This window comes from Hibiscus syriacus, unplaced genomic scaffold (genome assembly GCF_006381635.1).
Source record: "Hibiscus syriacus cultivar Baekdansim isolate YM2019G1 unplaced genomic scaffold, ASM638163v2 tig00111311_pilon, whole genome shotgun sequence".
Taxonomy (NCBI): domain Eukaryota; kingdom Viridiplantae; phylum Streptophyta; class Magnoliopsida; order Malvales; family Malvaceae; genus Hibiscus; species Hibiscus syriacus.
The window spans coordinates 1,463,689-1,534,364 of NW_024063054.1; the positions used below are offsets into that span (position 1 = coordinate 1,463,689).

The following is a 70,676-nucleotide window of genomic DNA, read 5'->3' on the forward strand; positions in this document are numbered from 1 at the left end:
GTTTGCTGGAGATGGTCAGTGACGGTTGATAATGGGGTTGAAATGAGAGATTTTTAGTTTTAGGGTTTTTATAATTTCAATAAAAATGGTTTTTTAATAAATTATTTTTTTCTTTTTCTAATTAAAAACAATATTTTTATAATTGAAAAGTTAAAAAATAGACGGTGGGCACCTAAAAGTATAACTGAAAAAACGTTAGACATATATTTTTAGCGAAAAAATCTTTAGATGCTAAAATATTTTTCGAGACATAGTTTGGACACTTATTTTTGTATTAAGCCTTAAAATTATATTTAAATAACCATTAAACATGTATGAACCAACTTACCTTTGTGGTTAAAGGAATTGTTATTGTGTCTAGTGGTCACAGGGTTCAAGCACTAACGACTGCAATTAGAGGTGGCACAATTGCAATTAGAGGTGGCAATCGGGTTATTTTGGATCGATTTATTTTGGGTTAGGATTATATTCGGTTTGGATTCAGTTCGATTCAGGTCATATTCGTGTTCGAGTTTAGTTCGGGTCAATGAAAATTCAATTTAGGTTGGGTATAAGGTCGAGTCAAATCAGGTCGATTGGTTTTTGGATCGGTTGACGTTCAGGTCGGGTTAATCTCAGATCAGTTGGTTTCGAGTTAGGTTAATATCGGATTAGTTGGTTTCCATTCGGGTCAAGCTTTAGATTTTCGAGTCAATTCGGGTTGTTTCAGTTTGGATCAACATTTAGATTTTCGAGTCAATTCGGATTGTTTATGTAACACCCCAACCCGTATCCGACCCGAATACGAGTCTGAGATGTCACATTGCGTTTTTAAAACAATATTCTTGTAAAATAGCAAAACATTTGAACTTATATTAAGAAAATACAATAATATTCTATTAAATTATGCTTCATTATAAAATTTTGAAAAAATATGTATTTATGAATAGTATTATACGGTATGAACAGTACCTTGAACAGTGAAAATTTTTGAATATAAATTGTGTATCGATGCACTGTAACAATGCATCGATGCACTGCTATAGTACTGCTACAGTAACTTTCGTAAAATACGTATAAATTCATAAAATTCTAAGTTTTTCTTCGTATAAAATTACCATTTACATATACACATTTAAAACATTACATAACTCGATCAGAGCATATCGGATTCAAATCCTTTATATTACATGCCAACTAAATTCTATATAATAAAATACAGGTAATTCAACTACATTTTTGATCTGATCTTTGGTAAGGAGAACTGACCTATCTTGTTCCTCTTTACTTCTTTTTTCACTTTCCAAATCTACGTGTGAAATAATCACACGCTAAGTCGATGATTTAGTAAGGCATGAAAAACATGTAATATAATCATATAACATTTCGTATAAACAAAATACATACATATGCAAATACTATCATTAATCCCTTTTACTTACCATATACACATCATATAACACATATATCACTACACCAAGGAACAAAAATATCATCATGTAATTTCTATAACATATTTCATATTACCAAACATACATATCACATATATTGTATTTGTTATTATCTCTTTATTAACCCATGTACACTTGAGAGAACTTAAGGTATTCGAGTACATTGAGGTTGTGCACTATACTGTCACCACAGCTCGTATAAATGTCCCGAATGACATATCCATAGGTCATAAAGAACCTCGGCAATTGTCCATAGGTCCGAATAACCTAGGTAAACTGTCCATATGTTCCTTAGAACACAGGTATAATGTCCATATATCCCGAAAGACATAGGTAATTATGTCCATATGTTCCGTAGAACATAGGTAAACCCTCGACTCTTAGCATGCCAATTATACCACTAGCTCTCATATCACATAACATGGGCATTATCATTTATAACATTTTTGTATTCATATCATTTCTCTTATAATCACATGTTCCTTCTCTTCTGTCACATACCACATGTATGTGTAAACATATATCTCATATGCATATAACTCATAACTCTTTTATTTCATATCATGTAATACTCTTATAGAATATCATATCCTCTTATCATGTACTTCATGTCACATGTTCTTGCTTTCATATAATCACATAACTCATGTCAATTAGTCACTTATGCTCACATATCACATTCATATCACATGGTCACAATTCATATAACACTTATATTACATATTCCTATAATTACTTATATCAATATCACATATATCCCAAGTGCATGTATTCACATAGATCGTTTCATATGGCTTATATAATTTCTCATTTGTTCATGTAAACTCGCATGTCATATCATGTAACCTATATCACATGTTGCATTTTCACGTAAGCGTGTAAATCATGTAACATATAAGAACATACATCCATTTCTATGTATTAATGCACAAATAATAATCACATAACATTTTAGAAGTTACTTCTTACCATAGTAACTCCGTCATTGGCTCATCGCAAGCCAATGTTTGATCAATAACATAAGTACAATTTAAATTGCACTCATCTTAGCCTTTGGGGTTCACGGTGAAGAAGAAAGAAAGAAGATGAAGAGAAGTTTTGGAGAAAATATCTCCTTCATCTTATCCTTATATCCTTATCAATCTCATTTTTAATTAATTTCTAAGTCAAATGACCGTTTTGCCCTTCACTTCATTTAATAATTACTAATAACTTTCAGGAAATATTTTCACATGAATCATTGAACTATTCAACTATTTTATTTTAATCACCAAATTATGAAATTTTACAATTTGGTCACTGACCCGGTATTGAGGATGTTACAGTTTATGTTTAGGTCGACCATATTCACTATTTGTTAACTTAATCACCGATGCTTCTCTTTATAACTTGTAATTCAGAAATTTATGTGACTATATATTGTCACATCCCAAATTCGGAGCTAAAAGTTTTAGTTTAAATGAATTAAATCAAATTAGAATATTTATAAGTATAAAAAAACTTTATAAATCATAAAAAATTTTAGGATTGATTTAGAATTTATTGGATATAGAGATGGTCTTTTAAGAGAGTAAAGATTATATTGAACTATTAAATTATTACTAAATGTGGTGATGAACAAATTGTACAAAATATAAAATGAGAATAAAAAATATATATCATTCTACTATTTATCTAATTACTACTACTACTAAATAATAATAATAATAATAAATTATTTGTTCACTTAGACTCAATTATCGGGTTAAAGTTTGGTTCGGATCGGTTATGGGTAAATTAAATTTGGGATGTTTTCGGTTTGGGTTGCTTTTGGTTCGGTTACTTTCGGCTCGAGTTGCTTTTAGTTCGGTTACTTTCGGCTCGAGTTGCTTTCGGTTCAGGTTAATTTTGGATAAACTATAATTCGGGTCAATTTCGATTCGGTTTATTTCGAGTTTTAGATCAATTATGGGTTATCATATTCGGGTATATATCAGGTCTCGATTTGAGTAAATCGGTTCGGGTAATCGGCTACGGGTCAAATTTTCCAAGTCTAAGCCTACAATATGGTGATTGAGCGTTTACTGTCAACTGATTTAGAGTATTTAGAATATATATTATTTTATAGTCACATTAGCTTAATAAAAAAATAACCATTAAACCTACGTACAATTATCTTGAGTGGTTAGTTTATTATATCAATAATTATAAGAAAATATTCTAATTATATATTTAACTTTCGAACTTTAAATATTTTTTTCTTTTTAATAAAGTTAGTGGTTCTTTGCATAAAAAACTATCATTTATGTATTATAAAACATTAAAACTGAAATATTATAAATACGAAAACTATTTTTTATAGTACTATAAGATATGTTTGGACGGGATAGGTAATTTTTTTCTTTTTGAATCATTTCTATCCAAAGAGGAGAAAAGGAGAATTTCATTTCTAATTGATATTGATCCTACAATTTAAAAGGAAAATTGAAGTGTAAACTGAGAGCTTTCACTCATCTATTCTAGAGTTTTTAACCATACGGATGAGATATATGGGATTTTTAATCGCCTTGATTTTGATTTGAAAAGTAATAAAACTTAACTCCATTATATTTTACTTTGAGTAATTGTAATATTTTATCTGTTTTAAAATTGTTTGAAATTAAAGACAATAATATATTTTTGATCCGATTTAAATTAATCTTTATCAATAAAATATATAAATAATTGTAAAATGATCCTTCAAATATTTCAAGTATGATATCTGTAAATATAATCCATAGACTAAAGGTGCAATTGGTAAAGCTTATTAAATATATTTTTAGTTAAAAAGTCTATTTTGATCGTAAAATTAATGTCAAACAAATAAAAAATGAAAAAAATATAGTCGAAACGGTGGTTTCAAACCAACCTAAAAACTAGGATTTTTAGTTTTTTTTTTTCATTTTCAACTTTGCGTTTGAAAGTAAATTATAATTTTACTCCTATTAATACATAAGTTCTACTCAATTATGTATTTATATTTTATTTTAATAATTTAATGTTAACATCTTAAAAAATAATTTATTATTTTTAATAATTTATTTTAATTATTTAAAAATAAATAAAATTTATGATATATATATATAATATTAATAGTGAGTTATATAAAATAATTTATTACTTTTAATAATTTATTTTAATTATTTCTGCCTACCTAAATCAATGGGCCTATAAATCTAAAGTTTTAATGCTTTGTGGTTTCATCAGATTGTAGACACAGGCACAGTGCTCTCTGATGGATGATAGAGTAACGGAGCGTAAACGCCTCCGTTAAAGGTTGGTGTTGACCAGCTGTATTCCATTTCAATGTGTATAAATATCACAGCAACCGCCAGTCGGATCATTTCATTGTCGTTCTCTTCTCCAGTTTCCCATCATCCAAACAGATTCTACAGTTGGATCTTGAGAATTCATCCGTCTCCGGTACATGGATTTTTGTGTTTAATTTACGAGGTCTCACAAAAAGACGTAGAAATAACTTCATTTTCTCAACAAATATTTGCCCATCATCATCCAAAAGGGCAGCCAATCACCAAACGTAAACAGCCTCAACTTTTTATATTTGTAAGTATCCCTCAATTCCAACTCAGCATCGTGGCTTTATGGGATTAACATTTAACACGTGATTTCATTACATAATAAGCCTTTTTACCCCCAAGTTTTCATCATATTATAATAAGCCTTTTTTTTTCTTCCTCTAGGTTTGGTGAAACTCGTTTTCTTGCCAAACCACAAAACGGACCACCCTTAAGCAAAAGCGTAAGGACTTGGGTACATAATTAATGAGTTGTCTCAGGAAAGACGGATTAATATATAGCGTGACTGAATATATTAAAAGATATTTAACAAAATCGGTTTAACGTTACCGGAAATGTTGAGTAATAATAATATTGTAGGTGGAAATCATGAAGAAATATTAAAAAAAATTGCAACCGGCAAACCTAGCTTGTCGGTTTGTGTCGATACAAATAAAAAATGTATCGATCCATAGTAATATAAAAGGTAAAAATATGACAAAACCGGTCTCGAAATAACCAAACCGTTAAAGCACTACCAGATATGTTGAAAGTGTCGATACTTTAATATAAGCATTGATACTTTAATATAAGTATCGATACTTTTGGAATTTAAAAGAGAAACAGTAATAGCGCCTATAAAGTGTCAAAATTTTATAAAAATGTATCGATCCATAACAATATAACAGGTAAAAATATGATAAAACTGGTTTCAAAATGACAAAACCGGTAAAGAGCTATCAGATATGTTGAAAGTGTCGATAATTTATTATAAGTATCGACACTTATGTAATTTAAAAGACAAGCAGTAATAGCGCCTATAAAGTGTCGATACTTTATAAAAATATATCGATCCATAACAATATAACAGGTAAAAATATGATAAAATCGGTCTCAAAATGACAAAACTGGTAAAGCGTTACCGGATATGTTGAAAGTGTCAATATTTTATTATAAGTATCAACATTTTTGGAATTTAAAAGACAAACAATAATAGCGCCTATAAAGTGTCGATACTTTATAAAAATGTATCAACACTTAATAATTTAATAGGTAAAAATATGATAAAATCAGCATTGAAATGACAAAACCGGTAAATCCCTACCGAATATGTTGAAAGTGTCGATACTTTAATAAGTACGCGTAAAAAATTATCGATAATTTCAAAGAAATAGGTAAATATCCTATCGAAAGTATCGACACCTGACATAAAAGTATCAACACTTTGGGTATTGTATTGATTAAATATAAATAACATATCCGGTGAAAATATAAAGGGCATAGCTAAATTTCCTCTAAAAATAGATAGAAGACGGACGAGTTTTTGAAATCGAAGCGTAATTGTTGCTGTATTTCAGAAGGCATTTCTAAAGCGAAGTTTGTTTGTTGCTGCAATCGAATCGAAAAGTATGTTGTTGGAACCCTAGTTTTTTATTATTATAGTAATCGAAAATAGGATTTTTATGTGTTGTTTAGTGTTTTCGAAGTAATTAAGCATTTGAGACCGATTACAGGTAGAAAGTGATATTCTAGGTAAAATATAAATATCGATACTTTTATTAAATATTATAGGTAGAAAATGATATTATAGGTTGTATAAATGTGTCGATACTTGGAGTATTGAGTGTTCCCATTCGTTTGAAGGAAATATGAATTAGAGTTTAGTTTGGGGATTTCGAATCGAAGCCAAGAAGGATTTGAGACGGATTATAAAATATTATAGGTAGAAAATAAATATGGATACCTATTTATAATATTATAGGTAGAAAATGATATTGTAGGTTGTATAAATGTGTCGACACTTGTTGTAGTGGACATTCAAATTCTTTTGAAGGAAACCGTTTTACTACAAGAGTAGTTATCGATATTTGTATATTGAATAAAGTGTATGTAAATACTATTTGATTTGATTTGCGTAAACTGATATATGAAGGAAAAATGAAGTCAAAGGATCTCAAAATTGTTGGTGGCGGAGATGACTTTGAAATTGAGGCCGAGGGTCGAAAGCAACCAAAGGGTGGATATATGTACTTCTAGTAAGTATCAATGTCTTTTTGTTATTATTGTTGAAATGGTATTTGGATTAAAGTATTTACGAACTTTAAATTGATTACAAATTTTAATTGTTGACAGTATGACCAAATGCAAAAAGATGAAGGAATATGGCAAACACATTAGTTCGGTATGTAAATTGAATTTGACATTGAGTATTATTTAGCGTTAATGTATTGATTAAGAAACGTTTGTGCTTAATATTAGGTGAAAATGATGTGTTGGAGAAATGGAATTCGATGAGTGATGCTGAGAAAGAACATTTCATCGCACAGTCAAAGAAGGATAATGAAGAATACAAAGAATGGAGGAAAGCACATGAAAATAAGGTATTCATTAAACTTGTAAATACGTTGATATAAAATATATAAGAACAATAACATTATATATTGTTAAAAAATGTAGGAAGTGTCGATAAGGTGCAACATAAAAAGGGTGAATTCATTAATTGAACACCTTAAGGAGACATATCAGTTGAATGTGCTGGAAGAAATGGGGTTTGGATCGTTGGTAGGAGTAAGGGATCGACCTATTCGGAGGGAATTGTGTCGATCCTTGATGGAGCAATTTGATGTACAACAATGTATTGCTAAATATGGTGATTATTCATTTCCTCTGGGGATCCCATGTGCTGCAGCCGTCTTGGGGGTGCGAAACGAAGGCAAAAGTGTTGTAGAAGTCTATAAGAGTAAGAACTGGAAAACACTTGCCTCCAAATATGGTTTGAAGCAGAAGGTGACATATGCTGAAGTTGAAGATGATATCAAAAGTGGATCTTACGGGGGGATGACTTGAAGGCCCGAGTTCTATTGTACCTTGTCGGGATCTTTCTTTGTCCAATGGGTGATACGTCAATGAACAAGGACTATATGAAGCTCATTTGCGATGAAGGCTTGAAGGGTGAATTCAATTGGGTTGAATATGTCCATTCGAGATTGAATGAATCAATAATCACCTTTCAAAAGGGCATCCAAAGATACCTCAAAGGGTGCATAGCAATCTTAGAGGTAACTGAGTTGAAGAACATTTTTGCTTTTTATATAAAATGATAGTGTAGTTATTCTATAAAATGATATATTTTATTATAGATGTAGGTTGCACTGTTTGATTTTTGGTCAGGCTGTGATAGTTTGTCAACTTATGAAAGAACCGAAGTGGCACGCATCCGTGCATGGGGGAAGGAAGAGGTGGTTAGAGTGATGACAAAGTTGAAGGTGAATAGACCGAGGAAGCAAGAAAGGGTAATAAATGTAATTAAATAATATTAAGAATATAATCAATGTCTTAATATTATAATTTAATTTCGAAGGTTATTGGCGAGGAGGTAGAGGAGGCAGGGGAGAAGGAAGAAGAGATGGTTGTAGGGGTGGATGACGGTCAGAGGGATGACGGTGAGGGAAAACAGATTAAATTTGACATTTTGATGTCTGAATTGGCTGATATAAAAAAATCCTTTTTGATATTCTGCAAACACAATCAAGAGTCGAAGAGACACTTGAGAGGCATAAGGGGGAAGTGGAAGGAAAAATATATAAAGTGGTGAAAGAAGTTGAGGTGTTGAGGGGTGAAATTAAGATAGTGACGGGTGGAAAAATTGATGGAGGGGTCAAGGAGGTTGTGGAATTGAGGAGTGAACTTACGGGGGTGAAGGGGGTGGTTGAGAAAAACTTGGATTAAGGGGAAAAAATAAAGGGTGAAATAAAAGAGATGAAGAGCTATGTAGAGCAAAAATACGATGAACTGAAAAAATATGAAGAAGAAAAGATTGAGGAAATGAGGAGGAATGATGTCGATGTGATCTATACACCGGAGAGCGTTATAGATACAGATTTGGATTCGGAATGTCCTGCACCCCAGAAGAAGAAACAGAATGTAAGTTGAATAAAAGAAAACTTAATTTGATTTTTATCATATTGTTCTGACAAAAAATTGTATGAAAAATTGTAGGTTGAAAAAGCGAATATTCCAAGCGAAATTGATGAGGTCGAAGCTGTAATATGTGATTATTTATGGAATAGTGAGTTAGAATCGGAGTAAGTGAAATATATTGCTTTGTGAGTGATATTTAAATATTTCATGACAAGATATTAATCCTAATGATTCATACAGATATTATGTAATCTCAATGGGTACTCTAGTGTATCCGACGTTGCAACGTTGAAGCCTACGGAATGGGTTGGCGGTGTGGTAAGTAGAAAGTACAAAATGTTAAAACCTATTGAATATGTTCTGATTGTGTAATTAATTTTTTTAGGTTATTGATTTGCTCGCCTGGACAGTATGCTACGATTCGAAAAAGTCACTCCGGAGGATTGGCTACCTTCCATACCACTTAGCGGTGAGTTAAATTAATAAATGTTGAAAAGTAGTATTGTAGACGATAAATTAATAATAATTGTCGCGTAATTGCAGCAACAGGCATTGGAGACCAATAACAAAGTAAATGTTAGGGTATTGTGAGCTTTTGGGGTCCCATATTGGATAACTATGTGAAATTCACCGACTGTGAGAAGGTAAGACACCATACGAATTGCAAATGATGTTTTAGGATATATAATGTTGGATTTTGTCAAATTAGGTGTGAAATTTGTTGCAGATCATGATCACAATAAACTATCATAATTCACATTGGTATTTGTTAGTGTTGGATATGGTAGAACGTGTTGCAACGGTATATGATAGTCTGTTTACATCTGAAGCAGCTAAACAGAGAGTGAATGATGCTAAGAGATTGATATGTATGAAAGGAAATTATGCAAATTATAATGCATACTTTTTTTTGCATAATTTCCTTGGATTATAACTTCATATTTTTAATGCAGATGAAAATATTAGATAGTTATAATAAGAAACGCAATTGGGTAGAAGCATGTGGCTCTCTAGGAAAGATCCACTTGAAAAATTTTAAATTTGTGGAGCATAAAATGAATGAGCAATTGAATGTGCATGAGATGTTATCATAAATAGAAAGCGCTTAATTTATGTAGGTTTAATAATTGGGGATTGACATGTGTGGTATTCAAATTTTGCAACAGATATGATTGTGACATTTATGTGATGATGCGGATGGAATCGATCGGTTCTAGAGGGGCAACTGGTGATTTTGTAAGTGGAATTAAAAATTAGTTTGCGGTTAAATTGTTAAAAGTCATAGATTGAATATTGTGGTTTACAATACTTAACGTTCTGACAATTTGAATATAGGTTATTGGACATTGGGATCGTATGCGAATATTAAACGATCTCGTAAGCCACAATCAAAATAAACTAAGAGAGGAGATGACAAAAGCTATCATGAGACACAAGAATAACAAAATAAAGCGATGATGTAAATGTAGGGGAAATTTTGTATACGATTTACAATTTTATATGTGAATGTAATTATGTATGAGATGAGAAAAGTTAGCAATAGGTTATTGTATATGTTTCTTATACACAGTAGGAGTCATGTTGATAATTACGATATATGGAGATAGTTGTCTGCATTATTCCAAATGTCACTAATATAATTGTCATCATGTCGGGACTGAATGGTCATTCCATATTTAGGTATGTACAATAACTACAAAATTCAATAACTTTAAAGTAATAGGTAAATTTACAATGTAGGTGGTAAAAATAGATTTTTTTAATGACAAATTAATAAACACAAAGATTTGTTTCCAACATTTTGTCAAGTATAGTTCCCAAACGTAAAGTTTCCAAAAAAGTGCGCCGATATATTTATTGTAAGTATCGACCCTAAAAACATCGAAACCAGTTATCATAAAGTAATAGGTAAAATATACTGGTTTAATGAGAGAATAGGTTAATAGATGTGTCGACACAGTTATAAAAAGTATCGATCCCAAAAACATCAAAATCTATAATTATATTGTAATAGATAATTTTTCAATGTAACTGGTATAAATATACCGGTTTTATGAAAGAATAGGTTTACATAATGTATCGACACTTGTGGAATTTGTGTCGATACTTTTTGTCCAGAATGAATGCCCAAAAGGAGTGGATGCATAAAGTGTCGATACATTTATAAAAAGTATCTATCCCAAGAACAACGAAACCCATAATTATAATGTAATAGGTAATTTTTCAATGTAACCGGTATAAATATATCGGTTTTATGAGAGAATATGTCTACATAATGTATCGACACTTGTGAAATTTCCGTCGATGCTTTTTGTCCAGAATGAATGCCCAAAAGGGTATACGCATAACGTGTCGATACATTTATAAAATTGTAAAGTTTCAGAATTTGATGACTAAAGTAGAAGAATGAAATAATTCAATGATTATTTGAATATATATTGAAGGTTATTTAGTAATTATTAAAGGAAATTAAGGGTTAAATGGTCATTTGATCATTCAAGGAATTATACACACGTGAAAAGGGAGAGAACTCTCCAGAGTGCTCTTCTCCTTTCTTCTTCTTCATACGTGGGAGAGCAAGCCAAAGGTAAGTTTCTTTGTTTATAAATGAATTGTTGATTTTAAGGTTGGGTTTTGATTATTAGATGATAACTAAGCTTAAGGAAAGCTTAAATCATCTTAAAAACAAAGGATGGAGGGGTTAAGAGAGATTAAAGATTTGGAGTTTTTATATGAAATTTTGGAAAGGAATTGATAAGTAGAATTTGAAGTTAAATTTGACTTGTCAATAGTTAAATTAAGAGATTTGGAGTGATATAATTGGATTTAGAACATATAGAAAATTTGGTATGATTCTTGAATTACATATGGAAGATAGGATTTTGAGGTTTAAGATGAAATAAATGAATATAGATTGGTTTAAGTATGTGTACTAGAGTTAAGAATGAAAAGGGGATGATATATGAAGTGTTTGAGAGAAAATGAAGTAATTTTCGAGATGAAAATATGATTTCTGGGCAAGGGGAATCGATACCCATTCAAGGGGAACCGATACCCCTTCAAACGAACAACATTTCCAGAATGTCATTAGGGAATCGATACCCCCATAGTAGGGAACCGATTCCCCCTAAAGGAAAAATGTGCATATTGGTTTAATAAGTTCGTTTAAGTTGCTAGTATCCAATTACAAGGTGTAGGTATCTAATGATTGTCTTAAAATGTATAATTATGTAGATTCAGAGCCTAACCAAGTTCCGGAATCATTGACAAGTAAGATCGATCAAGGGGAAAGATAAGAGATTGGAATTGACTAGTGAGGCCAGGTGAGTGCAATTTAAATTGTACTTATGTGATTGATCAAACATTGGCTTGCGATGAGTCAATGATAGAGTTACTATGGTAAGAAGTAACTTATATAATGTTATGTGATTACTCTGTGTGCATTAGTACATAGAAATGGATGTATGTTTATATGTTACATGATTTACATGCTTACATGAAAATGCAACATATGATATTAGATATGTGATTACACATACATTTGGTATGTGATAGAAGAGAAGGAACATGTGATTATGAGATCAAGGATTACACGTACATGTGATACGTGACTGAAAAGAAAAGATATGTGTTTATAAGAGAAAGAATATGAATAAGTAATGTGAACGGTCATAAATGATAATGCCCATGTTATGTGATATGAGAGCTAGGGGTATAGTTGGCATGCCAAGAGTCGAGGGTTACCTATGTTCTTCGGGACATATGGACTGTTTACCTATGTTCTTCGGGACATATGGACTGTTTACCTATGTTCTTCGGGACATATGGACTGATTACCTAGGTTCTTCGGAATCTATGGACTGGTCCTTCGGGACATTGATCGAGCTGTGGTGACAGCATATGTGTGCACAACCTCAATGTACTCACATACCTTAAGTTCTCACTAGTGTTCATGGGCTAATAAAGTGATTAAACAAGCATACTGAATGTGATATGTATACGATGGGTTTATAAGTGGTTTGAAATGTGTTACGTGAACCATATGATGTTGTGTGTGTATAGTGTTTGATTGAAAAGGTTAACAATAAAAGTATGTGATTACATGATAAACTGTTAATGATGAATTATGTGTATGTATGTATTTACTGTAATTAATCTGATATGATTTTATATGATACGAAGAATGCATGGAATTGGTATAACATGATAGAACAGAACATGCATGTATTGATATATGTTATGAAGTGCATTATAAGTCGTTATGCCTCACTAAGTCTTCGACTTAGCGTGTGATTGTTTCACACGTAGGTATGGAAAGCGAAAAGAGAAATAAAGAGGAACAAGACAGGTCAGTTACTTCTTACCGAAGATCAGATCAGAAAAGATCTCTTGAATTAGATGTATTCTGTACATTGCAAATAGTTGGCATGTAATTAATTAATGTTTTTGAATTGTATATGCTCTGATCGGTTTTGTCAAAAACATGTAAGCTTTGAATAGTTCTGGAAATATTTTGAATAAGTTACATGTACAAAAGTTTTAAATTACTCACTATTTTATACGAATAAATGTTTGAAAAGTCAATGTGACACTTCGGACTCGTATCCGGGTCGGATACGGGTTGGGGGTGTTACATTTTTTGTCCGGAATCAGTGCCCAACGAGGTGAACTCGTAAAGTGTCGATACATTTATAAAAAGTATCGATCCCAAAAACATCGAATCTGGTAATTATAATGTAATAGGTAAATTTCCAATGTAACCGGTATAAATATACCGATTTAATTAGAAAAGCGGTCAACATAATGTATCGACACTTTTTAAATTTGTGTCGATACTTTTTCTCCAGAATCAATGGCCAACGAGGTGCACACATAAAGTGTCGATAAATTTATAAAAAAAGTATCGATCCCAAAAACATCGAAACCAAAAATTATAATGTAATAAATAAATTTACAATGTAACCGGTATAAATATATCGGTTTAATTAGAAAAGCGATCAACATAATGTCTCGACACTTTTTAAATTTTTGTCGATACCTTTTTAAATTTCACGTGTTTTCCCCTTCATTATTTATAGATTATAATCTATACAAACTCCAAATCGAAAAACCCTAAACCTAAAGACAGAAGAGAACTCTTCCACTCCGACGAATACCAGCGTTCTCATAACAGTTACGATCAGATATTCAGGTAAATTTATCGATATTTTATGGGTTTGATTCATTTCCAAATTGGACTATTTTATTTCTTAATGTGTTTGTGTTCCAATGTAACAACATCTACACCCAAGATGGCTCCAAAACATCACCATCAGAGGCGCGGTCTTTCTCAAAGCTCTTCTCAACCAAGCTCTTCTCAACGACAACCTCCTTCTCAACCAATTGCTTCTTCTGAGCAAATCAGGTCGTTCAAAACTCTGAACTTTAGATCCGATAAGGAGAAAGAAAGATGGTAGAGCAGTTTCAAAGTAAGGATGATTTGTCCCGAACTTGTCATTGACTTGGGTTTATTGTTCAATGATAAATATGGTTTTAGTTTTAAATCCACATTTACATCTTGGGGTTGGCTTGAATTCCTTGGTGTAGAACCAAAATATTACCCCAACCTAGTTAGAGTATTCTACAACAATGTTTCCTTCAAGCGTGAGCCTAATAAGAGTAATATAATAGGAATTAATACCCATGTCATGGGGAAAGATATATATATATATCTCCGGACACTATTGTGAAGGGTATAGGTGTACAGAATAAAGGGGATTCAGATGAAAATGATTTAGATACTACAATACAACGGATTGCTAGAAATAGCCCAATTCACCTAGATGTAGAGGTGAGAGTGTTTCACAAAATGCTTACTTGGTTTATTTGGCCTACTGAGGGAAAATATTCAACGATTCGAGACAACGATTATTGGTGAATAGCAAAGTATAGATCCAAAACGGCTCCAAACATTGTTAAACTGATATTTAATTCAATTGTATATATGGTCACAAAGGGAGCATCAATTTCAACTTCACTACCATATGGATGTGTCATCACCCATCTGTTGAATAAGAGAGAAGTTGATTTTTTGCATGACGCCCCTGTTCGATTAACCCGCAAGATTGACATGTTATTTATTACTAGAGCGGGATATGATTTTGTTGAAAATGTCGGTTAGAAGCATGTCAAGTATGTCGTATTAGATCAAGAGAGGGAGGAAATGGACCCTATTTTCCATGAAGACGACCAATCAATGGGAGACGCAATGATGAAAGAAGCTCTACAAGCTCCAAGTATGGTCAATTTTCGGGAGCATATTGATTCCCCTGTGAGCGGAATACGAGCCGATATTTAATCATTATGCGATGAAGTCTCTATCTTGCGTGACGAATTACGTCAACGACATCATACAAGTTAGGTAATTAATTATTTATGTTTCTAAACATTTACACGTTGTGAAATGTATTTTATTTTCTTTTAAAAGATGTGGACAACTAAGCGGTCAATGAAGATGATGATGAAGATGAAGATGATGATGATGTTGATCCAAACAAGTATATCGTGTCTGGAACGCTACCTGCAAGAAAACTTGTAATTTTTTATGCCAATGGTGTCCTTGCCTACATCCCAAGACATCCAAAAGGTTTTAATTATGTTCATTTGTATCCATTATTTTAACATATAAGCGTACAACTTTAATCTCATTTTCTTCATGTTGTAGATGTTATCCTCAGAACAAGATTATATGAATTTATGCATTTTTGTGAACATAATTTTATTGTTGCCATTTGGTCATCCAAGATGAGGTTAGAACTGTTGAGTAATTGAATTGCTATAGCCAAAATCGTTAATATACAATTAAATGTTAACATTTAAACTTGATTACAATCTCAGGCATAACATCGACCGTGTACTTGAGAAACTACCTTTGGTCTCTGACCAGTTTCTATTCGTTTGAGTAAGATGAATGTCATTACACTTTGTTGACTTTAATTTGTCTATGATTCCTATATTTTTATGTTCGACTGTTTGTAAATAGGATCAAGGAAAGTGAAAAACAAAAGACAATGTGACCTACTGTAAAGATCTCAATGATGTTTGGAACGAGTATCCTGATTTTAACGCCCTAAATACACTGTTCATCGATGATTCAGTTAAACAGTTGTTCATACATTGATTGATTAACAATTTATGTTTTATATAGATAAACAATTACATATGTTCACATCCCTTCGACGCTGCTTCCCATTCGGACGATGATGCTCTAGGTATGACATAAATTTATTCCTGATTATGCTAATTTAGTTTCTTGTTAGTGAAATTGCACCTGATTAATTTGATAATTGAAATTATTTATATATGTCCTCAGAAAAAGGTGGTAACATATGAGAGTATTTGAAAAATTTGTTGAAGACGCCTAATGATCTGGACTTCGTTAGCAATAACTCTTTTCCATCGGATTAATTTCATTGTGGGTACATTATTTGAACATTGTTATGTATAAATTTGTTGTGTATGTATGTTTTGGTTTGATTATATTATTAGTATATTTTCATTCAATTCAAAAATACTAAAACATATAACACAGTAACTGCGTTGTTTAATATTGCATAGTATAATATGTGGCTTATACAGTAAATATTCCATTCGGATGGGTAGTGTATAACAAAATAATTTATCTCTTCCATGTCTTTATTCTCATGTGACAAGTGTAACAACCCCATCAACTCACAACTCAGCTTTGAACTGAATCAATATTGTCTTTTACCCGCTTGATAGTTAACAACTTAGATTTGCACACAACTGCAAGCATTTTATGGGAAATCCTGAGATCTCTGTTGCATAATTTTAGTAGATTAGTTAGGTTTACGGTTTAAAATGCTTGCAGTTGTGTGCAAATCCTATCATTCAGTAGGTTTTTTTCATCAAGATAGGCATAATTGCAAAGTTGATTCTAGGTTTGGTATTCATACAGAGCAAAAGTTACTGCTCTTGGTAAATCTTTAAGTGTCAGATTTCTTGTGCTCTGCCTCGAGGATATAGGGTACTACATGCATCTAACTAATTGGTCCCGAAATGTGAACGTATATCATTACAACTATCCTTATATAAAATTAAGAATAATTCTTCAACAACTGAATACAACTATTATATGTAATGTTCAATTATGCACTCCTTACGTTGGAGGGCTCTAAACCCTCAAAGAAAGCTTGCCTTACCAATTCTTAGCTTACCATTTGGACCCCAGGTTTTATTGGCCATGCAATCAACATGATTAATCTGGATAATCCCAGTTACAGAACTGATTTCGGCAATGATTTGCGGGAGACTCTAGTGTACAGATTGTTTGGCATTTATGTGATGATGCGGATGGAATATTAAATGATCTTGTAAGCCACAATCAAAATAGACTAAGATATGAAATTTTGTTAATGTAAGGGAAATTTTGTATATAATTCATAATTTTGTATACAATTTATAATTTTGTATGTGAATGTAATTATGTATGAGATGAGAAAAGTTAGCAATAGGTTGTTGTACATGTTTCTTATACACAATAGGAGTCATGTTGATACTTATGATATATGGAGATCGTTGTCATCATGTGCGAGACTGAATGGCCATTCCATTTCATCTTCGAAAAAATCAGTTGATATAGGTTGTGTGCTTGTAACTGAGCTTGACTTGAGGACATGTTAGTTTGTTATGTCCCTCACCGTTGCAGAACCCACATCGCCTAATTTTCTTCTGGACCTTGTTCTTTGGTACTTCCTTTCGCTTGCATTGTTTTTGTTGAGGGTAGTGAACGTTGTTTACTACACTACTCTAGTTGACTGAATCATTCAAACCAAACGAGTTTTCAAATTCTTCTGTTAGTCTTTTCATCTCATCTCTTGAAGTTTTGAAAGACTTGTCTGTCTTTGATGCAATGTAGCATAACCTACTTGATGTTGCACGTAGAGCAATGAACCTTGCCATTTGCATTACTTCTGGAGGCACATTCAGGTCAACAAAACTAGGTGCAGAAGCCTTCGCGTCCTTAAACCACCTACTTTAAATCAAAGTCCCGGGAAAATATGTGTAATCCAAGTGCTTCAAAATGTGAAGTTGATGGCAACACGGAAGTCCGACGGTCTCGAATTTTCTGTAGGAGTAATTTAGGGTTTTTATACAAGAATCAAAACTAATTTCAAATGTCCTATTTTTTCTTTGTACTTTGTCAAAATATAATTTTGACATTCATCTGATAAGGACTGAATCTCTTCATGAATCCGGTACAATGTCTCCCATTGAAGTTCATCTTGGAACGTACGAAAAGATTCACGTGTATAAATCTCAGCAGCATGGCTTTCAAGGTCGACCAGTTTTGTGATCTGGAAGGGCTTCGTATGAGAACTTAAGTAATCCGCTTTCAACTCTTTCATACGCATTATGCTAATTCCATCTTCAATTGCACGAACAACATCTAAATATATCTTCTTGTGTTTCAGTACAATCGCGAGTGAATCATTCATAGACTCGCACCTTTGTGTTGAGCGAATATTGGCAACGAAATGATCGGTTAGATATGATTGTGCCCATAAGTGTCGAGTATTTCCCTTCTCAATCACCAATGGATGCTTTTCAACATTGAATTCTAAAACAACCGAACGCCATTGAATATCAAATTTATCGGTTGTTCACCAGGAAGCCATGCATTTTGAGAATGCTGCTGTAAATTTTGGGTCACCAGTGTTAGCTTGTACATTGCGAGAAAGATGCCAAGAACATAATCTGTGCTTAGCATAAGGGATAACAGATTTGATAGCCCTCTGCATTGTTCTATCCCCATCGGTGACAACTGAAATAGACGATTTATTCATCATGGCTTCTAAAAAATTCTGTAACACCCACTCGAAAGATTAGAACGTCTCGTCAGCGATTATGGCAGTGGCAAACACAATTGTATTAAGGTGATGATTGACACCGACAATAGGCATAATTGGTCGACCATACAAATTATCTTTGTACGTTGTGTTGAACGCAATTACATCACCGAAGTATGTGTAATCTGATCTTGATGTAGAATCCGACCAAATAAGATTATGCAATGCCCCTAATTCGTCTACCGAGTATGTCATAAAAAACTCGGGATCATCATGTTTCTTCTAATCAAAGTAAGCAATAAGTGCATTCACATCCCCATCGACGATTTCCTTTGTTTTACCTCTTTGAAGTACATTCTAGAGGTCTTTATGTGTAAATCCAACATTATGATAGCCCCTACCTGTTGCGTTAAATAGTTTATTACTTGTGACGTGCCAACACCGACTCTTTCAATGTTGTTGCCTTATTGATATCAGCCTTGATTACAGCTCTATTAGAACGCATAAATGGTGTCATAGCAGGTGTGCACAATGCATGATTATGTTTCTGATAAGACTTACTTATAACCCAGTGATCGTTTGTATTTGTTGTTGTAACTACGACTCTAACCTTACATCTTGTTCTTGTGACTGGTGTATGAGCACATTGACGATCAACATTATTGACTTTTGATACTCTAAACCCTTATTTGGAACAACAAAATTCTTATATCTTCATATTCCCTGCCACGTCAAGCTGTGTTGTTCCCCGACGTGCACTAAACCCATGTTCTCGTACGAATCTCTTGTAAAAGTACCAAGCTTGATCACGTGAAGAGAAGAGCTGACCAACCAATTTGTCAGATTCATCAACATTATGTACTTCATGGCATTCATTGGTTGCCTTAACATTGTCTGCATCAGTATGATCCATGACAAAATTTTGTTGTGCAAGTTCAGTGATCCCAACAGGAGTTGATGGAGATGTAAGTAAAGGTTCATTGAACAACATATTTCAGTCGTGCTTTCAATAGGATGTGGTATTTGTAGTGGTAGTTGAAGGGTGGGTACAACATTAAATTCACATGAGATATTTAGGTATGTACAATAACTACAAAATTCAATAACTTTAAAGTAATAGGTAAATTTACAATATAAATGTTAACATTTACAATAGACTTTTTTAATGACAAAATTCGTAAACACAAAGATTTGTTTCCAACGTGGTTCTCAAACATAAAGTTTCCAAAACAGTGTCGATACATTTATTGTAAGTATCGATCCTCAAACCATCGAAGCCAATTATTATAAAGTAATAGGTAAAATATACCGGTTTAATGAGAGAACAGGTAAACAAAGTGTCGATACATTTATTAAAAGTATCGATCCCAAAAACATCGAAACATATAATTATAATGTAATAGGTAAATTTTCAATGTAACTGGTAAAAAAATACCGGTTAATTAGAAAACAAGTCTACATAACGTATCGACACTTTTTAAATTTGTGTCGATACTTTTTGTCAAGAATAAATGCTAAACGGGGTACACACGTAAAGTGTCGATACATTTATTAAAAGTATTGATCCCAAAAACATCGAAACAGATAATTATAATGTAATAGGTAAATTTCCAATGTAATCGGTATATATATACCAGTTTAATTAGAAAACAGGTAAACATAATGTATCGACACTTTTTCAATTGTGTCGATATTTTTTGTCCAGAATGAATGTCAAAAGGGGTGCACGCATAAAGTGTCGATACATTTATTAACAATATCGATCCCAAAAACATCGAAACCGATAATTACAATGTAATAGGTAAATTTACAATGTACCCGGTAGAAATATATCAGTTTTATGAGAAAATAGGTCTACATAATGTATCGACACTTTTTAAGATTGTGTCAATATGTTTTTCCAGAATGAATACCCAACGAGGTGCACACATAAAGTGTCGATACATTTAAAATTGTATCGATCCCGAAAACATCGAAACTGATAATTATAATATAATAGGTAAATTTGCAATGTTACCGGTATAAATATACCGGTTTAGTTAGAAAATATGTCAATATAAGCGCTACCTATTACATTATATAAGTGATGCCTAATATGTTATTGTACTTGATAATATTTCCGGTTAAATGCCTATTTTATTATATAAGCGCTACCTATTACATTATATAAGCGCTACCTAATATGTTATTGTACTTGATAATATTTTCGGTTAAATGATATAACATAAATGATCTAAATTTTAACAGGTCACTTGTTTAACCAGTTATGCCGTTTTTTAACCGCCGCACAACAGAACTTCCCCAATTAATGACTGCGTGAGGCGATTCGTTTTAATAATCATCGCTATAACTACCGGATTAGATCTGATCTTTCGGAAATACCCCTGAATTATTGCTTCTGCAAAAATTATTGTTATTATGGAATGGATTAATACAAAAAAAAAGATTAAGCATGTAAAGAATTTTTCGTTAAAAATAAGTATATAATATATTTTTGTTATATTTTTAGGCGTCTGAACGTCACACACAATTAAATTTAACTGTTAAGTAACACATATTAGGTTTTGGTAATTTTAGAAATTTTATTGAAACTAAAAAAATATAATTTTTTATTTAAAAATACATTTTTTTCAAATCTTAAAAAAATCTAAAATTTTTAAAACTTTAATTTTATTCTCTTTGCTGCCGCCAATCGTTATAAACGCCGTCAATCGACCGAACATTCAACGATGTGTGACCGACCAACCATCCACGATCAAAAGTCCCACACTTTTATAACGAATGGAACGATTTTTCGAGACAAAATTTATACAATTAATTTTGTATTAAGCCTTGGAATACGAAATCCTAGTGAGTCAAACACCACGTAAAATCACAGTTTTTTTTTAGGGAAATAAAGCAATGAAATTTAATCTCAAAAAATAGTTCGGACGGCGGTGGATGCTTTACAACTCTTTGTTAATTTTATTCGTATTAAATTATGTAAATAGGTGAAACAAAACATTTGATATTAAAAATATATACTTATATAATAGATACTCAATCAACTATTACAAGTAAAACGATAATTTTTCAAATAATATTTTTAATTATATTATTTATATTTTAAAATATTTTTAAAATTTTTATCAGTTGAATTAATTTTAAACGTATGAAAAAGTAAAAATGCATTATAGTGATATTTGTGTGTCTTTTAGTTTTGTAAATATTTTTAAATTAAATTGATACTTTCATAATATAAATTCAATCATAAGTTTAATGAAAAGATAGATCATATGTTTAACATATAATAGGGTTTTTATAAATTAATAAAGCAAAGAACACAAGTACATTAGATAAGAGATATGAGAATAGAAGGATCTTATTGTATTTTTCATCTCACAATCACAAGTAATACATTATTTTTTGACAAAGGCAATCACAAGTAACATTCTCATATTTATATAAGGAGAAGATATAATTTAATGTTAAAATTTAATCTCATCCGGTGTCGGATTCAAGTTAAGTTTAGATAGACACGTGTTTACTTTAAAATTTAATTTTTTTTTATTTTAAAATCTAAATTTTCTTATCAAACATATTTCGATAAATTCCCCTTAAATTGTATGAACATGCGATTTCTTAAAATAAAAAAAATCTAAATAACGTTGATTATTATTTGTGCATGTCAAATTTGGACAAGAAGAATGCTTTTGGATAATTCTAACATTCTATTAATGTGTATTGATTTGCATTCGTGACATATAATATAGCAAATTACCATTAATTCTAATAACCCGTTACAACTTTATTTGTAAATTACATTTTTTATTTTACTTATTTACTTTTCATAAGAACATATTTTTTTTAGTAAGGGCTTAATGTATCTGTGAGTATTTGGGTTTTGACATTTTATTTAATTTGGTGCTTGAATTTTACATTTTCCCCCTAATACAATACTTGTGTCCTTTGAGTTCGATTTGGTATATGGATTTAACAAATACTACACATTCGTAACTTTATATTTTTTCTAATATGCGTTCAATCGAGTATTTTACATTTATATATAAAAGAATTTTATGATTATAATTTTTTAAAAAGAATTTTAAAATAAATTATGACTTTTTTATATTTTCCCTGAAATTTAATTCCAATGAACAATCATACGTGTATTTTTTTCCCTATAAATTAATCACGCGACTTACTTATGTGGTTTGTAGCCATGAAACAAATCGAAGGTTCCAGTACCCCATAAATATTTAAAGCTGATCAAATCAAGTGGGGATAGTAATTAATTTTGAAAACGAGTAAAATGTTTGGAAAAGAGAGGGTCAAGACCGTCATTTGGATAAGTGTAGTTCCTGTCACAACAATCATTGAAATGCAACGCGGAGCAGCGAAATCAGAATTCAAGACGACACAGCTGTTTTTGAGTTTTCTTTACCTCTCTCTGCTCGGTCTAACAAGTCAAGCGTTATCCAGGAAGAAGAAGAAAAAAACGCTCGTGGATTCCTTTCCACTCTCGTTTTCATTATTTTGCCTCTCCTCATTTCCTTCCATACCCTTTCAATTCCACTGCTCCGCCCCAAACCACCAGTACTTTCACGGCGGTAAGATGTCAAACTCGGTAACCCGAACTCAGACGAGGGAGCGGTTCTACAACCCGCCGGCGGTGAGGCGGCATCAACAACAGTTGCAGAGGCAGGAGCAGACACACAGACCGTTGCAACATGAGATTTGGAGACCGTTGAACAAGGAGAACCGAGTCAACTCGGCTGATTCAACGACTGAGACTCGGATGGATTCTGGAGAGTCTACATTGTTGTCGCCGAAGGTTGCTAATTTGTCTAATTTGGATAGGCTCATGGAGGCGGTCACTCCTTTTGTTCCGGTTCATTGCTTCTCTGAGGTATTGTGAAAAGGATGTATATTTTATTTATTTATTTACTTTCTTTGAAACTAAACATAAGTTCTGTGAATTGTATTTTTTTTTAGTTTTGTTTACAACTTTTTGATGCTATAAGCAAACGTACAAGGTGAAGCCATAGAGAGCTAATTGATATACTCTCTTATTTTTTTTTTGGCCGAGTAAAGTTGAGCTTGCTTTAGGAAAGTAATACAAATGATTATTTTGGGGGATAAAAGTAATACATATGATTATGAATTATTAATTAGAAATGGAATGCTCTGTTTGTTACAAATTCCTACGTGTTGAGAACTAGCCTTAATTATGCTAATTAATGGTGTGGCTGTTCAACAATTAGTCTACGACTTGCATTCTTGTGGTCCTAAAGTGATAAGAAGATTAGATTTATCTGGTTTATAAGGTAACAGCTGTGCAGCCTCGTCATTCTTTATTTCTTTTATATATTTATGGTTCCATTAATAGTTGAATGCTTTAATTGGTTCAAGGTTTATTCAAGGGGAGAGTGTGAAGGATAATTAATTCTGCATTTATTTAGCAATATGTGCTTAATTTTTTACTTCAAGACTTTCATTTGTGCTTCTTTTGTTTATTGATTTGATAGGCAAACTGTAGGGGATGGGAAACTAGTGAAACGGATTTGCACTCTTATTACTGTCTCAGTGATCTTTGGGAATATTATAGTGAGTGGAGTGCATACGGTGTTGGGGTCCCGCTAGTATTGAACGGGAGTGATTCTGTTAAGCAATACTATGTTCCTTACTTGTCAGGCATACAATTGTATGTAGATCCGCATAGGCCAAGGTGAGGTTCTTACTGCCATATCCTTCCTAAGTTTTCCCTTTTAACATGGTAGTTGGAATTAATTTTTTTTTAATTATGTCATATTGCTCTTTTAGATACATGGAAGCGGAGAATATTCTAGATTTTTATACCTTTCTGGTTTTCATGCTTCCTCTTGATATCGCAGTGATAATAAGTTACTTTGATGGTTGATAAATATCAAACTTTTTTCCATATTATCTGGCAGCAAGAAACCTTGGATGCTCTCTCTTTAAAGAACCCAACTTGTTTGAGAATGATTGATTGGGTTTCCTGCATAATGCATCCGCTGTTACAATATTCTTTGCGAACAAATTCTTAATGTTAATTGGATTTGTTCTCTAGTTGCATTATCATAAACATGGAATATGCTTCCCATACTAGATATCTAGTGAATCTTGATATTATACTTTACACATACTAAAATGTACCTAAAAAATAATGGTTACTGAATTGTGAAATCATTTATTTATGATGCTACATCTGATCCTCACAAATACCACTGCCTTGCTCTACTCTTGCCCTTGTATGGTGACGCTGTTTATTAGATCTTATTCTGGGAACTCATGGAGCAGCATGCAACAAAGAGCTGTATGCCTGATATTAGGCGATACGTATGTAAAACCTTTGGAGCTTTTGAGTTGCCTTAGTGTTAATCTGCAAAAATCTTCCAATGTATTCAACTATCAGGACTCGTGAGGATGGTGATGCTGAGTCTTTGAGGGAAACTAGTAGTGCTGGAAGTAGCGACTCTGAAACAGACAGGAGAGTAAAAGGTGGTGTTGATGGAGCTTTGGCACAGCACAACTCCCAGAGTACGAATAGATCACATATGAGTTCTTCTAGTGATGAAGTTCAGGTTGGCCAGACAGCTCGGCTTCTGGTTTTTGAATACTTTGAACAAGAGCAACCACATCATCGAAAACCTTTATATGACAAGGCAAGTTCACATGAGGTGATTTAGAATGTTGTTCTTTCTTTTCAAATGTCTGTGTTCTGACTTGTGACCCAAATGCTTGGGGCACCTTTCTCTTACCCACCAGATTTCAAGTCTTGCATCTCAATTTCCAGAGATCAGGATGTACAGGAGCTCTGATCTATTACCAGCAAGTTGGATTTCAGTGGCTTGGTAGGACATCTTATACTTCTAAAGATAGACCAAGTCACTGCTCTTTTAAGCTTTATCTATGTTTGGTTATATTATTTTTGGTCTATAGGTACCCAATATACAGAATACCTATGGGTCAAACCCTACAAAACCTGGATGCATCTTTCTTGACCTTCCATTCTTTGTCAACACGTTCTCAAAGTATACCCCTTTCTCTCTCATTTATGATGATGGGGCATATTGCCGGTTGGTTCTTGTTCTGTTGAGTTAATTTTGTTAATTTATTATACAACCGGTACAGGTAAAAGTCAGCTGCAGTGTCCTGCTTCTAGCAATAGGGAAGTCTGTGGTGTTGATGCATCTACAAATATCCCTCTACCAGTTTTTGGCCTTGCTTCCTATAAGCTGAAAGGTTCAATTTTGACTCCCAATGGTGCCCAAGAATGGCAGCAAGCAATCTATCTGTTACAAGCCGCTGACAATTGGCTGCAATGTTTACAAGTGCATCATCCTGATTTCCAGTTTTTTGCATCACATAACTCACAATGGAGATGACGAAGATACCTTGATTCTTTGTAACTGGTGGCAGTTGGGGCAATCGTAAATGCTCTGCTGAAATGATACTTGATGACATGATATAGTTTACTTAAAACTCATCTAAGAAGCACCGTGTTTTTCAGCTTTTGCTACTAAACTGTATTCGTTGAATACTAGGTAACTATTTTGCAATATATTCAGGTAGGGCCACAAAACTATGATCAGCCCATTGGAATCCTGATCATCACTCAGTTGTTTACTGTGCCTCTGGTTCAAGTGCAAGCTATGTTTATTCTTCAAACACTTGTAAATTATTAACCAAACAACCTTGTTTCTCTGCACCTTCATGTTTTATTTGATAAACATTTAGGAATATCGTTGAAAATTCAAATGCCCGGACTGTATCCTACACATATACTAGCGTTTTCCAGAAACCGAAATACAATCGAGCACTCATAAAGCTTACTTCAGTTCTGTAGTTACAATACTTGATATCGCTCTTGCTAGTTATATGAGATATTGTACATACCTTGCCCGGCTGAAGCCTGATTCAAACCTAAGCAACTCAAACTAAAATGAGCAAATATTTGTTTTGCATCAGATCAGTCAGGGAAGGCCTCTGAACCACAAATATGAAGAACCCTAAACAGACCATAGCAGGGTTGTTATCGGCTTATAGCGGCACATAACATTACTGAAACCATCATTCAATTTTGTTAATATCTACGAAGCTTTTTGGTTAACTAGCAAATATGGTTTAAACAAAGCTAATAAAGGCTTTTATTAACTTATGCCTTACACGGGAAAATACAGGAGTTTGAACTCTGTTGAGGTCTTAGTTGAAAAACATCAACCTATTAAATAAATTACATCACATTCTTGAATTATCCCTAGCTTCTACATTGAACTATCAGAATGTTCAATGCAAGAATGTAGATGACGATAATTTTGTTGAAATTCAAAGTTGTGGACCGTTGATTCTGTTCTGCCTATATTATAAGCCACCATCAAAGATAGTCGATAACAATAGCCCTTGTACAAACTCACATTTGTTTGCTTTCTCTGTGTGCTCCTTATCTGACAATGGTGACGGGTGAACATCTCTGCACAACATAAGACTACCATGAATTTGCATCCAGTTAAGGGGGGGGGGACCACTTAAGTAATAATACCCGCTTTGACACTTGAAAAAGAATGACACAATCATGCTGTTACAGCACAGTATCCAAAGGGTATTGCTTAGCTCAAACACTAAAGAAACATCTTAAGAATAGATAAAATACTTACTTTTCTAACATTCTCACATTTGAGCCTTTTTCCTCCAAGGTCACTTCAGTAGGAGAGGCAGGCTGTACACTTCCGGATGAATCAGCAGGAGCTGCACTATGAAGAAATGAAAGCAATGGATCGGGTCCTGTAGTGGAGGAAGAAAGTGAAGACCATGACCTGGAAAGAAGAGATTGATAATGTGCATCATGCAACTCCTTCCTCAAGGAAGGAGTTGAATAAGAGTCGCCTTTATGAAAATTTAATTTGTAGTTGCTGTAATCATTGGTCAAGGGCCACAGATCATTAACTTCAAAGCATCTGGCCTAAAATTGAAGGAAGACAAAACTCAAAGCATCCTCATAACCACATAAAGAAAATATATAAACTGGACTGATTCAGATAGCTTTAGGGAAAGAATGAGGATGCCATGAGAATTGTTTCAAGCACAATGACATGATCTAGAACAGGTAGTTGAAAGTAATAGGAAAAAGCACAAAATAAGTAAAATCTTTCAACAAAATAGTAATAAAAGGATATTTTGAAAATATTCCCATGCTGCAATGTTATGTGGTCAACCATGTTCATCCCTACTCTCTGAGCACAAACGGGACATACCTGCAATTATAAGCAAACTGATTTACCGATCTTAAACAATGTTTATGTCAAAAAAGCAATTAAACTAAGCTATCTTGAAGTACCCTGATCATTGTGAGATTCAATAAGAAGAATTCCTTTTGGTAACATCAGCATCGAATTTGTTCTTCTCAAACAGAAGACTTAATATCATGTTAATGAAGCATATCAAGGAAAAGTTCCATAAACTATAATTTACGTTGACAATGTACAAGGCCTTAGTTCCTACCAACAAGCCAACACATATACAAAAGATAGAGGGAGAGAGAGAATATGATCTGCTAACTTAACTAATAGGGGCTCTATAATATTTTGAATCAATGTCGATTTCAAAATTGGGGCATTACGAACTAATAATGAAAAGATAGGTTGACACTAAAAACATGAAGATGAGAACAAATATTGCTCAGTAACTTTAGCAATCATCCATTCACTAACAGTCTGACAAGAAATTACAAAACATAAAATTTGTACAAAGAAATAAGAAGCCAGTGATCACTTCTAAAGCTTCTATGGGTAAACAAGAACAATTTCAGCCAAACAAAATTGCTAGAAAATGTTCATAAAATGAGTAACCTTAGAGTGATAATGCTGAATGAGAAGGGGAAAAGGAAATTGAGGATTTTAGTTCTGATAACATCTATTCATCAATCTATCTAAATTTCCAGCTAAATTACCAAAAACTTTCAAACGCCACTAAAACATGGATCAGTATGCTATATTCAGAGAGTTGACTGAGTTTCAAATTTCAAGGCCATCTATTGCTGGGGCAACTTATGCACAGCCGCTAAAAGATTCCAATTCAATCTTGTCAAACCATTATCCACCCACAATTTTTACCAAACTAAAAGCATATCCAGGAAGAATAAAAACATTACCTAAATATCAATTCCAAAAATCTTTCAAAACAAAAGAAAAATTTATGCCTAACAACAAATCCAGAAAGGGAAGTGCATGTACCCCATAGCCGGCATCAAGATGATGCTCTTCATCAATATGGCAGCACAAGCCAAGTAAATCAAAATCCTCAGAACAATACGGGCAGGGGTATTCCGTCATCAATTCATCGTCTTCTTCAATCTCTTCAAAATCAATACAAAGATCTGCTTCCAAAATCAATAACTCCCCATTCAGTAACCGCATAAAATCCAGGAAAAACAACTAAAAATCAAAAGCAACAAAATCAAAAACATAACAAAAAACAAACAGGTAAGTGAAATACTAACCACTTTGGGATTTAAGAGTGGATTGATAGCTCTTAGGTGAAGCTGAGAACGCAAAGCTCCAAGTATCATCCTCCATTGAAACTTAGATAACACTGTAAATTGAAGCTGGGTTTGTTTGAAAAAAGCGAAAGAATCTAACAAGGCTGCTTCTTAGATTCTCCTTTGTATTTTTCTTTTCTTCTTCTTATGCCTTTCTGGTTAAGAACAAAGAGCGACTTAAAAGGAGAAAGGGGGATTCGGGGAAGCATACGGAAATTTTTGCGTGTATTTTTTAGGGTTAAATCATATTTGACCACTAAACTATATACCTTTATCATTTTGACCCTTGAAGAATTTTTTTATCACATTACCTACTGAATTTGTATATTTTGATCATTAATACACCGTCAACTACTGTTAAAAATTATAACTCAATGAAAATAAAGTACGTGGAATTAGTTAATCCCATATATTAATTTTAGAAATTGAAAATAATTAAAAAATGGCTTTATTATTTGTTCAATTGAAAAGTAACAAAAAAATAAAAAAAAAAGATATAAAATAAGGATAAACAATCTATTTAGCCACCTAATGATTATTATATTTCTTTTTTGCCTACTATTATTTTTTTTACAAATTCATCACTAACATTAAATTTTCTTTAAATTGGTCTGACTTAGGATGATAACAATTATAGTCTTGAAACTTATACATTTTACCAATTTAGTCTCAATTTAAAATAATTTAAACTCTAATATAAATTTTATCAATTAGGTCATTATTTTAACTTAAATTTTTAAATAATTTGATAAATTTAACCGTTTGATAAATTTTTGATGCGTATTGTCATCTTTTTATTAATGTATAATGCCAAAATTAGCTCTCTAATATTTATTAAAATAGTCATTTTAATTTCTATTATTTTTTAGAGTATTTCAGCCTCAACATTTTATTTTAAGATAAAAAGATCTTCAATATTTGATCGAATAGTCATTTTGGCTCTTATTCTTTATTTGTAGAATATATTAGCCCTTAACATTTTATTTTAAGGTAAAAGGCCCTATTTTTTAGTATTAATAATTTTTTAACTAACGGTTTTAGTATATATTGGGACTTTCAAAATGAAACATTGGTGGCAAAAATCTCAAAAAAAAAAGATAAGGGACAAAATAATTATTTTGATAAACATTGGGAACTAATTTTAACATTATGCCTTTTATTAATTCCAAGTTAAGGCCCAAATCAGATATACGGGGAACGCTGATCCATATTGACGGTTGTTGTTTCTGGATTGAACAAGAGAGAGAGAGAGAGAGAGAGAGAGAGAGAGAGAGAGAGAGAGAGAGAGAGAGAGAGAGAGAGAGAGAGAGAGAGATCTGTTAAGAAAATTCAATTCAAAGCTTTTACCATCTTCAACCATTTCCTCTCTCACTATCTCGTCCCCAAAAAAAAAACCTCATTTCATCCTCCTTCACGGGCCATTTCTTTTTCGATTCCCTGCGAGACCGGTACCCGTTGGTTTTCTTCTCCTCATGGCGACGAGAAACCGGACCCTCCAATTCAAGAAAACTAGGGATGCAGTGAAGAACGTTCGAGCTCCTCTCTCTTCCTCGGCATCCAGTTCCGGCGGTCCGGTTATTGAAATGGTTAACACTTCTTTCCTTCGCAATAGTCGTTCTTCGTACGCTCCTCTCAGTACCGAAGAGGACCCTGGTCCTTCGAGGTAACTGATTTCGTCTATCCTTTTTTTTTATAGAATGATTTTAACCAGTTATCATTCTTCTGTATTTATTTATTTTTGCTGCAGTAGTGGTGCATTTACGGTAGGTTTGCCGCCATCGTGGGTTGATGATTCGGAAGAAATAGCGGCAAATATTCAACGAGCTAAGGTCAAGATGGCGGAGTTAGCCAAAGCTCATTCAAAGGCTTTAATGCCTTCATTTGGAGACGGAAATGAAGATCAACGCGCCATTGAGGTTTTAACCAGAGAAATTACAGATCTATTAAGGAAATCTGAAAAGCGATTGCAAAGGCTTTCGAGGAACGGATCTTCCGAGGATTCCAGTCTTAGAAAAAATGTCCAGGTACTTGGAAAGAATTTCGTTCTTAAACAATGTTAATTTTTTTTTCGTACTTCAATTCTAGATCAATAGAATGTGGTATAAATTAATTCCTGATTATTTATACAGTGGTTTACTTTATTGATTTGTTAAATTCATCTTTGGGAAGCGTTCACTAGCAACAGACCTTCAGACACTATCGGTGGACCTGCGACGTAAACAATCAACTTATTTGAAACGGCTACGACAGCAGAAAGAGGTTTGTTTGGATTGAGTTTTAGTTAGGTTCATATCAAATCTCTATGACGCTTCCTACTAGGGAGCATGATTGATTTATGTCCCTGGTTAACTTTGTATGTTGTTTTTTGGTGTATTGACAGGAAGATGTTGACTTGGAGATGAACTTGAATGATAACAGATATCGAGAGGATGACAATGAATTCAGTGGCATGGTAATCCATTGGTATACTTGTATTCCATATTCCTACTGTTTCAATAGGTGGATTGGTTTTAATAATTAGTATGTACTAGGTTTTAAGGCCTAAGAAATTTCAATTTCTACTACAAAGTGAGTGATACAATTATAGAAAATTGGATAACAAAGATGTCAAACTCAATTGAAGTGTTTAATTGTGGATACTTTGTTGTTGGAATTTGCTTAGAACAAAGTTCACTTGTTTTGGAAATGTTTTGGTATGTGATTGATACAAGGTCTGAATCATTTATCGTTCAATTCAACCCCCTTTATGGTCTGGTACTCTAGTGTGAATGACATGATGGGTGATTACTGCAGGGATTTAATAAGCACCAAATGAACAAGCTGAAGCAGAGTGAGTTCTCAACTGAAGAGAGGGAGAGAGAGATCACTCAGGTACCTGAATATATGTGGTTTATAATTTCAATGGTAGTTCCTCTCTAATGAATATGGTATTTTTGCAGGTTGTCCAGTCAGTAAATGAGCTTGCTCAAATCATGAAAGACCTCTCAGCCCTTGTGATAGACCAGGTATGACACATCTTTATGTTATGTTATCCATTGTGGTTGATTGATACAAACTGATTTTTGTATCTAATACCTCTAATCAGGGCACTATTGTTGACCGAATAGACTACAATATCCAAAATGTTGCTACATCAGTTGAGGAAGGCTTCAAACAACTCCAGAAGGTTGTATATATTTTTGCCCAACTCAGTCATCCATGCTTGTACATACACACATGTAAACTCATTCCCTTATTTTCCGGCGAAAATTTTGGACACCAAAGATTATCTGTCCTCATCTAGTATATGGGTACTTATGAATTCATTACATATGTTGTGTGCATAGCTGCTCTTAAGTTATGATGGTTTTGAAAAAACTTGAGACTTATATATAAGATGGTCATCTTGTGTGTACTGGAACTGCAGGCTGAGCGATCACAGAAGGGAGGGATGGTGAAGTGTGCGACAGTGCTTGTTATTTTATGCTTCATCATGATAGTCCTTTTGATCCTCAAAGAGTTATTCTTATGATCATATTAGGGTACCGCACTGATAGTGGCTTAGCATCCTAGTTTCACATGATTGATCATGTATAAATGATGGTCCTGAATAAGATCCTAATAAAAACCGCAATGTTTACATTCCCACATATGATCCTGAGGATGATCATAAACTGCGCTGTAAATAGTTTGATATTTCACTGTTTTGACATTGAAAATTTGCATTGAAATAGGTTCTAGAATTTGGATTTCTTTTGACATTTGTAATGAGGTTGAGATCGTTTTAGTTTGTAACCAATCATTCATTGTGGGAAATTCTCAAACTAATGAAAAATTGGAAGGCAATACACATGAACATGATTCTTATTCTACTGATCCTTCTGTTTATTAGTTTCAAAATTACCCTATTATTATCAATGTTGCCAATATGACTATGAGTGAGGGTTGTTTATCTGCAATGAATCCAAAATCAAGGAAAACCCTTTGTTATCTACCAACCAAGTGATAATAATGGAATCTTTAACTCGTGTCATACTAAAATGTCCCTTTAAAACGATTGAGACATGACCACAGCAAAATATAATAATACGACCATGTTATGGATATAAAATGTCAAAATCTATTTAAAGTGAGTTATTAAAGTATAAAAATTTACAATGGGTAAATTACAAATTTGGTAAATGAACTTTGCTCTCTTTCCTATTTCACTCAATGAATCTTTTCAATTTTCTCACTGAACTTAATACATTGGGGTTTTTGGTCACTCTTTCGTTAAATAATTAATGACATTAAAATGGGCAGTTGTATAGATGCAAAACGACGTCATTTTGGCATTTTTAACTTCGTTAACTATTTAACAACAGAGTGACCAAAAGATGAGAGAGTAAAGTTCAATGACCAAAAAAATCATATGTATTAAATTCAGTGAGGAAATTGAAAACTATTAAAGTTCATTGAGCAAAATAGAAGAGATAGAGTAAAATTCACTGATGAAATTTGTAATTTACCCATTATAATATGTTAAACATTAAAATAATACAAATTTGAGTATATATATATATATATATATATTTATCTAAATTAAGGAAAAACATACAATGTTTTTCAATATTATTTATTTGGGTAAAATACACAAATAGACTACTAGTAATGTAACCTCCTCAGACCGATGCGGGTAACCCGATCCGATCTGTGGTGTCACATTAGTGCCACCGGAGCGACCCACTGTAGAAATCTTGGAAAATTTAAAACTTTTATTAAAACATGTAAACTTATAAAATCTTTAAATCGGTATTCAGAAATAAAATAGATTTTCAGACTCATATTTAAAACAAAATACAATTACATGCCCCCTAATCACATGTATCATCCTCTACAAGCAACGCCGGAAGAACTCCCTTACTGAAGTTGATAACTGCACTGGTACAATTCTTTTAACCTGCAATGGTGAGTAATAGAGTGAGCTTCAGAAAGCTCAGTAATATAAAACTACCAGATGATGCTGAAGAACGTGCAGATACAAATAAACATATATTTCCTTATTGGTTCAAATATTTATAGAATTTTTTAAGTTGAGCTGAGATACCATTTATATCTCATGTAGTAACATATAATATTCAGTTCAGATGGAAATATTTCGAATGTCTACGTTCAGGAGATTAGAATAGGTTATCTAGTATATTCCCGCAAAATCAGTGAAAAGATACAAATCTTTTTAAAACATATATATATTTTTTAAATCCTAATAATCCCTCCAACCGCTACACATCATAATGTGTAGGTTCTCCAGAACCATACTCAACCGCACAGCCAGTAAGGCCCTGAGCACAAAGCTGAGGAACTTGCAGATATACTTCCTCCAACAATAACCCCCCAAATAAAACATTTTTCCGTCAGTAAATGGAGATATCAGAAATCAAAATAGAATTCATATAAGATATCATAACAAAATCTAGGTCAGAAATTAGAACAGAATTCAGATAAAGTATCAGAACATAATTCAAATCGAAAATCAGATAAAATATTCATGTGATTAGGGAACACACTAGAGTTTCCAGATGTTATTCAGAGATACTGAATAATCTTATTGGAAAAGAAACACGGATCTTTAGTTTACCGATAGAATGTCGGAAGTTAGAATCACTATTGGAAGAGTTTATTAACTGACAGAATCATCAGTTATTCAAAATATGATTTATCAGGATCATATCTTATTAGGACATTTTTCGGAAGCTCAACGTAATCATACGGGTATTCAGAATCCTTTACTTATGAGTTACTTGTGTTTTCAGATATGCCCAGAGTGGTTTGAGCTGATAAGGGAGAACGAAGATTCAGAACCTTTATAATCTATGTCGATTGATTTGGATTATTAGAATAACTCCCAGAACTAATGCTTGTCGACTGGTCAATTCATTGTCCCTCCAGGGTATTTACTTTTTTTAATACTAAAAATTATTATCCATAGATCATTTTCGGAATCATCGCTGAATAGATCTTAAGGAAACTAACAAATATTCCAATGCTCTTTATTTCATTTCCATGCTTTCGCGATATCATGAAACGCTGACGTGCTTGATTTGTAGTTCATGACCCATAAGAACATTGCATCATGTATGTTCATTAACGTTTCTAGACTCTTACAAATCACTTATTTAATCCTCAACCATTCAGGTCACTTATTTCATTTAACAGTCAAGTCTATTCCGATTACTTCAGAATTTTCCAGAGTAATTCGGACGTTTTCTAAATTTTGGATACATATTGTACTTTTGTTCAGCTCAATTTGGTCTTCGTGGTTGATTTGTCCAACAAATGTCCAATTCTTAATACTGAATACGATATAGAGTTAAGTTAAGCTGAATACTTCCAAAATTATCATCGAGCCACACTTGAGAAGACGGACAAGCATTCAAGTAACATCTATGTCTTTCAGGTACTGACATATCATTAAGATTATTCAACTCACTTAAGCTGTGTTCTATAACTTTTAAAGGTAGTCCAACACCTATGCTTATTTGGATTCCTTAATTAATCCAAGATATTTACTTAGTATAGGCCATAAGTGTATTTTGGTCATTTTGGTGTTCAACTTTATTCCATTCATTACAGAGCTCGAGGATATCCAATCATTCCCGAGCTTGGTGATATTCTTGGGTAATTTCTATTATAGGGGTATTTTGGTCATTTTACATATTTGATGTGTTTTAATCTGTTCCTTCCATATGATCTTATTATTTAAATCAAATGTATCATCTTTTCCAGACCTTTCGAACAATTCTGACAAAAGAGCACCCTCGATAATTTATTCTTAACTCGGAGATTTTCAGGTCAATTGTCTTCTCAGAAGTTACCAACAGGTTATCAAGAATTTTTTGTACAAAGACAGAATCTTAAAATTTAAATCCATAATTTATCGAGTTAAATACGAATCCTCAAAGTATTTTCTCATTCAAGGTCAACTTGGACTATTTTTACCTTTCAAGGGCATTTTTCTAATTTCTGAACCAAATAGTTTTAGTATTAACTCTTAACGAAAATAACTTTAATTTAGAGATCCTATGGCTAATTTCCTTTCAGAACATTCTCTAATCTTGAAATGATTCCTTAACAGACTTCTAGTATCGTGCATAAACCCTCTTGGGTTAAAAACCGGTTATCCAAATTTTCTAAGCAAACTAGCATTTCTTATACACATATGTAGTTTTATCAGATCAATATATCCTTTCAGAGTTATTAATCAACTTCCAGGGACAATTCTTGACATTTTACAACATAAGGGTATTTTTATAATTTTACCAAACCAGAGTATTCTCATTTTCTCATCCAAATACCCTTAACGTTTAACCTTTGATAATATAAATATAAGCTACATCCAGGGCTGATTCCTTATCACTAATCACAAAACTTTAATTTAATTCTAATAATCCTTCAATTTCTTATATAAGTCATCTGAACCATATTTAGTTACCGAATTTTTACCTTATTCGGATCGAGTGTAGAAATTAATTAACTACACAAACGATACCAAACATTAACTTATTCATGCATTTACCAATATCAATATGTTCCATAAAGCATAAAGAGGTAGAAAAGTATTACCACGATTTTCATGCCATACTGATCGACCATAAAAATTCCATTTGAACGCCCTCGATCTTGAAATCAACTTCCAATAATTCCTCATATATATATCAACAGAAATTACATCAGAAACGGAGCTTAATTTCCAAAAAAAATGGATCAAATCAGTGATAAATAAGTGAAAACCAACTTATCGGGTTCAAATTTGGTGAAACAGACCCCAAAAACAGATTCAAAACGTCGAAAAACATCAGAATAGGTATACCCGAAAAAACTCAACGGTCGTTTAATGGCCGATCAACATCGATCAAAGTTATTGTCAACGTTGGTCAACGACGGTCAACGGTTTAATACAAATATCACCCTAATAGAAATTAATTACATATTAGACACATTTTAAAAAATATTTACAAAACGAGTACTCAAGTTTTTTTTTCTGTTTATCTGCAGCCAGGACTTCCCTACGCGCAGGGGACAGTGCGTGGGGCACGTGCGGCATCGTGGGGTGTCCAAAAGTTCCCGGAAAAATATCTAAAAGTTATTTTAAGGCATTTTGAGACACTTACCAAGCTCGGTTCACAATTTTGAACGACAGAGAGCTCGATTCCGAAACATCGAAAACTTTGACTTTCTCACCCCTCCACGCACCGACAACGACGGAGACACGGAGTTCACCAGTGGACTCGGAACGATGCAAGGAACACGATGGTGTGGGGGGTGTCGAAAACGGATGGCCGGATCGACGTGAATCGATGGATAACCAACGAAAATTGAGTTAAAACCGTCGATACTTCCGACTGAAATTAACGACGAACGATGACGATTCACGATAAAAGGTTTGAGGGTTTTGTTTATCGGTCGACAACGAATATGATGGTGGTTTCGATTCGTCGAACGGAGGTCGAACGGTGAGTAGATCGAAGTTTAAAAGAGCGTTGAGGGAAAGGGAAATGGAAAAATGAAATCTGCAAAAACTGATGCACGGGGGAGAGATTATAATTCTCTCCAAAAGAAAAATGGTCAAATCATGAGTTTAGTCATTGAATTTCCTGCACTTTATAAAACAGTCTGCCAACTTTGAAATTTTTCAATTTAATCCTCAATTTTCTTCCCAAAATACCAATTAAATCCACCACTTTATAATTCTAAAATTTAGCCCCTAAATTGGGGTGTTACAAGTAACATCAAAAAATAAAAGGGAAATATGGCGGCACATGATTGTGGGTTTCTCTGGGTGCACGTTAGTGGGGCTAATGGAAACTGAGAAATCTATAGTGACTCCAGTGATTCGACTGAGTCCTCAACGGTTTTTCATTCAATCTTCTTCTGTTTCTTCACGTATTGCTTGTTTTTATCGATGGATTGGCGTAAATTGTTCTCATGTTCAACTAATCAACAACTGCAATACTTTCTCCAAATGAGAGAGATGGGATCCCGACTGTTCATCCTCCGCCTGAAGTGTTTGAAGGTGGAGTTGCTTAATGGAAAGTCTCACTTGTGGGGCAATTTCTTGGGGCAGCTCCAAAATTTTCCTCATTGCAAAGGATTATCGAAAGCTTGTGGAAAAACCCTTGCAAGGCGCTAATGTCCAGGTCAGTTATGCTGGATGCAATCTTTATTTGTTTTCCTTCGAATCTGAACTTGCTCGGGACTGGGTATTGGAAAACGGCCCTTGGCATATCTTTAACAAGCCTTTGATCATTAGGAAGTGGGAACCTAATATGAAAAAATTGCACTTTGACTTATCCAGAATCCCAATTTGGGCTCACTTGTACAATTTTCCTCTTGAACTGTTCTCGAATGAAGGTCTTAGGTACATTGCAAGTGCCATAGGTTATCCTCTTTCAATGGACTCTATCACTGCCTCTAAATCTAGATTAGAATTTGCTAATGTATGTGTTGAAATAGAGGTGTCTGATGTGATCCCAAAATATGTTGATGTTGTTCTTAATAATGGACAAGCAACCTCAATTGTTGTTGAAGTACCTTGGCCTCCACCTTGTTACAAAACATGTAATGCTTTCGGCCATAGTACTAAAGGTTGCAAGACTAACCGCAATACCACCTACACTACAACCCAAGTTTGGAGGAAAAAGGATCATTTAGCCTCTTCTTCACTGACTCAAGAAGCAGCATGCAATGAAGACTTAGTGATCTCAAAGTCAGCAGATTATGATATTATAAAGGAAATCAACCATAAGGAAAGTGAAACTGGAAATCAACCAGACCCAAAATTTCAATCTTCTGACAATGTCTCAGCTGTTTTGTGTGATCCCCAGTATTTTGCTAATTTATCACCCTTAAGCACTAGTCCTGAAGCCGAACCAGATCTTAATGTAGATGATGATTCCAACATACCAGTTCATCCAGTTTTTACAGATTGCAGAAAATGCTCATCATCACCTACAAAAAAGGGTAGAGAAAGGCCAACAAAAGATAAATCCAACAAAGCTCTAGTAGGATCCAGTAACAGATTTGAGATTCTAAATTCGATTGAAGAGGGAGGGCCATCATGTCTCAAAGAACCATGGTAAAAAATCAAGAGCAGTGATAACTCTGTAAAAGGTTACATTTTTGTACCTTTTTACTTAAGTTATTGAATGTCTAAAAGACCATTTAGAACCATTTAGATGCATTTAGGAGCATATAGTTACATGTGGTGGATTTCAGTTTGCCGTGGCATTTTATTTTTACAGCGGTGTTGCTTTATGGGAAAGGTACTTGTCTGATGATGTGCAGGTGTTGAAAGCAAGGAAAAGAGGATTTAAAATGCCGTGACATAAGGATATTGTTGAGCTAAATAAAAATGCCAAGTTCAAATGGCATTTCAGGAGCGTACAAGGAGAGAGAAGATATTTTCTAGCCAGCTGTCCCGGATTTTACGCATGCTCTGCCCGAGATACCCACCGCAGCATGGTGCTTCAACCACCGGTTCTGTTGATGACATTTCCTAGTCTGACCCTGCAGATCCTGTCGGTCCTAGGGCGCCTGTAGCAGGATTATGCCAGTCTGCTAGACTCCCAAGCAACTTAACTATGGTTTTGGGGTTTCCTAGGATGGTTAACACCAAACCTTAGGATTTCTTTTCCCCTATAAATAGAGGAGGAAGCCATATTGACGAGGGTTCTTTAGTTCCAGTAACATTTGATCTTAAAAAGTTAGAGAGAGAAAGTCTCATCTTTCTCCGTCAATCCCACTTGCCGTGGCATTTCTCCTTGACTAGCAGAAGGGAGTGGCGTTCTGAGCATCCGAGAGGAGCTAGTCCGCTAGGAGCAGTCCTTGGTGGCCGAGGAAGGCATTTGGCAGTGCACGTCGAAGGCTTTCTCTCCTCCCCTTAGTCCTTGCTTTTATATTTTGTTGTTGGGTTGTAAGGAACGAATGAATCTTGCTTTGTGCTTGTTGATTTCGAACCCCACCATGAACTAATCTTATTTGGTGGGAGTTCGCATGGTTATTTAAGTTGTTATTTTAATGAATGGTTGTTGTTTTATGCTCTATTATGTTTTGTTTATGATGCTTAAAGCCTTGAGGTTATAGGAGCTACGAGAGTAGCCTTTCCTTAGGAGGGTTCATGAGGTTCGAGAGAATGCCTTGGCAATTTATCTTCAGTCTTCGAGAGAAGCTAGGGAGGAACTACATAAACAACGGGTTCTAGATAGTAACTAGGCCTAATCCAACTTAGAGATAAGAATAGGATTTCATTCAACTAAAAGGAGTTGTGTATAAACGATAGGTTAGATGTTAATGTTGCCGCAAAAAGGTATTGCCGAGATATATTCTATTAGCTGAGTCAATAGGATCACTGCTTGGGCTTACGCCAATCGGTTTTGCCAGGGCATCTTTATTCTGTCGAGTCCCTTACTAGAGATAGAATAGGGCACATCAGTAGACTCTGTCGGGCAGGGTAAGCAGAGAAGAAGCACCATTAAGAGAAATAGACTTAAGTTTTCCTTGTGTCTCCCATCACTTATTTCCATTGCTGCTTGTCTTGTGAGAAAGCTAAAGTCCTACATATATTAAATCTAGTATTTGCATTTTTATTTTGCCTTGACATTTCCATTTGTTTTCACGTATCACAATTTAATTTGCCACGACTTATCCATCTGCTACCATACTATCACCACTCCATTTCCACTACGTCTATTCCATTTTGCCACTGCATTCTCATCTGTATATACCATAACTAACTTTACTTAGGTGACAAAATAAAGTGCCTTGACAAACCTATTTGATTTCCCCAATTCCCTGTGGAGACGATACTCTACTTATCACTTTATTACTTGTTCGATTGTGTATACTTGCACACATATCCACACCCATTTATAGTACTCACAAACAGTGGACAAGTTTTTGGCGCCGTTGTCGGGGAATTATAACTGGAAGTTAAATTGATTTGTCATAGCATTTTTATATTACTTGTGTAATTTTTTTTTCTTTTAGTTAACTTTACTTTATATTTTCTTTAATTTTTCAGATTTTTCGAGTTTATAACCAGAAGCAACCCTGAAGAGCCATTGGAACCTATTGATCCTGAAATTGAAAGGCTCTTTAGATAAAGAAGACAAGCACAACGTGTCAATATGTACCAACTCGAAAATCAGGGCATTGGCTATGAGGGTGATCAACATGCCGAGGCAAATCCAAATGCTGGGAATGCAGCTAGGCCTCGGGCTATTCGTGATCATTTAAATCCAATCTTAGAGGATCTCAACCCTGGAATTGTGGCACCCGATATTCAGGCAGCCCATTTCGAGCTGAAACCTGTCATGTTCAACATGTTAAACTCTATAGGGCAGTTTGGGGGCATGCCAAATGAAGATGCCAGGCAGCATATTCGTAACTTCTTGGAAGTGTGCGATTCTTTTCGCCAACAAGGGGTGCACGAAGTGTGGTATAATCCTCCGAACATTAACACCCAACTTAGGAACAACATTGCTTCATTCCGCCAAGCTGATGACGAGTCTATGCATGAGTGCTGGGATAGATACAAAGCATTACTTCGCAAGTGTTCAAACCATGGTTTTAAAGATTGGACACAAGTAGTGATGTTTTATAATGGAGTGAACGCACCCACGAGGATGATGCTTGATGCCTCGGCAAATGGGACGTTACTGGATAAATCACCATCAGAGGCATTTGACATCTTGGATAGGATTGCTACCAATGATTATCAGTTTCCCTCAACTAAGCATGGGTTTGGGCGTAAGACACATGGAGCTCTCGAGCTAGATTCTAATGATGCCGTGTCAGCTCAACTTGCTGCCATTACCAACATGCTAAAGAATTTACAAAGGCCAAGTGAGGTAAGGGAAGTGAAGGCAGCCTGTTTAGTTTGTTTATTATGCCAAGGCAATCACAATAAGAGTAATTGCCCAACCAATCAAGAATCCATCAACTTTGTTGGCAATTTTAATCGAGGCAATAACAACCCCTATTCAAACACCTATAATCCTGGATGGCGTCACCATCCAAATTTTTCTTGGGGAAATCAAGGAAACAGCACTGCTCAACAGCCAGCTCATCAGCATAATTTTAATGATTCCCAGGGCTATCAATCGAATATGCCATGGCATGTTCAAAACAATGGAGGGCCATCTTCATCAAATACTAGTTCTTTGGAGGCCACAATGCAAGAATTCATTGCAACAGCAAAAATAATGCTGCAAGACCACTCGACCTCTATAAAAAATCAAGGAGCTCTACTCCAGAGCCATAGTTCATCGTTAAGGGCACTAGAGAGTCAAGTAGGTCAGATTGACACGACATTACAAGAACGCAAACCCGGACATTTGCCAAGTGACTCTGAAGTCACCAAACCTCATAGCAAAGAACAATGCAATGTGTTATCTCTCTGAAGCGGTACACAAATTAATATAGAAGATAAGTCTGGGGGAAAACCGAAGGAAGATTCAACCCCCACACCCAATCAAGCTGATAAAGAATTGCAGGAGGAAGTACCGAAGGAAGAAGATAAATCTGAAGGTTCATCAAGTAACAAAGATGAGGGGGAAAATATAAATGCCACGTCAACTTCTGTTCGCACCCCATCATTACAAGAAGCCAGACCCCCACCTCCTTTTCCGCAAAGACTGAAGAAACATAACGAGGACATTCAGTTTAAAAAATTTGTTGACATTCTGGGTCAACTGCAGATCAATGTTCCTTTTCTTGAAGCAATGGAACAAATGCCCACATATGCTAAATTTCTAAAAGAAATCATCACCAAGAAGAGAAAGGTTGAGCAGTACAAAACAATTGCCACGGCAAAAGAATTTTGCTCTTCCTTAAGCAAGCTACCACCAAAAAGACGTTATCCGGGCAACTTTATCATTCCATGTTCGATTGGAAACAAATTTGTTGAAAAAGCCCTGTGTGACCTTGGCTCAAGTGTAAACTTGATGCCTAAGTCGATTTTCGTAAAACTAGGGATAGGAAACGCGAGACCTAATTCAGTCATCTTGCAACTTACCGATCGTTCACATGTGCGTCCCGAAGGGTGAATTGAAGATGTCATCGTGAGGGTTGAAAAGTTCGTTTTCCCTGTCGATTTTCTGATTCTGGACTGTGAGGTCGACGCCACAGCGCCCATTATATTGGGGAGACCCTTCTTAGCTACAGGTCGTATTCTCATCGATTGCGAGAAGGGTGAGCTAACCATACGAGTAGCCAAACAACAGATCATTGTTAATGTTTTCCGATCTCTCAAACACATGGATGATTATGAAGAATGTCAGAGCATTTTTGAGGTAGACACGGAAATTACAAAAGAAGCAGATCAATTTTGCCACGACAATTTCATTCAGCTGGATATTGATGAGAGGCTCCTTGAAGAGTCGAATGACTTTTCATCCGAGGAACAGCAGGCTAGCTTCCTTAAAGTTAGCCCAGGTATGCGTTTTGAACCTTTGAAATTCGAAGAGTTTGTTCCTCCTAAGCCCTCATTACAGCATGCACCTACCCTTGAACTTAAAAATTTGCCACAACATTTTAAATATGCTTATCTGGGTAGTAATGACACTTTGCCTGTGATTATTTCCTCTGCCCTTACTCCTAACCTAGAATCTAATTTGCTAAGTGTTTTGTTACAGCATAAGAAAGCGTTAGGGTGGACGATGGCAGATCTCAAGGGAATAAGTCCAACAATCTGCATGCACAAAATTTTGCTGGAAGAATGCCACGGCAAGTCCATAGAGCCACAACGAAGATTAAACCCAATCATGAAACAAGTTGTGATGAAAGAGATTCTCAAATGGCTTGACGCTGGAGTAATATACCCTATTTCGGATAGTTCGTGGGTAAGTCCCATTCAATGCGTGCCAAAGAAGGGAGGCATGATCGTGGTGACGAGTGAAGACAACGAGTTGATACCTACTCGCACGGTCACCGGGTGGGGAATCTGCATGGACTACCGCAAGCTTAACAAGGCCACCAAGAAAGATCACTTCCCATTGCCGTTCATCGATCAAATGCTGGATCGACTTACTGGCAAGGCATATTATTGTTTCTTGGACGGTTACTCGGGGTATAACCAGATTGCCATCGCACCAGAAGACCAAGAGAAGACCACATTCACGTGCCCGTATGGCACATACGCTTTTCGAAGAATGCCTTTTGGACTCTGTAATGCCCCGATAACTTTTCAGCGTTGCATGCAAGCCATCTTTTCTGACATGGTGGAGGATTTTTTGGAAATTTTTATGGATGATTTTTCTGTTTCCGGAGACGATTTTCAAAAATGCCTCGGCAATTTGGCAAAGGTACTGAAGCGATGCGAGTAGGCTGATCTCGTACTAAACTGAGAAAAATGCCACTTCATGGTGACTGAAGGCATTGTTCTAGGACATAAAATTTTTGTAAAGGGCATTGAGGTCGACAAGGCTAAGATCGAGGTGATCAAGAAGCTTCCCCCACCAAATTCTGTCAAGGGCATTTGGAGTTTCCTTGGCCACGCTGGTTTTTACAGACGATTCATCAAGGATTTTTCCACACTATCCAAGCCTTTGTGTACTTTGCTGCAACAGAACCAACCCTTTGTGTTCGATCAGAAATGCCATGGCTCATTCAAAGAGCTGAAGCAAAAACTTATCTCTACGCCAATTGCAGTTCCCCCAGATTGGACGGCCCCATTCGAACTAATGTGTGATGCAAGTGATTTTGCCGTGGGAGCTGTGCTTGGGCAGCGTAAAGGTAAAATCTTTCATGTCATATATTATGCTAGCCGTACCTTAAATGATGCACAATTAAATTACACAACCACTGAGAAAGAATTACTTGCCGTGGTATTTGCATTTGACAAATTTAGGCCATACTTGATAGGCACCAAGGTTATAGTTCACACTGATCATTCAGCTATAAAATATTTAGTGAACAAGAAAGATGCCAAGCCTAGACTGATCAGGTGGATATTACTTCTGCAAGAATTCAACTTAGAGGTAATTGATAGGAAATGTACTGAAAATCAGGTTGCAGACCACTTATCTAGGCTAGAAAATATTTCAGAATGCCATGACATTTTTGATATTAAAGAAGAATTCCCTGACGAGAAAATTTTATATGCCACGGCAATTCCGTGGTACGCTGACCTGGTTAACTTTCTTGTTAGTGGTGTTTTTCCTTATGAACTCAACAGCCAGGGTAAAAAGAGGTTTTTGCATGATGCCAAGTTCTACTTTTGGGACGAGCCGTACTTATTCAAGCAATGTCCTGATCAAATGATTCGACGGTGTGTCCCCGAAGAAGAACAAAGCAATATCTTACACCATTGCCACACATCAATTTGTGGAGGCCATTTTGGAGGTTCTAGGACTGCTGCAAAGGTCCTCCAGTCAGGTTTCTATTGGCCATCGTTATTTAAAGATGCCCACGCATTTTGCAAGGCATGTGACAGATGCCAGCGCACTGGAAATATTTCCAGGCGACACGAAATGCCACTGCAAAATATTCTGGAGATTGAGCTCTTCGATGTTTGGGGCATTGATTTCATGGGACCATTTCCATCTTCCTTTGGAGATTTATACATCTTGCTAGCAGTGGATTATGTTTCAAAGTGGGTTGAAGCAATTGCTACGCCAAGAAACGACTCAAAGACTGTGCTCAAGTTCCTTCATAAGAACATCTTCACTCGTTTTGGAGTCCCAAGAGCTATTATCAGCGATGAGGGCACTCACTTTGACAACAAGCTGATTGCCAAGGCATTACAAAAATATGGAGTGAGACATAAGATTGCCACGGTATATCACCCGCAGACGAATGGACAGGCTGAAGTATCCAATTGAGAAGTCAAGCAAATCCTTGAGAATGTGGTTAACCCCCGAAGGAAAGACTGGTCCCCAAAACTTGACGAAGCATTATGGGCATATAGGACAGCATTCAAAACACCTTTAGGAATGTCGCCCTTTAAGATGGTATATGGAAAAGCCTGCCACCTCCCTGTTGAACTAGAGCACAAGGCATACTGGGCAATCAAAAAGTTAAACTTTGACGAGCAACTAGCTGGGGAGAAACGATTACTTGATCTAAATGAGATGGAAGAGTTTCGAGTGCAAGCATATGAAAATGCCAAGCTCTACAAGGAGAAAACCAAAAAGTGGCACGACAGAATGCTTTTGCCATGGCAATTTCATATGGGTCAGAAAGTACTGTTGTTCAATTCTAGGCTCAAGCTCTTCCCAGGCAAATTAAAGTCACGCTGGTCTGGACCATTCGAAGTTCATCATGTTTACCCTTATGGTGCTGTTGACATCAAGAACCTAGAAGATGGATCCATCTTTAAAGTCAATGGACAGCGCCTGAAGGCTTATCAAGGAGTCCCACTTGCACGTGATAAGTCGGCGTTGCTCTTGCACGACGTTGACACTGGTCCGACATCTTAAGGATGTCGTGGCTTTTTTAACTTACATCTGTACATAAATTATTTTTGTTTAGCCTTTATTTTAATATTTCTCATTATTCAGTAATTATTTTCATTTCATATTTTTGCAAGGGAATCCCACGCACTAAGCACGTGAGGCGTGTTGACAAAGTTGAGAACACTTTGGGCGGCAAAATGAAAAGGAAAAAGGAGGGAAATTTTATTTTGACTTTTGACTTAGGAATGAATTTTTTTTCATTTTGTTTTTTTTTCCCGCCCAACCTCACCGCTCATCTACTTCCCCCCCCCAAAATATTTCCATTTAACTAGCCTACCCCACTTACTTTTTACTTTTCACTTTCTCTTTTTACTTTCACTTTCTAGTTTCCTCTTCTTCTTTCCAATTGCCGTCGACCGCCATAGCAGCCGCCTCAAAAAGCTTTCTCCCGTCTTTCATTTTTGTCTTCTCACGATGGTTCGCTAACGACCAGCCCCACCACCCTCACCACCACGCTTTGTCGACGAGGCTGCCAAGGACCGCTATCAAACCATAAAGAACCGGCGAGTCTTTTTCGAGTTGGGCTTTGTCTTCTCCGAGGAGGAGAGTGCCGATTTGGGCAGCGAAGTGCTGAACGTGGTCACTAAGCATCAGTGGCAGAAGTTTGCCAAACATCCTGCCCCTGTCAACGCCACATTAGTGAAGGAGTTTTATTCTAACATTACCGAGCCAAATCAGCATGCCGTGATGGTTCGCGACATTTCTATTTGTTTTACTCCTACTGCTATTAACCGTTATTTTAAACTGCAGGGTGCTGATGACCACCATGCAAGCTTTGACTAAGAGGCCGACCATGAAACTTACCAAGGCATCCTGGAAGACTTGTGTCTTCCTGGTACTCAGTGGAACGGTCAGCAACTGAAAAGAAAGACCGTGGATAGGGATCGATTGCTCCCCCAAGTTAAACTGTGGAACCATTTCATGAAGCACAAGCTTATGCCAACCTCCCACAATACAACTGTATCATGCCAGCGGATGCTTTTGCTGCACTCTATCATCGCCGGACGAACCATTGATATAGGGAAGATTATCGTGGAACAGGCTCATCTATGCCTAAAGCGACAGGCAAGTGCCTTGGTATTCCCAAATCTCATCACTGCTTTATGTCGAAAGAAGAAAGTTCGAGAAGAAATGTTTGATGAGATTTTACTTGGCATTGCTGGACTCAACAAAGCAAAAATACCTATGTTACTGGGTTACAAGGAAGCCAAAGGAAAGGAACACGAGGCAACCACATCTCGCGTTGCTTCATCACCACATGTCAGGGCATCCTCAAACGCCCTAGAGCAAGTCGTCCAGCGTACTCAACAACATGTTGGGCAGCTGTCCGACAAACTAATGGTCTATTTTGCTTATGCCAAACGACGTGATGCATTTCTCACCAGCGCACTGATGGAGTTCCTCCCGCACACTAACTTTACAATTCCCCCTTTTCCTGATGAGCTCGTCCCATCGCATGGAGATGCCGAGGCATCTGCAGAAGTACCTCCACCCGCCCCAGTTGCTGCTCAACATTCATCGAGTAAAGACAGTCCCCAGCGAGCGGAAGCAGAGGAGCCAGTGGACCCTGATCCGATCCACACAGTTTCGCCTGATGTAGACATAGAAGCCAACCTCCAACTTGCTAATTTCCCAGAGCCTGCCCAATTTGTTGAACCATTCACAGAAGAACATCCAGCAATGCCACCAACTGTTGTATCGATGAAAACAGACAACCCCGAAGTATCACAACCTACTGAGTCGGCCGAGGAGTCACAATCGGAGATGCCACGGCAAGCTCCTTTGCGTAGGAGCAGACGTCGCCTACGAAAGGCATCTCAACATCAGGAGCCCCCGCTCCCAGCTATTCAAGAAGGCCCTAGCACTTCTCCAGCTGCAACAGCTTCTAACTCCGAGCATTCCAGCCCCGCTAAGCTCTGCAAGCACACTCGCCGTGCGACTGCTGCACCACCACCATGAAGCCAAGGTACCTTGCATTGCATTGCATTCATAGCATGTAGTTTTCATTTTTCTTAGATTTAGTAAGCATTGGGGACAATGCTTCTTTCAAGTTTGGGGGAAGTAGGGTTCTCGCATCATTGTATGATAGTATTAGTAAAATGAATATGCCATGACATTAGTAAATATAGAATTAGTTTTCTGGAATTAATTGAGGATGCCCGATGATGAAGAATTCTTGATGGCTAGGATAGAATACATATGACTGGTTGAGGATGATAGAACCAACTCTAGGACTTGCTTCTTTAAAACCCTTGAACACGAGTGTATGTTTTCCATGCTTGAGAAACTTAGAAATTTTTTTAAGAGAATTCTTAAATGTCGTGGCATAAAACTGTAAATGATGAAAACCCCGCATAATATATATATATATATATATATATATATATATATATATATATATATTATAAATAAATGCCTTGGCATATCTGTAGAGGAACACTCCGCTATGTCTTGGCATATGAGTGAATGAAAGTAGTCACAGGATGACTCTACCTGACTAGCTCGGGGGTGAAAGGTATACTCCCTTTCATCTAGAGTGTGGAATGGTAGAGTGATGGGCTGACTCTCCTCGTAGCAGAAGTAATCAAAGAAAACAAAGGGGAGTAGTAATTTGAAAATGTCATGGTAAATTGAGAAAGCTTGAGTAGAAAATTTTTAGGTTTGTTAAGCATGGACTGGATACAAACACGCACACACCCACATAAAGAATCTTGCCCTAGGGGACGGTACTTGATTTTTCAAACTAGTCTAGCATGTTGAAGTCATGTGTGTCGAGGGCTGAAATTTTATCCCATAAAACTATTCTACTTCTGAACTTGCCATGGTATTTTTGTTTTGCTTAATATTATCCATTGCTTGAGGACAAGCAATAGCTTAAGTTTGGGGGTGTGATAACTCCGTAAAAGGTTACATTTTTGTACCTTTTTACTTAAGTTATTGAATGTCTAAAATACCATTTAGAACCATTTAGATGCATTTAGGAGCATATAGTTGCATGTGGTGGATTTCAGTTTGCCGTGGCATTTTATTTTTACAGCGGTGCTGCTTTATGGGAAAGGTACTTTTCTGATGATGTGCAGGTGTTAAAACCAAGGAAAAGAGGATTTAAAATGCTGTGACATAAGGATATTGCTGAGCTAAATAAAAATGCCAAGTTCAAATGGCATTTCAGGAGCGTACAAGGAGAGAGAAGATATTTTCTAGCCAGCTGTCCCGGATTTTACGCATGCTCTGCCTGAGATACCCACCGCAGCATGGCGCTTCAACCATCGGTTCTGTTGATGACATTGCCTAGTCTGACCCTGCAGATCCTGTCGGTCCTAGGGCGCCTGTAGCAGGATTATACCAGTCTGCTAGACTCCTAAGCAACTCAACTATGGTTTTGGGGTTTCCTAGGATGGTTAACACCAAACCTTAGGATTTATTTTCCCCTATAAATAGAGGGGGAAGCCATATTGACGAGGGTTCTTTAGTTCCAGCCACATTTGATCTTAAAAAGTTAGAGAGAGAAAGTCTCATCTTTCTCCGTCAATCCCACTTGCCGTGGCATTTCTCCTTGACTAGCAGAAGAGAGTGGCGTTCTGAGCATCCGAGAGGAGCTAGTCCGCTGGGAGCAGTCCTTGGTGGCCGAGGAAGACATTTGGCAGTGCACGTCGAAGGCTTTCTCTCCTCCCCTTAGTCCTTGCTTTTATATTTTGTTGTTGGGTTGTAAGGAACGAATGAATCTTGCTTTGTGCTTGTTGATTTCGAACCCCACCATGAACTAATCCTATTTGGTGGGAGTTCGCATGGTTATTTAAGTTGTTATTTTAATGAATGGTTGTTGTTTCATTCTCTATTATGTTTTGTTTATGATGTTTAAAGCCTTGAGGTTGTAGGAGCTACGAGAGTAGCCTTTCCTTAGGAGGGTTCATGAGGTTCGAGAGAATGCCTTGGTAATTTATCTTCAGTCTTCGAGAGAAGCTAGGGAGGAACTACATAAACAACGGGTTCTAGATAGTAACTAGGCCTAATCCACCTTAGAGATAAGAATAGGATTTCATTCGACTAAAAGGAGTTGTGTATAAACGATAGGTTAGATGTTAATGCTGCCGCAAAAAGGTATTGCCGAGACATATTCTATTAGCTGAGTCAATAAGATCACTGCTTGGGCTTACGCCAATCGGTTTTGCCAGGGCATCTTTATTCTGTCGAGTCCCTTACTAGAGATAGCATAGGGCACATCAGTAGACTCTGTCGGGCAGGGTAAGCAGAGAAGAAGCACCATTAAGAGAAATAGACTTAAGTTTTCCTTGTGTCTCCCATCACTCATTTCCATTGCTGCTTGTCTTGTGAGAAAGCTAAAGTCCTACATATATTAAATCTAGTATTTGCATTTTTATTTTGCCTTGACATTTCCATTTGTTTTCATGTATCACAATTTAATTTGCCACGACATATCCATCTGCTACCATACTATCACCACTCTATTTCCATTACGTCCATTCCATTATGCCACTGCATTCTCATCTGTATATACCATAACTAACTTTACTTAGGTGACAAAGTAAAGTGCCTTGACAAACCTATTTGATTTCCCCAATTCCCTGTGGAGACGATACTCTACTTATCACTTTATTACTTGTTCGATTGTGTATACTTGCACACATATCCGCACCCATTTATAGTACTCACAAACAGCGGACAAGCAGCAACTTCTGGTGTTGCAGAATTGATTAATTAACTCAAAACAAAAAAGAAGTCTCGCCTTGATAAGGCAAAAGGTTCTTCAGTAGGTAGTAAAGGAGGGGAAACAGTCTCATAATCCCAAGGAAAATAATAATTTCTTTTTGGAATGTTAAAGGATTAAACAATCCTCTAAAACAAGGCAAAGTCCTTAGAAGGGCAGCCCTTAATAATGTTGATATTCTCTGCTTGCTGGAAACTCGAGTTAAAATTAAAAAATCTACTGACTTATTAGCATCTAGATTTGAGAATTGGAATGTTTTTTTCCAATTATGACTATGCAGTGAATGGAAGGATATGGTTTTTTTTTGGAGAAAATGATTGGATATTTCCTTATGCCATGTCTCGGCTCATAATATTATTGTTAAATGTTATTTCAATAATGTTCCCTTCATAATTACTACGATATATGGTTACAATAATGGAATTACAAGAAGAAACTTATGGCAGGACCTCCGAAATATTGAATCAAGCTTTAGTAACTTCCCTTGGATCTTTGTAGGGGATTTTAACATCATCTTGTACCCAAATGAAAGTTCTGCCCACGAACAATTAGGTCTGGTTACCTCCTATGATATGTTAGACTTCCAAGAAGTCACTTAGGACCTTCAGCTTCAAGATCATCCATTTTTTGGTCCAACTTACTCATGGATCAATAAGCAAAATGAAAACTTTCTTGCTCGAAAACTTGATAGAGTGCTTATCAACCCTTTGTGGTTTGAAACTTTTCTTCACTCATTTGTGGAATTCTTGGCCCCTGGCTGGCCCCCTCTGACCAATGTATGGCATTAGTGACTCTTAACAAAGAGATTCATTTAAACAGACCCAAGCCCATTAAATTCTTCAATTGTTGGACTCTTCACCAAAACTTCTTAAACATTGTTAGTCAGTCTTGGTATCCGGTAACCCAAGGCAATCCAATGAAGAATCCTTTTCTCAAGCTTAAATGCTTTAAAGTAAGTCTAAAAAATCTTAACAAAGACTACTTTAGTGATATCTCAGTTCGGGTCAGACAAAAAAGAGAAGAAATTGAGAAACAACAAATTCTAACCTTAAGAGGTGTTGAGCTCATTGACAAGGAACTGGAATTGCAAAGAGATCTCAATTCTTTAGAGGAAGCTGAGGCCATGTTTTTAAAACAAAAAGCTAAAATGCACTGGTTAAAAGAGGGTGATAAGTGCTCCAAGTTTTTTCATTATGCCATTGCAACTAAGAATAAAAGAGATACTATAAGGGTCTTTGTTGATAAACAGGGAAGAAGGCTTGACTTATTTGATGACATGTCCTCGGAAGTTATTAATTTATTCAAAAAACTTTTAGGTTCTTACGATCCTAAAGTTAAAGAATGCTTAACCAGTCTCCTCAAAGGCTTGTTGCAACCGATTCCCACCAATGAAGACTATGATGGACTCACTAAGGAAGTCACAACTAAAGAGATCAATGATGCTATTTTTAGTCAAGGTAATGACAAGGCTCCAGGTCCTGACGGTTATACTCCTCTTTTCTTCAAAAAAGCTTGGCCTGTTATTGGAGATGAAGTGACAGAGGCTATTAAGTTTTTCTTCCAAGAGTCATTCATCTATCAAGCTTTTAATGCAACAACTATTGCCTTGGTCCCAAAAATCCCTAATCCTAGCAAAGTTTCTGATTTCCACCCTATATCATGTTGCTATGTTATCTACAAGACCATTACAAAGATCATTGTTAAGAGGATGACTCATTTGCTACCAAAGATTATTTCTCCTAATCAAACTGCTTTTGTCAAAGGTAGGAGTATTGTTAACAATACTCTTCTTGCTCAGGAAATTGTGAAAGGATATGGGAGGAAAACCATATCACTAAGGTGTGCCTTGAAAATAGACCTTCAAAAAGATTTTAACTCAATCCACTGTGGCTTCATTCCTACTGTTCTTAAGGCATTATAGCTTCCAAGTAAATTCATTGAGTGGATTGTTTCTTGCTACTCTGATGCTAGCTATTTTATCGCCTTTAATGGAAGCTTGATTGGATATTTCAAGGGTGCTAAGGGACTTAGACAAGGTGACCCTCTATCCTCTATTTTGTTTATTCTGGTTATGAATATCTTATCCAAAATCCTCAATAATGCTGCTTCTAAAGGGATATTTAGCTTCCACCCTAAATGCAAGAAAATTGCTCTTACTCATGTAACATTTGCTGATGACTTATTAATTTTCTGCAAAGGCAATCTTGATTCTTTCATGGGAGTTATTACTGTTCTTGACTACTTCTATGAACTTTCTGGTCTTAAACTTAATGCAGCTAAATGTGAGATTTTTACTATTGGCATCTCTGTTCATACCCTTGATAATATTACTAATGTTTCTAGTTTCAAGCATGGAATTTTGCCTGTTAGATACTTGGGGATTCCCCTAATCACTAAGAAACTTACTGTTAAAGACTGTCAACCTCATATTGACAAGATTAAGTCCAGACTTCATCAATGGTCTAGGATGAAACTGAGCTATGCAGGCAGGTTTGAGCTTGTTAAAACAGTCCTTTTTAGTGTTGTCAACTACTGGTGCAGACAATTAATATTGCCTCAATCTATCATCAACAAGATTGAGCAAATTTTCTCTAGATATTTCTGGAAATGATTTGACATACCTGCTGCTGGAGCAAGAGTGAGATAGGACAGAATTTGCAAGCCTAAGTCTGAAGGAGGACTCGACCTTAAGGACATCAAGACTTGGAACAGAGTATGCATGATTCTTCTTATCAGAAATTTACTAGCAGGGGAGGGCTCCTTATGGGTAGCTTGGATCCACAATTATATAATCAAGCACCAAAATTTCTGGTTCTTGGAAGAAACTTCGAACTCTAGTTGGAGCCTCAGGAAAATTATGAAACTTTGAAGTGTTGCTCAACCACTTCTTATAGGAAGAGGTTTGATTGAAGGATAGTAAAGTTTCAATGGCAAAATCTTATCTGGTACCCCCTTCATATCCCTAAACACAAAATGATATCATGGATGGTAATTTTGGATTGACTACCTACCAAGGGCAGACTGCAACTGTTTAGATTAGTAACTAATTATCAGTGCATTCTCCGTTCTGAAGCATGTGAAACCAGAAATCACCTTTTTGCTGAATGTAAGACGGATGCTTCCATTTGAAACTGAATTCTTCAACTCTCTGGTCTTCACAAACCTCCTTTCACTTGGTCTAATTTATTGGTTTGGGCGTCTGCAACTTGGAAAGGAAAATCACTGCTTACTAGTATCCTGAAACTTTCTTGGTGCACATTCAACTACACTATATGAGAGGAAATGAACCGAAGGCTTTTTAGAGAAAGTTACAGATCTGAGGATGAAGTTTTATTCTCAATCAAGCAGATTGTAAGAACTCATCTAAGTAATAGGAATGTTAATAGATTAGATAACACTGATTTATCTCTTTGTAATCATTGGGGTATAATCTGGTTTTTGTTGTATATAGGTTCCCCTTTCTTTTGTTCCATTGATTGGATTGGTTTTGTAGCAGTTCTCTGCTATTTTAGGTAGTAAAATCTTAATTATCCAAAAAAATATACAAATGGTCCCCTGACTATAGGACACTGCTTTGTTAAGTCTCTTGAACATTATAAGTTACAAAATGATCTTTGATTATAGATAGTTGTATTGTTGAGTCCCTCAACCATTAAAATTTACAAAATGGTTACCTGACTATTCATTATGTTCCAAACTTCGTCATTTTTCATTAAAAAATTAACGACAATCTAATCTGGATGTTAACCTGCTAAATAGGATATGACAAAATATGATATAAGAATCTCAAACAATTATCATATCGTATTAAAAAAATCACACTAACTATACATGAGAATATTATTATAAAGTTTTTAGTGAAGTATATTTATTTTTATAGCAAATATCAAACATGCTTTATTTTAACTTATGGATCCGATAACATAAAAATCAGAATTGCAAGGTCAAAATAATCAAGAGAAATGGTGTGCTCAATAATAGAATTTAAAAGAAAAACAGAGAAGAAGAATCGAGAATGTCAAAGATTTTTCAAGCTCAACATATTATTTGAACTTGTTATTAGTAAACTAGAAAACACGTGTCGAGAGGAGAGTGAAGGGATATCGGTTCATTTTATGTAGGTGCAGCCGCTGGTTTTGTGTTGGATGTTGCGGAGCTGACCCGTGTAATTTATCGGAGGAGAATGGACGGTCTCTTCAAATTTAAATTACTCTTTCTCCCACACCTTAACAAACCAAACAAACTAACTAAAACCTTCTCTCTCTCTCACTCAGCTTTAATAATAAAAACTTTGGTTTCCAGATACAGCGAGGTGTGAAATGGATAAAAAAGTTCAACCCTAATCTTCTTACTTGCTATCATTTATTATGTTCCGTCAATAAGTAAAGAGAAAATTCAAAGATCAGTTCCAATGAGCGTAGTTGATGATAATGGTGTTGCTGATTTCCCAGCAGATTTGGAAATTCTCATAGTTGATGAAGATAAAACATCTCTCCTAGTGTTGGAAACAATGCTTCGAAAGTTGTTATACCGAGGTATGTTATTCTTGTCTGCTTGTTTACTGCGAATTAATTACTGCTTGTTTTGGATTATTGTTTCATGTTTCGCGTTTTCTGAATTCAAACATGATGTGTTTAATCAATGATTAATCATGATTCTCGAACTTTTATGTATTAATTATTTTTTAATATCCGTTTTGTTGTTTATAAGTGTCTATCCTTTGGAATGAAGATCGTAATTTTTATATGAAAAAACCAGTTTTGTTCCGACGATTTCATGATCCCAACTTCATAGTGATTTTCAGTTACCAAGTGTCGGAATGCGAGTGAGGCGCTTGCTTTGCTTCGGCGAAGCAAGTTCAGATTTGATATTGTCATTTGTGATTCACATTTATCTGACATTGATGGACTCGAGCTTGTTGAGATCATTGTATCAGAGATGGACTTGCCTGTCGTTAGTAAGTTACAAAATATATGCAATTAATTTCCATAACTCTACGCTTTTTCAACTGAATCTGGATATGTATATATATTTGAATCGTCGTGTTTATGTTTTACACAGTGATGTCTTCGGATGAAAGACGACGAATTGTTGTGCAGTATATAATCAAAGGAGTCTGATTATTTGGTGAAACCATTTAGAAAGGAATCAATTAGTCTCATTTGGCAGCATGTGGTTCGCAATAAGAAACGTATCTTTCAAGAATTCCAGCACCCTGGCATTGAAAACATTAACATTAATGTTACCGACAGGTTAAGCTTATTACAACCGTCCAAGGATGCAGCTGCTGCTAATCGAACCGTTCCAAAAACGGGTAAAAGAAACCTGCAATGCGCAAAACGGAGGAGCGGTGATTCATCTAATGACGGTGAATCCTCTGACGATGCGATGACCGGGATGAATGGAAAGAAGCCTAGGGTGGTTTGGACACAAGAGCTCCATGCGCTGTTTGTTTCTGCTGTAAATCAACTTGGATCTGGCCGTATGAACTATTCTAGCTCTATAGAGTTTTACTATGAAAAATGCTTTGTTTTTAATCTGGCATGTTGCAGATGACATTCCAAAGAAAATTTTGGAGCGTATGCAAGCTATGAATATTACTTATCTTACAAGATCAAACATTGCCAGCCACCTTCAGGTGCAATTTATTAACATTTTTTATATGCACCCTTAAGGAATATATTTACCTTTTAAGTGAAAAATCTTGCAGAAATACCGCATGCATCTGAAGAGAGAAAATGCACGATCTGCTAGTAACAGAGATCTCAATGCCTATCAACAGATCCAACCCACACCCTCTGCTACATATCAACTTCCACAGCAAAATCTTGCGAATGCAAATGTTTTAAGTTCAGTTCCGAGTCATGTCAACGGAGGGGCCGATATGTTCTTCCTCTCTCAGCTGAACTTGTTATACCATAATGATTTCCCTCCTGGTGATGGTGTTGCCATCTCAAATGAAGAAAATCCTCACAGTAATGCAGGAAATGTTATGGAGCTTCCAAACCCTTTTTCGACTGCTGATGAAATGATCTATGAACCCTCGTTTTTGGTATGTGGACTTCTTTTGTGCACCTTTTGGATAGGCTAGCTTGAACAAGTAACTAATGTATGACTATTAGTCATTTTTTATGATTAAGAACCTGACTGAATCTGATCAAATAGTAGATAAAAGTCACATAACAAGTAAGTCAACGATCCCTAAAACGGACTATACGATCCCTAAAACGGACTATGTAATGTATTTTTCCGCTGGGTTATGGTTACGGTTACTGATTCAAAGTTTTTGACTGTTTGTTATTTGCAGCAGCAGGAGGTTGCACTTGTTGGACTTCAATCTAACATGGCTGGATACCTCTCGTGCAGTTCTAATTGTTTTGGTTTGACACAAAGTTAGATTAATGTTTTCTTTCATAGGTGCATTTTGTTGATTCTTCAGCTTAACAAGAAGCTAGTTTAGTATAGGAATTGATTTGAGTTTTCGATTTCGAACTTTTTACTGACTTTGGAAGCTCTGGACATCACGACTTGTTCTTCTCATTTCTTCAATTTCAATTTTCTTTTGGTATTGTGGAATATTGCTTGCCAATTGGCATCTCAATTATCTTCTCATTTTACATTATACCGCAAACAAATGGATGAATAATTGGATATATGGAGTAGGGCAGCTTAAAAACATTAGTTATGAGCAGTTAAAGGCAAGCAATCCAAAAGCTCATCAGTATTACATTAGCAATAGCATAGCAAGTGTTATAAAGCCAACAATGCTACTTGCTGCACTGGTCATGGGAGCTTTTCTAGGAAGTATAGTGGGAAGTGCACACTCCTCTCCGTTGAACAACACTTTGGTCGGAAACCCATCCCGGGTTGCCACTTGAATGCCTGGTGTAGACTTCTTCTTGAATGAGATAACCGATTATTGAGTTCCGGGAACACAGGTGATCCTTTCTTGGATTGGAACCCTCTGTCTCCGCTAGAAGATAATTCAATCCTGGACGTCCTTGCATGAATATTGTGTTGTTGGAGCCTTGCAGCACGCTTCCATTGAAGGTGTAGACTGCTTCGAAGCCTGGTACGGCGTTATCCAATTGAACGGCCGTGAACCAATCTTCAAAGCTAGATTCACCCCAGTTAAAAATAATGATCCTTGCACTCCCAACCATCTTTGAAATCGGATAATACATGCCAGTTTATGCTAATTCCAAAATTATCTCCACACAGAGATTCGGAACTGCTCGTCGTTTTATATCAGCCCACCCCAAAGCTTCAGCAGTTCTGTTCTCGAAAGGTATGAGAAGAGAATCGGGTCGAAGAAGTAGAGTGAGCTCCGAAGCACTACAGGTTTGACTTGGGTTGCGGTTGCAGCCACAGACACATGTATTGCATGGGATAGAAGAATCATTAAAAAATGCCGAGTACGAAACACAACATCTTGGAACTGCCCGCATGGACTGTGTCATATTGCAGACTACTTGCCAACTAGCAACTGCTGCTGTTTCTGAAGGCAAACCACTTGGATCAGGGAATTGACTCGGGCTAACTCGCACCGGTGACCCGCATTCATAATCTGGATTCATAGTGCAATTGATCTTCCAATTCCCAGGTGAAGCTAGCTCTGTCCTATTCAAGTCTGGTGGCATTTTGTAAACTTGCATTTAGAAAGATGATTTAGACCTGCTCGGATCCATTAGAGGAGGAAGAATAGTCCCGTTTCGACAGAAGAAGGGGATTCGTCCAAGATTCGAGTCATTCGCCATTGTCGGAGGTAGGTCGATAATGGTAGGCCTTATCTGACAATTCAATACCTGTGAAAAATCCATGCCTTGATAATACTGACCTTGCCTACCAAAAACACAACCTGTTGTATCAACAACAAAAGGTTAAGCTCCTCTAATGGTGTAAATGAATTCCTCTCTCATCCAATCAAAGCTCAAATGCCAATTATCCAGGCGACTGAGAGGGTCATGGTTTGAGATCGAAACCTGTGCCCAGTAATTATCATCGTATGCACTAACCAGATCATACATTATTATAAGACCACCTTCTTGCCTGGGCAAGAATTTTTCATTTACCCCAATGTTTGAGTTTGTATCTTGAATAATGCAGCATACGTGCATCACACGGTTCCCTGGTGAAAAAAGAACCAAAAGTTCATCTCGTCAATGAATAGAATTGCAGATACACATCTCATGTCCATACATTGAACAAATGCTATCTTCCAAAACTATATTATAGTTGTTTGTGATCGCGTTATTTAAATAATCATGGTTTTTTTAATTATTTTATAGTTTTTAAATTAAAATTATAAGATTCGAACCTTTGACTTTGCTTAAAGTTGTTGGCGATTATATATTGGTTTTCGTTAATATCTTATTTTTATTTTTGAAATACCTTAATCTTCAACATTTATTTTGGGTTAGATTTTTTTTTACAAAATTATTAGTTAAATAACGATGAATGTATTTTGCTGATTAGAATAGTCTACATGAGTTGACTTATCGATGTAGCATTTTTATGTATTATATCCATAACCAACAACAAAAAAAATCCACATGTAATATTTTTTTTTAAAAAAATCTATAATCAATTCCAAACTATTAACCCAACATTTATTTTGTAGTTGCTTTTTTTGTTCGGGGTTTTCATTCGAGTTTTTGTTTGTGTATATATATAGGTTTAAATTATATAAAAGGTGTCCAATGTATGTCCGTTTTTCAGTTCAGTGGCTAACGTTTTTTCGTTTCAGTTTGGTGCCTAACGTTTCATTTCGTAACTCAAAATGAATCACGCAGTGACAGACCTTTAATTTTGGCCATTAACTCATTAAAAATGCCACGTGACATATTTTTTAATATTAAAAAATAATTTTACAAATAAAAAATAAATTAAAATGAAAAAATAAACGTTTTAATGGGGGAAAATCAATTACCCAAGTTGTGTATCCCCAAAAGGGCGAAGCTCTTCGCCTCCGATCAGGCATCTCCGACTGCCGTGGAGGTACCCATCGCTGCTAACAGCCTCATCAACGACTGGCGACCCAAGCTAAAAAATATTTTAAACCTCTTATAATAAATTCTTAATTTCGCTCCTAAATATACATAGGGGTAGAACCAAGGGAGTAAGGGAAGCTTTGGCGTCCACCAATTATATTTTTAATTATTAATTAATATAATATATATATATATATACTTTTTTAAAATTATCAGACCCCTCAATTAAAACAAATTGTATTTATTAAAAAATAAAAAAAAAATTAACCCTATAATAAATTCCTAGTTGCATTCCAAGAAAACTAAGTTGATTAGAGAACAAATGTATCAGATTTGAAGGCCACTTCCATGCATCCTAATCAAGCAATTTCGTGTGGAGAAAAATAGCAGTCTAGCATGCATAAACATTTTAACAAATATGCTTAAAACAAGCATAAATAACTATGTAACATCGTTTCCCTATTAATTAAAACCTCTTTTGGTTACACAGATAAACCCTTGAGGCGCATCTAAAAACTCGAAAATTTACTCATCAACCCTAAAATCACTTTAAAGAGAGGGGGGAGGAAAAAAGAAATCATATTTATTTTTTTTATTTGCATCAGGAATTGTTCTTCCTTTCTCCAGTGCTCATCGAGTAGAACATCTTTTCAGTTTTCACCACGGATTTGTGGCAACAAATCATTTCGTTAACTTATTGTGTTACCGTTGACAGACGATGGCAGAGCAAAGCTTCCCGAGCCACAAACTGACCTTGACCTATCACCAATGATTTGTAGATCTCAACGATCATTTTCTGGTCATACTCTTTCATCGGACGCTTCACCAAGGCAGCAATCCCTTGATTCGCTACGCCTACTCCGTACCCACTGCTAACTATCCTGGAATTAGCCAAACCCATCATCATTTTCACGTACGCATCGCGTAGCCAAACGAACAACCTCTTGGGCGACTTTATCCTCACCTTTGCCTTCATCTTAATCCTCCAGAACCTCTTCCGCCGTGAGGTGCCGAGCTCCACCCTTCTCCGCCGTACTCGACTTGAACCATTTAGCTTCACGTAGCTTCTTCTCTTCCAGTACCCTTTCAAGCCGTTGTACATGGTCGCCGAAATACCTTCCATCGCTGTTTCACTCTTGTTTTGATTTGCTACTGTTTCTCCAGCTACTTCTCTTTTTTCCCGAGAAAAAGGCGGAGGTGAGTGGGAGATTGAAGAGGGTGATAAATTTGGTATAAGCTTCATAACATATATATATATATATATATATATATATATATATATATATATATATATATATACATATATATCACATATAAAGGGAAAAACTCTCGAGATAATGTTCTCGAAATAATTATTTCACGAGATAATGCACTCTTCATATTATTTGTTGAAATAGGATGAAATCCACAGTGTTGGCCGTAGGTCGCCATGCCTTCCGGGCGACCTACTACGTGTACCATGCAAAACATAGGTCGCCATGCCCTCTGGGTGACCTTGTAGGTTGCCATGCCATCTGGGCGACCTTATTTGTAGGTCACCATGCACTCCCAGCCCCCTTGTACATCCAGAAAATGATGTATGTGCCATGCACGACGTCCAGCGGAGAGAGAATGATGACCAACACTCCCACATAGGTCGCCATGCCTTCCGGGAGACCTCCAACGTCGCCATGCACACCGACATGCTTGGTCGCCATGCACGCCCGGCGACCAAGCTTCTGCTCCCTCGTGCCATATCTGCTCCCTCGTGTCATAGCTTCAATTAGTAATGCATTATTGCAGCGTTCAAAGGTTGAAAATACAGCCTTTAACGTAAATTATTGAGCTCACTTTGATTGCAGCTTAAAACCGTGCAAATATCATTATATATTGGATATGAGGGGTTTAGGGTAGAATCATAAGAAAGAAAGAAATTTTGGCGAGAGAAAGGAAATGAAAGGAAAGGAAAAGAAGAAGAAGAAGAAAGGGAGATAAAGGCTCAAACATCGTTCGTGATGTAATTTTTTATTGTTTAATTTAGTTTATTATATGAAATAATTAGTTTTTTAGTTTAGGGTTTAGGGCAAAACAAAATTTTAGTTAATTAGTTTGTTAGTATAAATGATTAGTTTGTTAGTTTAAGTTATATTCTATTAGTTTGTTAGTTTAAGTTATATATTAGATTATATAAAAAATTAGTTAATTAGTTTCTTAGTTTAAGTTATTAAATGTAAAATTTTTTTTAATTAATTTGTTAGTGTGTTTAAACGTATATTAGGTTGTTTGTTGAAGTTTAAGTTATATTATAAAAAAAGTTAATTAGTGCTTAATTAGTTTGTTAGTTTGTTATTTTAACTAAGTTATATTATAATAAAGAAATAGTTTATTAGTTTAAGTTATATTATAATATATTAGATTAGATTATATTAAATTAATTTGTTTAATTTATTGTTGTTTAAAGAATTTTTTTACACGTACAAGGCATTATTCCACAACATTTGCCCACGTACAGATTGATTCAAAGAAAGAAACAAGAAAGGAAAAGAAAGGAAAGGAAGAAGGCATAAATATGGGGTAATTTATTATTTTTTGTTGTTGTGTATGTGTAAATTAGTTAGTTAGTTAGTTTATATTAGATTATATAAAATTAATTTGTTTAATTTATTCCCGTTTAAAAAAATATTGCGCTTAAAAATATTTAGTGTTGTTTTAAAAAAATATTTTGTTTAATTTATATTAGATTAAGTGTAAATTAGTAAGGAGTAAAAATTGAATGGAATATAATCTTAAAATTTATAACAATTAATTATCAAATTTGTTTGATATTTAAAAAAAATAAAAATATTATCCAATCTAAATCATTAAATATTTATAATAAATAATTATTAGTAATCATGGACTAAATCATATTATTATTAAATCATTAAATATCAAATCATTAGATTAATAATAATTATTAAATCATTATTAGTAATATTAGTAATCAATCAATTAAGTTAAATAATAAATTTTATTTTATCGTTAATATAATAGTATATTATATTATATTTAATGATTTAATGATTTATGAAATTATTTTATCTAATTTTTTTAATCTAAATTTATATTTTTTTTATTTGTAGAAAAATAAGCAACAACTTTTTCACGATTGTCCATTATAATGGATAGATTATGGAAAATGAGGTCGGAGTTATTTTTTTAGTCTGAAAAACCAATAAATATGATGTTCAAAACAGACATCACATTTATAGAAATGAAGTAGAAGATAGAAAGAAAAATTTGAGCTGCAGTGGATGGTTCGAGGTACAGATTTATGATATGTCCCAACCCAGTCAGATATATTGCAGTTCCACTTGAAGAAGATGATGATATTGGAACCATGATTGGATTACATGAGTCAACCAATATAGCAGTTATTGAGTTATTTGTTGATGTGTGTAACATATGTGATGTTCCTGGGTCATCAAGAGATGTGGCTCGAAATTCATCTGAAATGGCTTTCGATTGTGAGTTTGAGTACCCGACATACAGGTTCCAGAACAGTTTTATGGAACTATTAGAAAGTGGAAATGAAGTCGGAGGGACATCTGCAGCAGCAGAGTATAAGACAATAAACATAACGAAATTGGTTGTTGATATTGATGCTGAAAATCGATGGGGAGAAATTCATGATGATTCAAGCGAAGATGAAGAAACCGAAGAACCCGTTTTGGGCGACGATGAAAATTTTTTCGGTGAAGGTGCAATTGATGAAGTTCTGACACCGTATGAATCTACTCCTCACATGTACGAGATAGACTATAATGCGATGAGGGCACCTGAATTCCCAGACATGCCACATTTACCTTCGTACCAAATGGCTGAATCATTCGATAGTTCTGGTGAATTTTCAGTTGGGGTGCAATTCAGAGGAAAAAATGAAGATACGCTGGCGATTAAAGTGTACTGCATCAAATGCCATGTTGATGTCCATGTTGCAGAGACAAACCAGAAAACCCTATACGCGAAATGTATAAAATATGGCCCAGAGTGCAAGTGGAAATCAGAGTGTCGAAAAATCAAAGGCACGATGTTTGGGTCATCACGAGGTACAATGGTCCGCACACATGTTTGCGAAACTCCATCGAAAAAGACCACCGACTATTGGATTCTAATGTAATATGCAAATACGTGAAGGCGATGGTTGAAAAAGATCCAAGGATATCTTGTTCAGTGTTAGCTGCATCTATTCGAAGTCAATTTGGATATCAAGTAAAATATGGCAAGGTGTGGAATGCGAAGATGAAGGCAATGAAGCTGACGTATGGAGATTGGGATACATCGTACAATGAGCTACCACATTTTCTACAAGAAATGAAGCGATTTGTCCCAGGAACCATAGTGAAGTCTTAAACCATGCCCGCATATGACGAAGAATGTCAACTTGTGCCAGTGAAGAAAATATTTCATAAACTATTTTAGGCATCCAAGGCATGTATTGAAGGATTTCCATTTTGCAAACGTATGATCCAAGTAGATGGTACGTGGTTGTATGTTCAATATAGGCATGTACTCTTGATAGCAGTTGCGCAAGATGGTGAGCGAAATATCTTTCCAATTGCATTCACAATTGTTGAGGGAGAGACAACAGAGGCTTGGGATTTCTTTCTGACCAATCTGCGCAAGATGGAGTTTGCTTGATATCCGATAGAGGAACGGGTATTTTGGCGGCAATTGAATGACCAGGAAGTCGTTGGATACCTCTATATGCATATCTGACATTTTGTATCCGTCATATTGGTAAGAATAGTATCGATCAGTTTCATAACGCACACATTCGTAGCGAGATAGTCAGCATGGGTAAGTTTTATTTTCAATATTTGTGCATTTTTTACGTGGTTTTTTTAATTGCGGTTTAACACAATATATTATGAAATATGATACGAACTACGTCGACCAAATTTTGATAAGAGATTGGAGAATTTGAAGGTATTTTACGATGATCAGCGTGTTTGGAAGTGGGCTTCAAAAATACCGCAGGAAAAATGGTCGCAAGCATACGATGAAGGTCAGAGATACATACATATGACCACAAACCTTGTTGAGGCCATTAATTCGGTACTAAAAGGTACACGCCATCTCCCAATAGCGAGTGTGGTGAAAGAGACGTACTTTAGATTGGCTAAGGTTTGGTCAGATAAAGGCAAGGAAATTGAGAGTCTCATAAATAGAGGTAAAACTTGGGCTCCTACAGTGGTCGAATCAATTGAAGCAAATGAGCGATTGGCAACATCTATGGTTGTTCAGAATTTCAACCGAGTTAGTCATACTTTTGTCGTATCGTGCATACGTCGTAACGTCGGAGGAGAAGACCAAACATTTAGAGTTGATTTACGACACAAATAGTGTGATTGTGGTCATTTTCAGGCATGTAAATATCTATGTGCTCATGCAGTCGATGCATGTATGTATGCTGGTGTAAGCTCATACACTTATGTTGATGAATGCTTTCACCTACGTAGGATATTAAATGTCTACAGCTATGCGTTCAGACAGATCCTGAATGAATCATATTGGCCCAAAAAGGATCATGATGAATGGCTGCCAAATCCAATGCTTCGCAGAAGTTCAAAGGGTCAACCTGAGTCCACTCGTATTCATACAAGTATGGATTTCCATGCTAGAGAGAGAGGTCAAGCAAAGAGATACAAATTATGTAGGGGTGAAGACCAGTCAAAAAACAATTTTCCTAATTTACCAAGATATAGGCCTCATCATTAGTAATCATATATGTATTTATATGTATTTATTCAGATTTAATTTTGTAATGAATTATAATTCGAGGACTTGAACAGATTTGAATGGACGTGTGGTTCAATAACCATATTTTTGTTACATAACTAATACCCATCCATGGAACACTTGTTTGATTTATAATAATGATATGATTTGATTTAGTAATGATTTGATAATCATGATTTAATAATGATTTTATATTTAAAATTATAATAATTATTTAGTAATGATTAGTAATAATGAAATTATTATTAATATTTAATGATTTGATAGTAATGATTTAGTAATGATTAGTAATAATAAAATTATTATTAATATTTAATGATTTGATAGTAATGATTAGTAATAATGAAATTATTATTAATATTTAATGATTTGATAGTAATGATTTAGTAATTATTAGTAATAATGAAATTATAATAATGATTTGATACTAATGGGGTGATAAATTATTATATCTTCACATTGAAGTTGAATTTATGTAATTTTTGTCGATAAATTATTCGATCGGACTTTTTAAATAGAATGACCTAATTGATATAACATTTATAATTTGAGGAATTGAATAGATTTGAATGGAAGTGTGGTTCAATTAACCATAAAAATGATTTAATAATGATTTTAATATTTAATGATTTGATGATTTAGTAATCAAGTTTTTTAAAGAGGTTCGAACGTTAACCATTTAATTTGTAGCAAATAACAAATCTGTTCATATTTAAATCAAAACACATATGATTTTTTAATAATTATATGATTTAGTAATGATTTGATAATAATGATTTAATAATGATTTTAATATTTAATGATTTGATGATTTTGTAATGATTTGATAATAATCATTATAATAATGGTTTAGTAAGAATCATTATAATAATGATTTAATAATAATGATAATAATAATTTAGTAATGATTTGATAATAATAATTTATTATTAATATTTAATGATTTGATACTAATGATTTACTAATGATTACTAATAATGAAATTATAATAATGATTTGATACTAATAATCATAATAAATATGTCGATTAGTAGTTGCATTCATAGCTGCATTATTGCAACGTTAATTTAGCTGCTAAATGGAACAAATATTGCTATTGAATTACAACCTTTCAACGCTCAATAATTACACGATTCAACGCTCAATATTATAATAATTATTTTATATTTAAAATTATAATAATTATTTAGTAATAAAGTAATAATGAATCAACTAATATTTAATGATTTAATATTATGATTTAGTAATGATTAGTAATAATAAAATTATTATTATTATTTAATGATTTGATAGTAATGATTAGTAATAATGAAATTATTATTAATATTTAATGATTTGATAATAATGATTAGTAATAATGAAATTATTATTAATATATAATGATTTGATAGTAATGATTAGTAATAATGAAATTATTATTAATATTTAATGATATGATAGTAATGATTTAGTAATGATTAGTAATCATGAAATTATAATAATAATTTAATACTAATGATTTAATAATTTTTTCGATAAATTATTCGAGCGGACTTTTTAAATAGAGGGACCTAATTGATATGACATTCATAATTCGATAACTTGAACAGATTTGAATGGACGTGTAGTTCAATTTACCATAATAATGATTTAATAATGATTTAGTAATAATTATTATAATAATGATTTAATAATCAAGTCGATAAATTATTATTATTAATGATTTATTATTAATATTTAATGATTTAGTAATTATTATTAATAATGATTTATTATTAATATTTAATGATTTGATATTAATGATTAAGTAATGATTAGTAATAATAAAATTGTAATAATGATTTAATCATTAATAATAATTTAATTTGTAACAAATAACAAATGAGTTTACAAGTGTGGACTACTCGAATTTAAATTTATACATAGTCGAATTTATTAATGATTTCTAATTATTTAATGATTTGATACTAATGATTTACTAATGATTTAGTAATCAAGTTTTTTAAAGAGATTCGAACGTTAGCCATTTAATTTTTAGCAAATAACAAATCTGTTCATATTTAAATCAAAACACATAGGATTTTTTTAATAATTATATGATTTAGTAATGATTTGATAATAATGATTTAATAATGATTTTAATATTTAATGTAATGATGATTTAGTAATGATTTGATAATAATCATTATAATAATGATTTGATAATAATGATTTAGTAATTATTATTAATAATGATTTATTATTAATATTTAATTATTTGATACTAATGATTACTAGTAATGAAATTATAATAATGATTTGATACTAAAAATCATTATAAATATGTCAAATTTGTTAAGGTTAAAAAAACTAGCCTAATTTCAATATTTAATTTGTAACAAATAACAAACGAGTTTACAATTGTTGTCGATACCGGGGTGTTGTTGAATGATAATGTCGGGGCGGATGTCTGATGCGTTGTGGCCGTTGCGGTTGCTCAGGAGTATGGTACCCATCCTCCTTATTCATTGGGGGCATTTAAACTGCCATGTGTTCAAAGTCATACGTCGACGCAAACATGGGAGTGTAGATGGGTGCCTCAGGCTGCACAAACTCTGGTATGTATGCCAGGACAGTAGAAACATCAAATGCGTGATGCAACGATCCCACATCGTCGAACGATTGTAGTGCGCTATTGTCCACATCGATCATTTCCACTTCAGGTTGTTGAGATGAATTCCCGCTCCCACTTGGTAGAGAGCATTCAGCTTTACCAAATCTTTTCTTAAACCTCAAAAAATATCGTCTCTCTACTATTGTTGTCAAGAATGGCTTTCCATTATCCAAAAAATAAGCAAGGTAAGCCGAAGTCTCAAAATTAAAGTCGTCGTCTTGAATGTCGTCAAGAGTTGGCATGAATGAAGCCCTATTGTTCCAAGCATTAATGTAGGTTGCATGCTTCTTAACCCAATTAACATTTTCTTTACGGCGACCATCAAATCTATGCAGGTGGTCATACGTCTCAACCCAATTCACCTGACAACGACAATCTAAGTTTTGGAGGAGGTCATGATCCCATGGACTCCACGGAATAGGTTGGTGGGAGTGGAATTGTCTCAGCACTCTATCCCCAAATTAGATCTCAATAAAAGAAAAATTGATCAATGGTGTAACAGCACACCAATATTGAAACCCATCTAAAACATCGTGCGGCACCAACGCCAAAATTTCTTAATTCATGTATGGTCTCCAATTAAACTGTAAAATTAAAATAACAATAAAATTGATTTAAATCAAATAATATAGTTAATTTAAATAATAATTAAAAATAACATATTATACATACCTCCTTTTTGGCCTTAATGTCGATCTTCAGCCTGAACTCTTTAATGTTGTTGTACACCAACCCCGTACCTTCAATTTTATGCCTCCATCTGTATATCAATCAAAACAAAAATATGGCCATTTTGTTCAATAATTTTAATCAAAATAAATATTTTATAATTAATATTTTATATTAAAATAGAGAATTCATATTACCTTCCGGCAAGTGGAAAGTCAACCGCAGTCCGACTAATCGATGTAAAAAACGGAAGTCTATGCCAAGCCCATGATTGTAGCAGCAACAGACATCCACCGATTTCTGCTGTATTATTATCATTCACGACTAATAACGCCTTGCACATCTCACGATACAAGAACGCCAATATCTCCGATCCCCAGCTATATTGCCTACTATTCTCAAATTTTAAAAAAAAAAGAAAATACTGAGTGTGAACATAACTACCGGATTTATCTGGCATCAAAATTCCCCCAATCAACTGTAATATATATGCTCGTGTTGCATATATAATTTCGTGCTCCGTACTATTTGGTTGAAGCTGAAATTAATTCTTCAACCATGACAACCTCACACGTCACCCTTTACACTCTGGTGGTACGGGCGTTTTCCCAAGAAACAAGTTGCAAAGTTGTGCCACATTATTAAACTCATGTGATATTACAACCGACATCCCATTTGTTTGGACCCCGAGTTACATTGCCACATCCTCCAAAGTTATCATATATTCGCCACACGGCAAATGAAACATGTGCGTTTATGGTCTCCAACGTTCAATCAACGTACTGATCAAACCTGTGACCAACTTGTAATCTCGCACAAATGTTACATACCAAAATCCAGCCTCTTGCAAGTTTTCTTCTATCAATCGGTATGGCTTGGGTACTTTATGTAGCGGATGACGAAGGACTCGCTGCTCGTCCTCCTGTAATTAAATAATACAAATAATTTATCACAATCATAAAATAATATTCAAATATTTATTACTAATAATTCATTAAACAAATATTTTATTCACCATTATTCTCAAATGACTTGAAATATGTTCATTGTCAAGTCTCAGCAGTGGAATTTGGTAAGCCATTCGAATGAATCTGTAAAAAAAATTAAACAACAATATTTAAAAAAATAATTTAATATAATCTAATGTTAACTAACT

The 70,676-nt window shown here is 34.9% G+C and overlaps 5 protein-coding genes and 1 pseudogene across 8 annotated transcripts; 3 read left to right on the top strand and 3 right to left on the bottom strand.

The window, feature by feature from the left end:
* The first annotated feature begins 23,098 nt into the window (after positions 1 to 23,098).
* On the top strand, positions 23,099 to 26,445 carry LOC120158347. Its single transcript, XM_039169216.1, has 6 exons — positions 23,099 to 23,620; positions 24,240 to 24,439; positions 25,148 to 25,397; positions 25,501 to 25,586; positions 25,675 to 25,766; positions 25,867 to 26,445. The coding sequence occupies exons 1-6, from the start codon at positions 23,327 to 23,329 to the stop codon at positions 26,118 to 26,120; spliced, it is 1,176 nt and encodes a 391-aa protein (XP_039025147.1). The 5' UTR covers positions 23,099 to 23,326; the 3' UTR covers positions 26,121 to 26,445.
* A 425-nt stretch (positions 26,446 to 26,870) lies between these two features.
* Positions 26,871 to 42,914, bottom strand: LOC120158396 (protein DEHYDRATION-INDUCED 19 homolog 5-like). 3 transcript variants are annotated; one of them, XM_039169252.1, is made up of 6 exons: positions 42,905 to 42,914; positions 29,231 to 29,413; positions 28,965 to 29,107; positions 27,909 to 27,986; positions 27,390 to 27,646; positions 26,871 to 27,205 (listed from the first exon to the last, which is right to left on the bottom strand). In XM_039169252.1, the coding sequence occupies exons 2-6, from the start codon at positions 29,304 to 29,306 to the stop codon at positions 27,097 to 27,099; spliced, it is 663 nt and encodes a 220-aa protein (XP_039025183.1). In that variant the 5' UTR covers positions 29,307 to 29,413; positions 42,905 to 42,914; the 3' UTR covers positions 26,871 to 27,096. The 3 variants fall into 3 exon arrangements, with proteins under 3 accessions (XP_039025183.1, XP_039025184.1, XP_039025182.1); XM_039169253.1 differs by lacking the exon at positions 42,905 to 42,914 and having other exon boundaries at positions 27,909 to 27,965; positions 29,231 to 29,487; XM_039169251.1 differs by lacking the exon at positions 42,905 to 42,914 and having other exon boundaries at positions 29,231 to 29,487.
* Positions 30,612 to 33,064, top strand: LOC120158395 (syntaxin-41-like). Of its 2 annotated transcripts, none has more exons than XM_039169250.1 (8): positions 30,612 to 30,932; positions 31,020 to 31,293; positions 31,439 to 31,528; positions 31,650 to 31,721; positions 32,063 to 32,140; positions 32,209 to 32,274; positions 32,355 to 32,435; positions 32,676 to 33,064. In XM_039169250.1, exons 1-8 carry the CDS (start codon positions 30,742 to 30,744, stop codon positions 32,778 to 32,780), a joined length of 957 nt encoding a protein of 318 aa, XP_039025181.1. In that variant the 5' UTR covers positions 30,612 to 30,741; the 3' UTR covers positions 32,781 to 33,064. The 2 variants fall into 2 exon arrangements, with proteins under 2 accessions (XP_039025181.1, XP_039025180.1); XM_039169249.1 differs by having other exon boundaries at positions 30,622 to 30,932; positions 31,017 to 31,293.
* A 12,966-nt stretch (positions 42,915 to 55,880) lies between the features above and the next one.
* LOC120158429 (two-component response regulator ARR2-like) lies at positions 55,881 to 57,448 on the top strand. Its single transcript, XM_039169269.1, has 6 exons — positions 55,881 to 56,004; positions 56,274 to 56,422; positions 56,639 to 56,951; positions 57,022 to 57,107; positions 57,180 to 57,379; positions 57,433 to 57,448. Exons 1-6 carry the CDS (start codon positions 55,881 to 55,883, stop codon positions 57,446 to 57,448), a joined length of 888 nt encoding a protein of 295 aa, XP_039025200.1.
* Positions 57,449 to 58,193: 745 nt separating this feature from the next.
* Positions 58,194 to 59,593, bottom strand: LOC120158372 (annotated as a pseudogene).
* Positions 59,594 to 60,394: 801 nt separating this feature from the next.
* LOC120158430 lies at positions 60,395 to 61,707 on the bottom strand. Its single transcript, XM_039169270.1, has 2 exons — positions 61,166 to 61,707; positions 60,395 to 60,511 (listed from the first exon to the last, which is right to left on the bottom strand). The coding sequence occupies exons 1-2, from the start codon at positions 61,700 to 61,702 to the stop codon at positions 60,395 to 60,397; spliced, it is 654 nt and encodes a 217-aa protein (XP_039025201.1). The 5' UTR covers positions 61,703 to 61,707.
* Between the last annotated feature and the right edge of the window lie 8,969 nt (positions 61,708 to 70,676).

Bases quoted from the DNA above. Each gene is read 5' to 3' on its own strand.
- LOC120158347 (XM_039169216.1), top strand. From the start codon at position 23,327: ATGTCAAACTCGGTAACCCGAACTCAGACGAGGGAGCGGTTCTACAAC. The intron at 25,398-25,500 runs GCAAGTTCACAT...CTTACCCACCAG, and splicing joins GAAAACCTTTATATGACAAG to ATTTCAAGTCTTGCATCTCA. The intron at 25,767-25,866 runs GTATACCCCTTT...CAACCGGTACAG, and splicing joins TTTGTCAACACGTTCTCAAA to GTAAAAGTCAGCTGCAGTGT.
- LOC120158396 (XM_039169252.1), bottom strand. From the start codon at position 29,306: ATGGAGGATGATACTTGGAGCTTTGCGTTCTCAGCTTCACCTAAGAGC. The intron at 29,108-29,230 runs GTTAGTATTTCA...TTTTGGAAGCAG, and splicing joins CACTCTTAAATCCCAAAGTG to ATCTTTGTATTGATTTTGAA. The intron at 27,987-28,964 runs GTACATGCACTT...TTATAATTGCAG, and splicing joins ATCTTGATGCCGGCTATGGG to GTATGTCCCGTTTGTGCTCA.
- LOC120158395 (XM_039169249.1), top strand. From the start codon at position 30,742: ATGGCGACGAGAAACCGGACCCTCCAATTCAAGAAAACTAGGGATGCA. The intron at 31,294-31,438 runs GTACTTGGAAAG...ATCTTTGGGAAG, and splicing joins GTCTTAGAAAAAATGTCCAG to CGTTCACTAGCAACAGACCT. The intron at 31,529-31,649 runs GTTTGTTTGGAT...GTGTATTGACAG, and splicing joins GGCTACGACAGCAGAAAGAG to GAAGATGTTGACTTGGAGAT.
- LOC120158429 (XM_039169269.1), top strand. From the start codon at position 55,881: ATGAGCGTAGTTGATGATAATGGTGTTGCTGATTTCCCAGCAGATTTG. The intron at 56,005-56,273 runs GTATGTTATTCT...AGTGATTTTCAG, and splicing joins TCGAAAGTTGTTATACCGAG to TTACCAAGTGTCGGAATGCG. The intron at 56,423-56,638 runs GTTAGTAAGTTA...CTCATTTGGCAG, and splicing joins CAGAGATGGACTTGCCTGTC to CATGTGGTTCGCAATAAGAA.
- LOC120158430 (XM_039169270.1), bottom strand. From the start codon at position 61,702: ATGAAGCTTATACCAAATTTATCACCCTCTTCAATCTCCCACTCACCT. The intron at 60,512-61,165 runs GTAACACAATAA...AATATTTTTTAG, and splicing joins TCTGCCATCGTCTGTCAACG to CTTGGGTCGCCAGTCGTTGA.